The sequence below is a fragment of the Amia ocellicauda genome, chromosome 17, assembly GCF_036373705.1.
Source record: "Amia ocellicauda isolate fAmiCal2 chromosome 17, fAmiCal2.hap1, whole genome shotgun sequence".
In the NCBI taxonomy this organism is placed as follows: domain Eukaryota; kingdom Metazoa; phylum Chordata; class Actinopteri; order Amiiformes; family Amiidae; genus Amia; species Amia ocellicauda.
In genome coordinates, this window is record NC_089866.1 from 25,026,795 (window position 1) to 25,087,742 (window position 60,948).

General features: G+C 40.6%; 2 protein-coding genes across 5 annotated transcripts; both read right to left on the reverse strand.

Annotated features, from left to right (window-relative positions):
- Positions 1-3,266: 3,266 nt before the first annotated feature.
- LOC136712872 (uncharacterized protein C22orf15) lies at positions 3,267-12,331 on the reverse strand. 4 transcript variants are annotated; one of them, XM_066689683.1, is made up of 6 exons: positions 12,243-12,331; positions 10,212-10,338; positions 8,939-9,025; positions 7,170-7,295; positions 6,519-6,593; positions 3,267-6,004 (listed from the first exon to the last, which is right to left on the reverse strand). In XM_066689683.1, the coding sequence occupies exons 2-6, from the start codon at positions 10,234-10,236 to the stop codon at positions 5,829-5,831; spliced, it is 489 nt and encodes a 162-aa protein (XP_066545780.1). In that variant the 5' UTR covers positions 10,237-10,338; positions 12,243-12,331; the 3' UTR covers positions 3,267-5,828. The 4 variants fall into 4 exon arrangements, 3 of the variants coding, with proteins under 3 accessions (XP_066545780.1, XP_066545779.1, XP_066545781.1); XM_066689682.1 differs by lacking the exon at positions 12,243-12,331 and adding an exon at positions 10,769-10,833; XR_010804892.1 differs by lacking the exon at positions 12,243-12,331 and having other exon boundaries at positions 8,874-9,025; positions 10,212-10,755.
- A 26,490-nt stretch (positions 12,332-38,821) lies between these two features.
- Positions 38,822-60,721, reverse strand: LOC136712813 (adenosine receptor A2b). Its single transcript, XM_066689601.1, has 3 exons — positions 60,223-60,721; positions 48,209-49,004; positions 38,822-40,872 (listed from the first exon to the last, which is right to left on the reverse strand). Exons 2-3 carry the CDS (start codon positions 48,538-48,540, stop codon positions 39,852-39,854), a joined length of 1,353 nt encoding a protein of 450 aa, XP_066545698.1. The 5' UTR covers positions 48,541-49,004; positions 60,223-60,721; the 3' UTR covers positions 38,822-39,851.
- Between the last annotated feature and the right edge of the window lie 227 nt (positions 60,722-60,948).

Genomic DNA, 60,948 nt, shown 5'->3' on the forward strand with positions numbered 1-60,948 from the left:
ACAAACAGCTCTCATTCACAGCCATCGCCTTGTTATCAAGATCCTGAACTGACAAGATGTGGAAAAAAACAACACTTTTTCTAGACTAGTGCAAAATAAATGTAACCATGCAGGGGGAGTTTTCCCATTATCATGGTTAATGAAAAAACAGAACATAATAACAAGGGTGTGCATAACATAAACAAGACAGCGACTTGTGGAGAACAACTTGAATCTTTTTAGCAGGGTGTCTGACATGCCAGTGAATATCTGCACAGCTTCCCCCCTCCATTTCAGATGTTTATAAGACTTATTTATTGAAATGACTCATTCCAGTTTACCTGAAATCAGGCTACATTGACTCAAAAAAGGGATGCCACCTCAACACTCTCTCCCACCCGCAGATGCCAGACAGTGATCCGTGCAGCGGAAACGGTGACTGCAATTACCGTCCTCCATGTTCTTATTAGAAATCGTAATTGACAAATTAAATTATAGCCTTTGCCGCCGGAGCGCCATTTGTTTTGATGAGCCTCCTGCAACTGCAGAGGGAGGTCACGGATCCAATGCATATAAATCAAAAAGCCTAAATTAAGGCACCCCCTCTTGGCATACAATGTCCTGCACGAAATACAGACAGCAATGGTACAAGAGTGCTGTTTGAATACAGGGGGCACAAATGAATACAGTGGTATGAATTACAAGGCATCAATACATAATTTTTACAAAGTGAGTCATTACCAAAGGACAAAATGTGCTAACCAGATATTAGTTTCATTTAAAGAACAACATTTACCCAACAATCAGTCAAATAATTGTATAGGCTACTTGTATATTCCCTTAAGAGATATCTACCCTTTGGTAACATGTATATTTATATGTATGTATATACACACACACACACACACACACACATATATATATATATACCTACCCATAATTCCATCTTATAATTCCTCTTTTTGTCCTTAAAATAATACAATCATACCTATATATGTAAATATAAAATCCATACTTTTATACATATACATACAAATATAGTAGAATATTCAAGAAGAATATGATATACTCTTCAGTTATATAAAATATACGACCACTCTCCTTATACATTGGATTTGTATACAGCAACTGAAAACATATGATTGACCATGAAACAGATGATCATTAGAAATGAAGTTTGATGTTAAATGCAGCAATAAAAAAATGCAATGGCCACGAAAACCTGCAGAACAAAGAACTTAATGCATTTTCATCAAAACGTTCCCTGATTTTCCTATAATGGTGTCTCATCCATATATATGTATTTGAATGGAACATATTCTCCAGAGGGCACATTTGTTGCAACACAAAATGTTTTGCTATTATTTTACTGGAGAAAACAACACTTAAAATTCTACATCTTACTTTCATGAGTGCTCCGGGGAATGAAATGCCCCCAGTTACTGGGAATGAAAGACATTTCAGAAACAGGTCCCACACACATACAAAACTGCAGACAATAACAATGCGAGGATGTGATAATAGACTTCCTGCAAATGAAAGACAGAAATATAATTTTGCCATTTCCCTGCTGACGTCAATTGAAAGATTTGTTACCCTAGAGTTCTGGTCTAACACACGTTATACTGTTTGTACAATGTCATCCAGTGTTGTAGCTGTGTTCATGTTATTTTTATGGTTTAATATGAAAGGAACATCAATATATTTTAAGTTAAAAAATTTAAATTACAATGGACTGGACACATTGCAAGAACAGATCGATGACAGACAAAGCGATCTATCCCAAGAGATGAAAACAGACCAAAGAGATGAGCACATAAAAGAGGGGAAGATTAAATAATACACTTGGTCTGACATGGACATCTTGGGGAGGCCTTCATCCAGGATCAGAATAGGCTGATGACATAGATCCTGTATCCATCAGTATTTCGAGCTTAGGGGAACCTTGCAGAGGGATCAGGGTATTATTTTCCTCCCCTTCGCAGCAGATAGAAATAATTTGAAATTAAATGAATGGAGTCACTGTGAATTGATTTTTTCAACTCCTAAATGCAGGCAATCAGGATTAAATGCATTATAAACGTGCTATTGATTGGTCATAAATTACCTTTTACTACAAAAAAACCCTTAAAGTTAGTTGGGGTGGGAGGTGCTAATTTGCATTCCTGGATTCCTCCTCGTCTCTGTTTTATAATTAATCATAATTCATGTTTGATAGCATGCATTCCACACTGCTCTGGCCTGCTCTAACTCATCATAAAGTTGTGCTTGCCGACTGCTGGCCAAATTGGCACAGAAACACGAAAGAGGGAGAGAAGACAGAAATTATATCAAAGATGTTGGCTTATTCTGAGGAGAGCCCTGTTCAAAATACATTACAGATATCTTACCATTTTCAGTCAAATCCCTTATGAAACTTCCAACTTAGTGGTAGATTTCAGACGTGTTTTTTAAGAACCAGAAACACCATTGCCGAGAGAACACTTCCAGTAGCTAAGGAAGTCTACAGAAATTGGCTTATTTTCGGCCCATTAGCCCTATTCACTGACTTGATTGATTCCCTCATAGTGTGGTAAAGACATGCACAATCAGAGCGATTAATCAGAAATACAAAGGAGCCAGCTTTTGACTTCAGTGAACTATCTCATATGTGTCCCATGACCAGAATAGGATCTCAGATAAAAACACATTATTAAACAATTCCTGTTAAGTCCAAAAAGGAAACACAGATCACAACCATGTTTGTGGTGACTTTCTGTCTTTCTGTAATTGCTTTAATGTTTCCTGTTTATCAAGTGAACGCTTCAACTGACTCTGGGTGATTTTATTTTTGGGCCTAACTTCTGGTTGTTATGGTAGTTATTTTTATCTAAAAGGTCCTTAAATAACTTATAATAATAAATAAATAAAAGCATTTTCCAAAACCACAGCTATTTCCACTTGGATGACCTGGTAGTCTGAGGGTCAGCGCTAAGAGAAACTGGAAGCCAAGGAAATGATACTATTAATTTTGAGAGACTGAAACCATCTGATCAATGGGGAATTGCTGAAATCCCTTTTACACGAGGGGATGAGCTGACACCTTGGCTAATGATGCAAGTGTGACATTAATTCATTTTAGTTACACCTTTGAAATGTGATCTACTGCTAAATAATTCTACTCATGGAGGGGTGAGTAATTAATAAATAAGTAACAAATAACACAAGAGTGCAAAGTTAAAGTGAGAGACAACACAACACGGCAATAAGTAATAACAATACTCTCCTAAAAGGAACCTAGCTTTGGATACACTTTTAACCTACACCTGCTATTTATTCATGTATTTCAGGAGAAGGACACATTGAGCTGAACACAAATCTAACAAAAAGCAAGACCTCCGTGACTAGAGATGAAAACCATTTGCCTCCAGTCACTATACACTACATAAATGTGTTTGAAGCATTCAATCTACTCTCATGTCCTGCATATTTATGCCCCTCCCTAACCTATGGCAAGCCATTTGCAATTCCAGCAGGACAGTCTCTAAATCGAATGATGGGCTACAGAACAAATGCATTTATAGTGGACAATATTACTGAAAAGTTTGCAATATGTACCAGAATGGAATTTTACGATTTACTCCACTGCTTAGCCTACATAACTGAGACAATACAAATACATGTTATTATTTCAATGTAAAAAAAAAAAAGTATCCTGCTGATATTTATTTATAAATATTATAAAATGTAAATGTCTAATGTCTAAATTTGTGACTTTTTTTTATGATTTTTTCCCAAATAATTGATCATTTGCCCATTCCATTTGATTCACTTCACTTATCCGGGTGGTGGATTAAATATTTACACGACTCGTGATTCGATTGCCCTATGTTGTGACACATTTCCATTCCTGTCCACACTGGCCCTGTTTTCAGGATCTGAAATGTAAATAAATCAGTTTGTGCTCACATCTGCATGGAAAAACAATAAGGTAAACCTTGTCTGCCAGACCACATTGATTGGTGTATGGAACAAGGGTTGGGATTCTTTGACCCATCTGCTAGTAGCAATTACAAACTTGTACTTCATGATGGTTACATTTTCTATTTTCAGGTGGGTCAAAGTTAATTTAATCCCAGCCAAGGTGTATGAAACTTGCTGCAGGAAATGAAAACACATTAAACTATGAAGACTCTTCAGTCTCAAAATGACATTGATTTCATACATGGGAGTACAGTATATGCATATACACTGATCAGCCATAACATTATGACCACTGACAGGTGAAGTGAATAACACTGATAATCTCGTTATCATGGCACCTGTCAGTGGGTGGTATATATTAGGCAGCAAGTGAACATTTTGTCCTCAAAGTTGATGTGTTAGAAGCAGGAAAAATGGGCAAGCGTAAGGATCTGAGCGACTTTGACGAGGGCCAAATTGTGATGGCTAGACGACTGGGTCAGAGCATATCAAAAACTGCAGCTCTTGTGGGGTGTTCCCGGTCTGCAGTCTGCAGTCAGTACCTAACAAAAGTGGTCCAAGGAAGGAAAAGCGGTGAACTGGCGACAGGGTCATGGGCGGCCAAGGCTCATTGATGCACATGGGGAGCGAAGGCTGGCCCGTGTGGTCCGATCCAACAGACGAGCTACTGTATCTCACATTGCTGAAAAAGTTAATGCTGGTTCTGATAGAAAGGTGTCAGAACACACAGCGCATCGCAGTTTGTTGCGTATGGGGCTGCGTAGCCGCAGACCAGGGTGCCCATGCTGACCCCTGTCCACTGCCGAAAGCGCCTACAATGGGGACGTAAGCATCAGAACTGGACCACGGAGCAATGGAAGAAGGTGGCCTGGTATGATGAATCACGAGTTCAAGGTGTTGACTTGGCATCCAAATTCCCCAGATCTCAATCCAATCGAGCGTCTGTGGGATGTGCTGGACAAACAAGTCCGATCCATGGAGGCCCCACCTCGCAACTTACAGGACTTAAAGGATCTGCTGCTAACGTCTTGGTGCCAGATACCACAGCACACCTTCAGAGGTCGACGGGTCAGGGCTGATTTGGCGGCAAAAGGGGGACCTACACAATATTAGGCAGGTGGTCATAATGTTATGGCTGATCAGTGTATTTCTGAAAGTATGTAAATCTGGATGAGGCAAGATAAGAATGTGGTCGCAAGTTGTAATTTAAAGCCCAGTTTCTGCAATCAAATCACTTTGTTTCTATTTGCAGCAATTGTATATTTGATAAACTTTATCTACACACTTAGATTATAAAGTAATCCAGTGAGGTTTTAACAATAACTTAACGGACAAATATTTAATTTGCCACTTTGCAAAATCACCCTGTAAATGCTCAGTGAGTCTGCAGGGAAAGTCTAGAAAAAAAAAGATAAAAGAAATCCCTTTGAACATTTTTTTTATTCAAAGCTAAAGCACTACTTGCTGGGTCCAGATGAGAGGTAACAGGGCTCAGGGGGGTTTTTGAAGATCATCTCCATACGTTTTTGTTTTAGTGGCTGTATTTACATTTGGGTAGAAAATCATGAAAGTGGAGGTAGTTTCATGCCTTCTTTTGAGGTGGAATGGCAATATGTGTGTTTTGGTTCATGGAGAAATCATTTTAACAGTTCCTACTTTGGACCTGTTTTTTGTTGTGTTGATTTTGGTTTAATTTGCATTGAACTGTAAACCCAAACCATTCTAAACTGTAATCGGTCATAAACACTTTAAATTAACCATGACACCAGTCCTAGTTTCATGACTGAATTACCAGTATGTAAACATACTGAAGACATAAAAATGTTTTTGCATTAGGAATGTCTTCCTTCTGTAGCTGAGATCCAGATGGATTCCTTCTCTCCAGCTCAACTCTGAGTGAAGCTCTGGTTAACTCTAGTGCTGCTGGCGTTCTTCCTGGGGCTGACAGCTGCTTTGCTCTTTGTCTGCTGGACCGCAGGTAGTTCCTTCTGAAGACGTCCTCTCATGGAGCTGCTCTTCTTATCTTGGTCTCTGCGAGGGTTCGACAGCTTCTTAAGAAGGTCTGTGAGGACAAACAGGACCCATACAAAATGAACATCTGAACTAAGCACGCCTGCTTTATTTACTTGTTTTTGTTTGCTCGCCTGTTGGTTTGTGAGGATTGCCATGGTGACCTGACTGAGTTAAGATAACTGAATTATTTAATATGACACTATAAACTGTTCAAGGGAAATTCTAGTGCTGTCATTATAAAAGCGGGACTAGGAGGCTGGGACATTCTTTGCATCGTCATTGTTGAACATTGCATTAAAGTACAATTGATTGACCAGCAGGGGGCCTTCCACAACCTCTGTTGAAGTTGGTGCTCACCCTCCCTCTCATTTCCATGCTGATTAATCTTGAAAAGTATACATTTTTTTGGCCTACTTGTCAGTCCTACCAGTACACTGGCATTATCCATATAACTCTAGATTCCAGTATTGGATTTTAAATTAAATGAAATTAGCGGTACATCACATTAGTCCTCTGTATGAAATGCGCAGAGCAAGCTATAAAAAGCACCAAGCAAGGCTTACCTGCTACTTCCGGGTAACTCTTCCCAAGGTTCAGTAACAGTGACTCATATTTGTTCCCCTCACTGCCCTCTCCTTCTGCATAAAAGCAGATTGGGGGAAACCCTAATGTAATTATTCATAATCAAACAAATCTGCAGAGATTAAAGTCATCAGGTTAGATTGTACCCAGGGTGGAGCTGGGATAACGCTGTAACAAGTGAAGAAGTGTAAGTATCGGAAACAATGCTGAGGCAATGTGGGAAGTGTAGCTTGCTTTACGGAGTAAAGAATCGAAAGATAACAGGAATTAACATTGACATCAGCAAGTGTGTGTGAGTTTGACCTTGCTGATTTTTTTAATAAAAAAAAAAGTTAAATGGATTTATACAAAATGTCTATCAATGGGAAATAAAAAGGACAGCCATGGAAAGTAATTGCTGTCTAATTACACCATATATTAAGCAATTGTGTATATATGTGTTATATTTTACTTTTACCAATTTTACTTTTAATAAAATGATTGAAATGCACTTTATGTAGAGGGCTGATATATGAACAATGGACCAAAACCTAAATCCAAATTGCATTGTCTTCCTGGTGGTGTCAAGCAGTAAATTGAGACAGAGGTCCCCAGCTGGTAGTGGTATCCTGCGATGGTGCTGACTGACTCACTGGTGACTTTAATGAGGATGTAGCTGTGTCTCTCCTTCAGAAAGCTGCTGGCATATTCTTGGGAGCTCTGCCTCTCACTGAAGTTCACCAGCTCCCCTGACTCATCAACGAGGTCCACACACTCTGCTGAGACAGGATACGGGAGACAGGAGACATGAGACGTCACCATTACCTCTAGGATGCATTGTCACTTCCTTACCCTTTTTGCTGCCTCAGTGACCAGTGGCGGCCAAGCCTGTCCCCGTTCTACAATCCTGCTGGTTTTACAGGCCTCTCAAAGCTGAAGATGCGGCCCTACATGACCAGGTAAAAAACGATGAGTCAAAGTCTGGGTCAATACCCTTTTGTTTTCTGCCAATGAACCATGAAGAGCCTATACAGAATCAATTGTGGATCGATTTATTGCATCTAATGGTAAGGGATCATTGTACTCTCTTGGCTGTGATTCAGAAGACAGCAAAGAGGAATTCCTAACAATGAAATTAATGAGCTTCAGTATTGTATTAAAGATAATATAGATGTTCCTGTAAACATCCCTCACAGTCCCTCAGCTAAAGCAATTAGATTAAAATGTGAATTTATTATAGGAGGAACGGTTGGATTATCATACAAAGTAACTTGATTAACTTCCAGAAATGTAATTAAGCAAATTCCACACATAGAGATATATTGATGATGGCTACCAAATGTCACCTTAGATCATCATTCCTAGACTGCTGGTGTTTTTGTTGTTTCCAGGTAATTTGAACCTGGCCATGTGCAGCAAGATATTGTTAAAATTGTTTTCCCTGAAATGGCAAGAGCTGTCCTTCACACAGCCGTGACTGACTTTCCCACGGATGCAACTGTTACCACTTTTGTTCTAAAAGGTTTGTTCTTTTTAGAGACAGAGGAGTCATTTGAAGACCTTCACCATCAACCTCATTGGTGACTTAAATGACACTGACCTGGGACTGTGTTTACCAGCCTTCTTTCCTTAGCTATGAATTAATTAGTTAATTAATGCCAATCAGCATGACCAGTTGATGTTAAAAGAACATTCACCAACACCATGATCTCACAGACACTGGGTCCAAGTCAGGGGGCCTCAAATTCAAGTCCTGTAGAGGACTTGGCCCAATTAACTTGAGAAATTGTGTACTTGTCTACAGGCTTCAAATGATGTGATAGGTAGTGTACCTTAAATAAAATAATCATCAAAACAATGTTATAAAGGTCTAATCGATTCAATAACTAGGACACTTGCTGGAATGTAAATGGCCTTCCACAAAATGAGGAGAGACTCCTGGTCTAAACTGCCAACTAGGAGCATCGTCTCTAATAGTATAATTAAACAAACATAACTGACAACAGCTCTCCCTCTGAATTGACATCAGAAATGTCTTCAGTTCCAAAAGTCAAGGAATGTAACAAGAATTGATTTTGAGTGCCTGATTCACAGTGCAAGTGGAAAATAGACACCCGATAATAGTCAGCTCAACTCTTTGAGATAATTTGACACACATAAATACTGCAGAATTATCAAACAAATAGTTTATAGAAAAAAACAACTAAACAACCACATTTTCCAAACACTCCATTCCAGCTGCTGACACCCTCCCCACCCCCATTAACCTTTCATGGGGTTATTTTTAAGCATTTCCATAAATCCACACACGGCAGGTTTAGAAATAGATCAATACATATACTGGAACTGTAAATTACCTCTGATATCAGATAGGTTTGATACCAAACCTGTGAAACACTGTTTTGCAGTTGGAAAAAAATACCTTCACATTCAAGGTTGCACCTCTCTCTCAGGGAGTGGATCAAGTTAATGATTCTGCAATTTGGGTTAAACAGCTCCTTCTGATCGTCTGTGGGCAAATGAAACAAAACAGCAAGATTAAACAACAGCTCAGTTTTGCCCTCAAGTATTAATAACACAGGGACACATGAAAAACACCCGGGAGCGACAAAAGGGAGAGTAAATGGGGAAGCCAATATGGCTAATCTCTGCTCTAATGCATATTTTACAGGTTGATGCAATTAATAAAGCTGCCAGCTAGATTTAATTTGTCTGTTCTACTTTGTAACTCTCACTGGCGCAAAGAAATATCACCAATCACCAGATGAAAATGACATGGCCGGTTATGTCCCAATTATGACCGGTTATGACCACTCCTCCCCCTCCCCAAACACGAAAACCCAAACAAAACACGAAGGAAGAAATATTACCATTACATTGTAAAAGTTAGCAGTACAATTATATTTCTCTGGCAGTGTCACAGTAGAACAGACTTCTGCATCTCCCTATTCAGCGGGATTAATCATACCAGACAGTGGCACCAGAATATTAAAATATTCTGTCATAAGAGGGATGTCTGCTGTCTAGTGACTTAGCAACTGAAACCATTTTCTTCATGTTTCAATAACAGAATGTGAGGGGGGGGGGTAAGAAAATGTGTCTATTGGCTATGACTACCAATAGATTTATTTTTCTCACATGAGCCCTACTCACCATTCACAAGAGCAGACCATACACCTTACCTCTATGAAACCTCATTGCTCAAATAATAATAATAATACAATTTTTTCACTTCAAACCAATACTACTTTATTGATTTCCAAGGTGCTGTGTATACACTGTATTTTTCTTCTCTATTCTAAAATAGACTTAAGCTGGCATTAAATCAAAACTTTGACCCACCGTGCTAATAAAACCAAATAAAAAAACTACTCAATTGCAACTTTCTTCTTCTTTCTTCTTATGACAAATATAACTGCTATGATATACAGGTTTAGTTATCCTATTAGGGCCAAAGTTTTGATGTCATCCCACCCTTAGCCTGCTTATTCCACAAACATTTTCTGCACAGATATTCGTGTCCTCTGGATCAAGGTATAGATTCCTCCCACTGCCTAAAGCTGTTTTGCATGCAAGAAGCTACGAGCTCAGACTGAGCTTCCTTAGTGTAAGGCAAAGGGGCCCCAGACAATGTGCTGTGAGGAAGAAAAGGTGGTCGAGGAAAATACATTTTCTAGCTTTCAGTCTCAACTCACCCCCAAAGCACACCGTGATGAACATTCTCCCCTCCTGAAGCAGGAGCAGAAATAACTCCAATCAACCAAACTAAATTCAATTTTGTATCCGTGTGCAGAAGTGGCAGACTGACTTTCCTTCTCTATGCTATTAAAAGAAAAGAGAGAGAGAGAGAGTGAGAGAGAGAAAATAAAAGATCTCTCTACAAACAGTGCTCACAATAGGGGACTTTAAAGCAGTGTTGTTGACTACCATCATACTTAGTGACAAAGCTTCGTTATTGTGAAAGAGCCGTAATTAACCCACACTGGAGCTTGGGAACAATAGTAAAAACGTAACACCATTCCTACACAATGGCCTTTGAGGTGGGTCATTAACAGCAGCATGGGAAAGTGTGATTGAGTGATGTTGTCTGCATTAAATTACTACTTTCAATACTACACTTTTACTTTGAGTTCATACTAGTCTGGACACCAACAATAAACTATGTGACAAATCTTCAAGAAGTCTGAAAAATCAGGGGGAAAAAATAAAAATAAAATAAAAATAGAACAAATCGGTTCGCTTGCTCACTGACAGATCAGGATGTTCAGTGTAGCTTCTCCCTCTCTGTCAGTGTTGCTCAGCGGGGAGAATGCAGTGTGTGGCTTCGCGTTCCAGCGTATCCATGGAGTCCATTGATTCAGACAGCTAGCAGTCTGTCTAGACTTCTTTGTGTGGCTGAGCCGTATTCAAATATGGAAGGTAGTGGAATCTCCATTCCCTGCGTCTCCATGTGATGTTGGTCTGCCCAGCTCCCTTTACAATATCTCCAAAGTGAAAGGAATGTTTGAACCAACGCATCCTATCAAACTGTCCAAGAGTTTGGATATTTACAGGAAACCATTACTTAAAATCATCAGGGGATCTTTCGCAACACACTCGCTTTCCCAGAACTTTGTTAAAATTAGTTGAATGAAGTAACATATTCAATGAAAGGTTGCCACTTCTTAAAATATCCGAACAGTGGGAGGGATTTTTAGATCCATGTAAGAAGACAACTTACAGTAAATGGAAAGTAAAAAAATCTAGAAATTAGGCACATTTGCAAAGTGTTTCGTGGAGTCCAAATCACTTTTTTTTTAAATTTGTCCTCTAGGTCACATGTGTCTTTTCAATTTCCCAGTACTAACAACAAAAATAGTATGCCTGTTGAATTTACTAAAGCAACAATTTTGTGGGAGTTAGTGTATATGACTCAAGCCTCCCAGAGGAATCCCTAATAGGAACGAAATGCCTTGTTCTGTCATTAGTTAACACCACTGTCTCGGTAAATGGGTAATCACTTAGCTTACATCAATGACTAATTCGTGCCCCTGCAGATTGACTGGCCAGGTGCTTCCATTGCACCTCCTGTATCAGGGAGGCAGGGTCATTATTAGTCTAACTGTCTGACAATCGAGGTCTGAAGGGGTGACCTATATGAACTCTTGTTTGGAGGAGTTACAAAAACGTGTCATGTTTAACTCATGGAATATACTGTATAGGCCTACTAGTTGTTCGTGTTTGTTCTAAATGGGCCTGCAAATCCCCTATTATCCAAAGTATACAATAGGACTTTAACATGAATTAATTAACAGGCCAAAGTACCCCCTCTTAACTCAGTTTTTTTGTTTTTGTTCGGTACATTCATTTTGAGTCAGTATAATACTGGGTTTGGTTTCTGTTATTCTTGTGTACGTCATTCAGTAGAATGTTTTTATGCGAATGATATTGAAGGTTGACCGTTACACTGATCGGACGCGGCTCCGTGGCGCTGTAGCTGCTCCCAATTAATTGAGAATATAATTAATATAATTATACCCTAAATGAATACCTGCCTCCCAGTCTTATTTAACCTCAGGCGGTCGAGGAAGCACAGAGAAAAGGATAAAACCGTTATTAAATACCAACACTTTTTAATTAACACATTTCCAAAGCCTAAATCACATTATGTAAAATCGATACATTACAAATTAAATAAGCTGTACTGTTAGTAAAATGTGAAAGAGAGAGATAGACAGTTCACTAACCGTATTCATAGGTTGAGAAAACGCGCCGTTATAGGACGAAGGGAGTATGACTCTGACAGCAGTTACGATATTACAATTTAGTGTAAAATACGTATTGTGTACCTTCACACTATCCGTAGATGGAGACAGTAATAAGAATGGGAGGAGCCAGAAAGTAGGAGGGGTTCTAGGTGGAGAGGTCGTGATGAGCGGATTCCTTTTCACTGCTCCGGAGTTTATTTTATTATTTTCATACTGGAATCACATCGGTTAATAATATCTGATGACCACCATCCTCGGCCGATAGTTACTGTCCGCGGAGTGACTTGTAGCGCCGATTGCTCGCTTTACAATTTGGTGCGACGAAAGCAGACGACGACTCTGCGAGGACAGGTGAGGAAAAATTATGTTCGAGGAAAAAAACGTCCTAATATTCATTAGAAACGACGAATTGCGAGGACCCCCTGTACAGACAGCTTATTCTTTTTAGTGATATATGTCCAAGGGTAATTCATTACTTTATTAAGCTTTATCTGTTAAACAACAATCATGTATTCATTTATCCTGTTTGGGAAATTAATGATGACCAAATTATGTTTTGAACACTTTATTATTATTATTATTATTATTATTATTATTATTATTATTATTATTATTTCTTGGCAGATGCCCTTATCTAGGGCGACTTACAACATAAGTGCATACAAAGTGCAAGAATACAGTTAAGTACTATGAAGCAAGCTGCAATTGGAGCTGTCTATAAAATGATAACTGGACGGTTTAAATAACCTAAATCTGGGGTCCCCAACCTTTTATATTGATTGCAATTCCAATGTGATAATATAGTATAAGTTTGATTATCTGTTTAGGAATAGTAAAGTGCAACAAAACAAGCAATCATTTTGCCACAATATGCCATTTTGTAACAATGACTGGCAGACAGAATTGTTCTATATTGGTCATCCTAAATATTAATGCTGTGTTTTAGTTTTGGTCTTTTTTCCCTGAGAGAAAAATGTTTCTTTCAATATTTGACATTTTAGAAATACTATATAACTACTATAAATACTATATAGGCCTAACTCGCGAACCACAGAAAAGAAAGCATGCAAGTCTAGGCTATTTTGTCAATGTAGCTTACACTTGTAGTGCTCTCTGTAGCCTAGTTTGTGTCTGTAAACACAGGCCATTCTTGCCATGAAAATCTTCAACAGTCAGACAAATACACTTCCTTGGTTGTTTGCAAAATGTTTAGCACTGTCGATGTGACCAGGTAGCTGATAACAGTATCACTTTTGGGGGACAAAATATAGCTTCCCCTTTCTGGTTCACATCAAAAAGTAAAAAGTGATAAATGCCTTGCATTTCTGATGTCACATTCTTTTTATTTGGCATCCTTGAACCTGGTTAAACTTTAACAGTCTCACTCAGATGTCCCCTATCTATCTGATTCTTATCTTGTTTGTCTAACCTGCACAGGAGTTTCACACTGTATTAGCGCTGGAATCATCACAAATTGGAAACAGTGACAGGTTGTGCCTGTTGTGTTTGGTGAAATTCAGTTCAAGCTGGTTTTGCCAGTATCTGACAGCATCCCTTGTGTTTTGCATGAATAATTTAGGCAGTAGGAATCATAAAATAAAATATTTTTCTTACAAAGCTCCCCACAGGCCGCCGAGTGCTGTCACTGAGGCAGACTCTCCCTCTGCCTGCTTTAACTAGTACAGAGTACAGACTTAGTATGTGCTTAATGCTATAATCATAGTCATAATCTTAAGAGCAGACAACTTTTTTTTTTAACTGGAGATATCAAACAGATTGATGAAAGGTTCCAATGATTGAGATTTATGTTTGAACCAAAAACAGACGACAAAAAAGGATATTAAAATAAGCAAATAAAAAACAAAAGAATTTAATTTTTGCTAGAATATTATTTTCCAATTATTCGTTTCTGACATTTATATGGAAAATGGTTTTACTTTGAAGAACAGCTCATCGATTTGCTATTTCGGGACGTAAGGGACAAGGAAACCAAATGGAGAACACTAACAGGAGTCCGACAATTAATTATGCTGGCTATCGCAGTCGGGAAACACGAGATGCAACCCATGTCATGAATGTTAAGCCAAAGTACCTTTTGTTTGAAATATAAAGCACTTGAATAGTTGAATTGGGACTCTGATATTTTAGTGCATGAATAGACACATTGCTTTCTAATACCACAGTACATTCTAATCAGATTTTTCTCTCATGAATGTCAGATTATAGCACTCTTTAGAGACACTACAAGTACACTGTATAGATGCACCTCATTAAAACCGGCAGAACAGTTTTCTAACCACAGGCCCTAACAAGCAGAAAAGTTTCTAGGTCATTCTAATTCAGGGAGTGTTGGATTTTGACTATTAAAAGAGAAGGAATTTGTAAGCCAATTATCACTTCATATCTACCCTAACTGTTGTCCAGAGTTTTTGTATATGAATGATGCTATTTATTTACTTACTTTTTTATTATTACATTTTCATTAAACCTCTGGCTGAAAGCCTGGATGAACCATACATGATTCGCAGTCTGTTGGCATTTGGCAGACATTTTGTCACTATGCGTGTCGGGAAATTTTCCTCCTTCTTATCACCGGATGCCAATGAGAGAGCACCAATATGTTTTTAGGATTATCTGCAGAAAAAGCACTGCGATGTATCTTACAGTGTAAGCAAGTCAATCCTTGATATCTGCAGTCCAGAGCCTCACATGTCAGCTATGCATAGAGTCACTTCAAGTGAATGACAAGACAGCCTGTTGGATCTTTGAAATGCCTGCCATATTCCCTGTGGTGAAATCTATCGAAGTCCGAAGGAATTGCACATTGTGAGCCATTACAAAGTGCATGGGGTGGTAGATTCAGACAATCTGCGGGATGGCCCATTCCAATCACTGGCCTTTGATAACAACAGGAGCCGGTAGGGAGCTGCTCTTACCGATTACACTTTATTTCATTTTTATTTCTTCTCCCCCCTTCCCCCATCCCTTTCCTTGCTCCGGTTGCACAGATGGAAATTCTTATGTGCACGTGAGTCTCCTCACACTGTCCCAGCTTGGGAGTGTGGAGCACGAGCCGGCCAGGAAGTCTGTGCAGTTTGAAGAGAGGATACAGACGTGTGGGAGCAGTGGCATTCTCATCAGACAACGTCCAACTGCAGCTTCCCACACAAGTTACACTGTTTGTGTGGTACTTGGCTGCGAGCCCTTTTCTGGGAAGCAGGCCGCTAGCAGTGTAGGGATGCTAATGAGTACCTACCTTACAGCAGGCTGATCATCCCTGCTTGCTTGTTAAGCAGGTCAATGCAAACCAGGGACATTTAAGAAGTGATACAGCCAACAAATGTTGTTTGAGTATTCTCCACAAGTATCTTTTTCAGAAAAAACATTTTCCACCAAAATATTCAAATCGGCTTCAGATTTTCAAGGTGGCTGCCAAAATAGCTATAGTACACTCTTCTACACAATATACAAACTTACGAGTTTTTATGTTATTTTTCAAATTTTCTCACTCAGAGATTTTTAGATTTTCCTGTAGCATTCACCAGAGTATTATGAGTCAGTGAGCTGCCACCTTCTCCACATAGTCCCAGGAGAATGTTAAAGCAGGATATATAAACTTTATATTTTCTGGCCGGCTTGGTTTATAGGTCAGCAGAGTGTTACTCTTGGCAGACGCCCTTACTCATAATTTGTGCGTGACTACGCGAAGTCAACTGGCCTTTCTGCTACCACCCTTTTTAACATGGTAGACATGTTAACTGCCTGTACGCATCCTCTGAAACACAGGCTGCCAAACCATCTGCTTGTTTCACACTGCGAGTCCACAACGAGTACAGCAGAGCTAGACCATCTAGCACTGGTGCTTGGCAAGACAGAAGGGATGCTGATGTGGGGCATGTTGGGCAAAACCCTGGATTACTTGAAGCCCACTCAACCCTTGTGTTCAAACAATGGGACACCATACAACAGTACATATACAGAGGGAAGATAAAACAACAAGGAGCAAAGAGAATTTGTGTTTTTTTCTTTTCTTTAAGTAAGTCTTTAAACTAGATTTACAAAGTATCCCAAGTATCCCAGACTGGAACCAGTGCTGTCTTAGGGTGACCATGAAGAGACCAGTGCAAAATTGTCAGTTTCTCTGGTTTTACTATTTATGGGTATGTGTTTGGGTAAAATGAACATTTTTGTTTTATTCTATAAACTACTGACAATGTTTCTACCAAATTCCAAATAAAAATATGAATGGAATATTTTACCATATATAGTTTAATATATATGGTTGCCATACATGTAGAGATGCAGATTTAAGAAAAAATTGCAGTGGTCTCAATTTTTTCCAGAGCTGTATAACTCCACTCCCACCAGGACACTCCAAGACTGGACAGGACGTGAAAGTTGCCCTTAAACTGAAAGAAACGAACGTCTAGTTCTGAATGAGAACTCGGGATGTTTTGCAGCACCAAGGGAATCTTGTGGAGGGAGTATAGTATTATTGACATGGGAGACCCAACAGACAAGGGGTCACATTTTGGGTTTCCTCTCTGCTCAGCTGCTCCTAGCCACAGCACTACTTAAAAGCGCACATTCGAACAGAGCTCTGATCCCGTCGATATATATCACTATGTGATGAAGGAAACCAGTCATAAAGAAGACTGGGGCCACGGCATCTGGAAAGCAGTTCCTTCCTGGGCCAAGTGCTTCCTGCTTTATAGAATCAGAGTATATTTATAGTCAGTGCCGTCTCGTTTCGTTGATGTGATGCCTTCAAAGCGCCCAGCCCAAACTCCTTTTGTCAGTGCAGTGCCAATGAAGCTTAATTACTGCAGCATCCACATCAAAAAGGCTATTCTTCAAACGCTTGTATTTCCTTGCTGATAAAGGCATTACGTGCAAGTCAGATCCCCTAGCATCCTATAATAGCTGGACAATTACCTTGCTTGTTTCTTTACTGTGTGCACTAGTATGTACATCTGTCAGGTGCCTTGAACACGTATGTAGTTATCCCATACTCCACAGGGGCTACCAACAGGGTTAAAGCTATTTATATGACACACTATAGTGGAAATGTTCACTTGTACTGCCTATATTTATGAGCAGTGGAGTTATTCTTCATTTGATGCTATAAATGGGCTGCAAAGATATCACAAAGGGAGGATGCATAATCACAGATTGGATATAAATAAAGCTAATTAAGAACATGCTCAGGGGACTCAAGAGTTGACTGCTTTCTTCTCAGGATACACAGTTTTACACATTTTGGGCGGCCCATTTTGTTTTGTCTGTTGACGTGCCATTTGTCTGTCAGCATTGGACTGCCGAGTCACAGTGGAGGTTCTCAAGTAAATGAAACCTGACAACAGAGAGGGGGGCCTTGCGTTTCAGATTTCCCCACAGTGCAGATACTGGCTGGCTCAGAAACTGAGATTTGCTCCCCTGATCAGATTCCTAACAGCAGACATGTCTGTGATGAAGAGAAAGTAATTAACATCTCCAAAACTCACTCTCTCCATCTCTGTCTTGGTTTTCTGCTTTCTGTCTCTCTTTTCCCTGAGTTAAAGACTATTGAAACCCACTGGCCAGATTGAATGTGTTCTGTGTTGTGTCAGGGAATAATACCTCGATGGAGCAGCACAGAGGAACAATAATTTAATTTGCTTAACTCGCTTAGATTCTGGTAATTGATTTAGTTCTGTATTTATTTTTTATTTTGCTTTCCAGGATAAATGTCTTAGCCAGGGAAATACAAAGTGGACCTGCCTACTATGGTAACATGAGCCTAAAGTTTCCAGATGGCAATGAAGGCGTATATGAAATCCTGTAACCCACCTCTCATAATTTAGAGAAAAGCATTAAGATATAAATATATCTTAAATTATAAAATATATATTTATAGTACTAGGTTAATGTATTAATACACATCTCCAGTTGGAACCAAAACATGAGGAAACTGCAGTCCTTCAGGATTTGAGTTCGAGTCCCATGTCTTGGAGAGCCTAGTACGAGTTGTTCCCAACCCTGGAGTCATGACTGCATTCAGGGTCTCGCCATGAAGAAATTCTGAAATGTTTTCCCCCGTTTTCTATAGGTTTCATTATTGTTTTGAACACGCAATCAAATAGAAATCAGCTAAAAGGTTTTTAAATGTTAAATTGAAAGGAGAACGGACATTAAAGTGCACTGTAATGCAATATGTGTGAGGAAAAATGTGGATCTTTTGAAGCACTTTGGAATCAGGAAAAAATGTTTAGAAGGTAGAGAGGCCCTGGCCTAGTACAACAGACAGCACAATGGCAATACCAGCAGTGGGATTTGCACACTTCCAAGAACCCTGGAGAGTGACATTGCAGTATATTTATTATTATTATTATTATTATTATTATTATTATTATTATTATTACTTATACATTTAAATAAAAAGTTACATTCTCCCCACTCTGGTCTCCTTAATCCATTTGTTTAATTAAATAAACTACACTGGATACACAGATTTGCAAAATAAATTAGCAGAGCCTGCTACACACAGAGATCGATATCTAGCTCTGTGGTGAGAACATAAAATGACTGTAATCATTAGTGAAACAGTACTGTACTATACTTGAATCACTCAATTCAGGAGCTGATTCACTGAATAATTGCACAACGTTTGAAAACTGCAGTGCTGTGAGTGAAAAATACAGTGACTTCCGTGATGAGAGCGTTTAAACTACAACAACATTAACAGATGGTCTTTCCTGGTGAAAATCTATAGATAATTTTTGGCAGGGTGAAACACACACACACACACTTATAAAAACATCTTAAATATACACCAAACTGTTTGCAGCTTGGCGGTTTGCCACTCTCTCACAGATCTGGGGTGGAATGGAGATATTGTCTTGGAGGAGGCGTGGCTGTGTTCTGCTCAGTAGTGGCTTCGTTAATCAGCACATGGCTATGATACTCTAATCCCAAGCCAAATTCTTTCCATGTTTTTTCTCCACGCCACATTCCAATTCAGGACATGCTTACAGATATGGTGCCGATTTCAAAGGACACAAAATGAGTAGGCCACATTGAAATAGTATGAAGCACATAGAACCAGCCTGTTTTTTTCCACATCAAAAAGCCTACATTAAAGGACTATAATTTATTAGATTACCATCAAATATACACATTTGTGTGATGTTGTTCTCAGAAGTTGAGGATGAGAGTGTCTCAATTCGAGTGACATCAGTCTTTCTAAGTTTCACTTTATAATCTTTAAAAGGTGAGTTCCAGAATACAATAAAGCAAACATAATCACATGATTCTATGATTAATGAGGAAATGGAGATTTTTATATATATACAGTGAGGGAAAAAAGTATTTGATCCCCTGCTGATTTTGTATGTTTGCCCACTGACAAAGAAATGATAAGTCTATAATTTTAATGGTAGGTGTATTTTAACAGTGAGAGACAGAATAACAACAAAAAAATCCAGAAAAACGCATTTCAAAAAAGTTAAAAATTGATTTGCCTGTTAATGAGGGAAATAAGTATTTGACCCTATCGACTTAGTACTTGGTGGCAAAACCCTTGTTGGCAATCACAGAGATCAGACGTTTCTTGTAGTTGGCCACCAGGTTTGCACACATCTCAGGAGGGATTTTGTCCCACTCCTCTTTGCGGATCCTCTCCAAGTCATTAAGGTTTCGAGGCTGACGTTTGGCAACTCGAACCTTCAGCTCCCTCCACAGATTTTCTATGGGATTAAGGTCTGTAGACTGGCTAGGCCACTCCAGGACCTTAATGTGCTTCTTGAGCCACTCCTTTGTTGTCTTGGCTGTGTGTTTTGGGTCATTGTCATGCTGGAATACCCATCCACGACCCATTTTCAATGCCCTGGCTGAGGGAAGGAGGTTCTCATCCAAGATTTGACAGTACATGGCCCCGTCCATCGTCCCTTTGATGCGGTGCAGTTGTCCTGTCCCCTTAGCAGAAAAACACCCCCAAAGCATAATGTTTCCACCTCCATGTTTGACGGTGGGGATGGTGTTCTTGGGGTCATTCCTCCTCCTCCAAACACGGCGAGTTGAGTTCATGCCAAAGAGCTCGATTTTGGTCTCATCTGACCACAACACTTTCACCCAGTTCTCCTCTGAATCATTCAGATGTTCATTGGCAAACTTCAGACGGGCCTGTACATGTGCTTTCTTGAGCAGGGGGACCTTGCGGGCGCTGCAGGATTTCAGTCCTTCACGGCGTAGTGTGTTACCAATTGTTTTCTTGGTGACTATGGTCCCAGCTGCCTTGAGATCATTAACAAGATCCTCCCGTGTAGTTCTGGGGTGATTCCTCACCGTTCTCATGATCATTGAAACTCCACGAGGTGAGATCTTGCATGGAGCCCCAGACCGAGGGAGACTGACAGTTATTTTGTGTTTCTTCCATCTGCGAATAATCGCACCAGCTGTTGTCACCTTCTCACCAAGCTGCTTGGCAATGGTCTTGTAGCCCATTCCAGCCTTGTGTAGGTCTACAATCTTGTCCCTGACATCCTTGGACAGCTCTTTGGTCTTGGCCATGGTGGAGAGTTTGGAATCTGATTGATTGATTGCTTCTGTGGACAGGTGTCTTTTATACAGGTAACGAGCTGAGATTAGGAGCACTCCCTTTAAGAGAGTGCTCCTAATCTCAGCTCGTTACCTGTATAAAAGACACCTGGGAGCCAGAAATCTTGCTGATTGATAGGGGATCAAATACTTATTTCCCTCATTAACATGCAAATCAATGTATAACTTTTTTGAAATGCGTTTTCCTGGATTTTTTTGTTGTTATTCTGTCTCTCACTGTTAAAATACACCTACCATTAACATTATAGACTGATCATTTCTTTGTCAGTGGGCAAACGTACAAAATCAGCAGAGGATCAAATACTTTTTTCCCTCACTGTATATATATATATATATACCTATCTAAAACTTATGACGTTATAAACGAACTCCCACAAAATGAACAACCCAGTGGCCGTGCTCTGCTCTGCTGCAAATATGATAATTTTGGATAATTTTTCCTGCACGCTGATTAATAGTCATATTTGCAAAGTTTTGTTTAAATGCTGCCTTCCCTTGACCCCCCCCCTTGTGCAGTCCAATATGGAATGCTGGTGTTGACTCATCCTGTTCTTGTTTGTTCAGTCGCCCGTCTCCTGGGTATGGGAAATCCTCCACATTTTAAGCATTTTATTTATGGTGTTTGTGCAAGAAAAAGAAAACGCACAGGCTTCATCACAAGGGGAGCTTTCCTGCCGCCAAGTTTTACCATGAGCTAACTCTTCCTTGGCGGGACTGGAATATGGAAGCTGTAAACAGTATGAATTTTTTGAAAAATGCTTAGTAAGAGCCTGTGGCCAGGCCTGGCTGTGTAAATGATCAGGAATTGCCAGGGATGGACTTTAGAATGAATCAGATCCACTCATGGAGTCTGTGATTTGTGTAGTAAGATTTAATAAGGTTTATATAGGCAAAGGGTATATCTGCAGTGGCCTCCAGTGATGGGATGGGGGAGGCTACAGCACTCTAGGCTCCAATTGCAATAGAAATCAAATTACTCTTCAGTGTGCAGTGTTTGGTTGGATTTTTTTCTTTGCTTTTTAAAGAGTGAAATTCACTATGAACAAGGGACCTGCACTTTAATCACACTGAGGGCCTCAAGCCCAGCATAAGACAGTTCTCTAATGGGACTGGTGTTCTCCCAGGAGGATACAGTTGTCAAGAGAGAAGGAACTATGAGGAGGGATTGGTGAGACAGAGGAAGAAATGGGAAAAGGATGATGAGATTACAGGAGGAAACACATGGTCTGGAAAGAAAAAGGAGAATCGCAACAGACAGGACAGGATGGAGGAAAGCTCAGTTCAACAACACCCAAGGGGCTGCTCAGTCTAGAAAGTGACAAAACAAAATGATCGATATTAAGTGGCAGGTCAAATTGTCCATGGGAGCTCTTTATCGAGATGTAGGAGAGCCCTCCCATTAGCATTCAGGGACGAAGTGTTTCTTTACTGTACAATCAAGTTGTGTTCGGCCTGGTTCTTAGCTTGTTTCTTTAACACTTCACATACAAGTGGAGATTAAAACAAAGTTCCTCACTAGCAACCTCATCTGTGTGCGCTGCACCCCAGTGATTGTCTATAAATGGTGCAAATGAATCTGCTTGTGAAAACAAAAAACATCTCTTGACACAGTCTGGTTACGAGAACATTCAAGACATGCATGACCATACTTGCAATATGATAAGCAACTGGTATTCCATATTGGAACACAGTTTTCTCCAGTCCCCTTATATATACACCGATCAGCCATAACATTATGACCACTGACAGGTGAAGTGAATAACACTGATAATCTCGTTATCATGGCACCTGTCAGTGGGTGGGATATATTAGGCAGCAAGTGAACATTTTGTCCTCAAAGTTGATGTGTTAGAAGCAGGAAAAATGGGCAAGCGTAAGGATCTGAGCGACTTTGACAAGGGCCAAATTGTGATGGCTAGATGACTGGGTCAGAGCATCTCCAAAACTGCAGCTCTTGTGGGGTGTTCCCGGTCTGCAGTGGTCAGTACCTATCAAAAGTGGTCCAAGGAAGGAAAAGTGGTGAACTGGCATCAGGGTCATGGGTGGCCAAGGCTCATTGATGCATGTAGGGAGCGAAGGCTGTCCCATCTGGTCCGATCCAACAGACGAGCTACTGTATCTCAAATTGCTGAAAAAGTAAATGCTGGTTCTGATAGAAAGGTGTCACAACACACAGTGCATCGCAGTTTGTTGTGTATGGGGCTGCCAGTCAGGGTGCCCATGCTGCCCCCCGTCCACTGCCAAAAGCGCCTACAATGGGCACGTGAGCATCAGAACTGAACCACGGAGCAATGGAAGAAGGTGGCCTGGTCTGATGAATCACATTTTCTTTTACATCACGAGGATGGCAGGGTGCGTGTGCATCACTTACCTGGAGAATACATGGCACCAGGATGCACTATGGGAAGAAGGCAAGCCAGCGGAGGCAGTGTGATGCTTTGGGCAATGTTCTGCTGGGAAACCTTGGGTCCTGCCATTCATGTGGATGTGACGTTCCACCTACCTAAGCATTGTTGCAGACCATGTACACCCTTTCATGTACACGGTATTCCCTGATGGCATTGGCCTCTCTCAGCAGGATAATGCGCCCTGCCACAAAATTCCCCAGATCTCAATCCAATCAAGCATCTGTGGAATGTGCTGGACAAACAAGTCTGATCCACGGAGGCCCCACCACGCAACTTACAGGACTTAAAGGATCTGCTGCTAAAGTCTTGGTGCCAGATACCACAGCACACCTTCAGAGGTCTAGTGTAGTCCATGCCTCGAAGGGTCAGGGCTGTTTTGGCGGCAAAAGTGGGACCTACACAATATTAGGCAGGTGGTCATAACGTTCTGGCTGATTGGTGTATAAGCCATCTATACATCTTCCCTAACCGCTTCATACAAGTACAGGGTTGAGCCGCAGCACACACAGGGCGCAAGGTAGGCTATAAAGGAGTCTGGAGTAATTCCCCATTGAAACCCATGTTTTTTAGTTGGAACCTGACACTTCAGTGTGTTGTAAGCTGAGATATGTTCTACAGGATCTGTGGTGGAGCTGCACTTGTACTTGCGCTGGTTGTTACACAGATCAGACACTTACTACAATAACAGGCTTTTGATTTCCAGCAGGTGCCAAAATCAGCTGCCATCTCAGTCTTGCTCTAGAACAGACACAGAATGAACACACTGTCTGCCTGGAACCCACACTTACAAGTTCATTATCACCTTGTAAGTGATGTCCTTATCTTACAAATACTGTGTGAAGGCAATAGAAAAAGCTATATAGCCAATCACACACTGCTTCCTGTCCAGATTCCATTGGTTCATCTTCCTTAAGTTGAATCAAAATCCTACAGGCTAAACTTGTTTTCAGAACTCTTCAACTCAAGTGATAATTAATTCTAGAGAGGTCATTAAATTCCATTTCATCTAAGTTCTCAGATATCTTTGAAATAGAGTTTGGAGATAATGCTGATCTATGGCACTTAATGAAAGACGTTCAATATCATTGTACCATTTAACATAATTAATCTAAAACCACCCTTTATGAATTGTATAGTTTTGAAACAACCCTACGAAACAGGTTAGGTGTAAAACTTTTGGTGCAAATTCCACAAGGAAAAGTATGCAGTACATTATTACTTTTGTTGTTGTCGTAAATGCAGGGTAACTTATACAATATGTCAATTAGTCAGTATGGAAAAATACAGTTCAAAGTGCATAGGCTCAGCTGTTTCTGCGTCCAAAATTGCTACACAAAAAACATTATTGTTTTTCCCTTATCATATTTTATATCATGTCATATTTTAACGAAGCCATCATAGAATAGCACCTGTCAGAGGGCCAGTACTCGCTCTGTAAATATAGCCCCCTCTGGTTCCAGTGAGATTAACATGCATTTGCTTGCCATTATCACAATAGAAGTTTTATTACATAACTCCAGTCTAGGGCATTGCAGCTGTGCTGGGGCAGCAGATGGGGAGAAAGTGAGTGCACAAATAGCCACAACGCAAACAGCTGAAGAGGAGTGAGCTGGTATCTAAAATGTACGCCGTGCCAGTACACCAACACTAACCACTATTTTATTTACAACTCTGTAATGCATGCTGGGTCAATGTGGCAGCACTTGCCAACATGGATCGGTGTGTCAGCCCACATGGGACCTCACAGTGCAGATTTTATGGGTTCCCTGGTATTTACGTATGTACAGTTTGCTTCCTTTTCTTGAGGTCGTCTCTACAAAATAGGATCCACTTTATGCATTAAAACCCAAAGGTTAATGGGTAAAATACTGCTATTGCATGTTATCTATGAAGCATAACCACTGTTTTTCACATCCCTGATGCACTCAGCAAACAATCCTCGCATGATCCACCTGAGGTACATACTCACTAAAGGACGCCTTAATGGTATCAGGGAGAGGACTAATGGTGCAATAAAAGAAGTCATCAAACTCACCTTGATGCTATTTCCCCTAGCATTAAGTCTACAGACTGGAATCAACAATATGTCCAGAAACATTAGAACATGCGACAGGCTGTTTTCTTGCTTGTGCATTGCCCATCTGGTTTACACAAAGACACAAAATGCGATCTGGCTTCAACAGGGATCGATCTAAAAGGCTGAAAATCTGGAATGATCCTGACTTAGAATAACACAGCTAATGCTGCCTCCAGCATTGTTTTCCCTCAGCCTTGTCCAAGATTTTCAGTTGCAAAACAGGAACACAGATCCTCTCAATTCTTAAACTACAGAGGGACTGAAGTGTAGGTAGGATAGTTGCTGATTTAGTCGGGGATTGGCCATAGCACTCCGTGACCGATGCATTACGAAGAGCTTCGGTAAAAGTTAATCAGCTGCGATTCTGGCCATAATTGGGATAAAAGCATTTTGGAATTGTGGCATATTGTGGTATATAAGGATCATCCATAATACGAAGTTGGGTTCATGGGTTTCTTAAGATGATGCATCTTCCCTTCTAGCCCCAAAAATGACAGTCCTCCAGTACCGCACCTTCCTCCCATTGTCGTCTCTTAGGGCATCCACCTCGTTACAACTGATTTCCAATTTCACACCTGACTGACCAGGAACAATACAAGGGCAGGACTTCCAAAACTCCACAATGACAGAGTTGTCCCTTTAAATGCCAAACAGTAATTGAGATTAGCAAATCTAATGGCAGTCAAATGGCGGCCAAGTACAAGCAGTCCTCTTGAAATTCAAATGCTGTCAAGGATCATGACTGAATTACCACCAGCGTTTATTTCTCTTCAGCCTCCTTTCATTGTCTAGGGAGACACTGACCCGTTCATTTGGGAGCAAGCAGGATAATGCCAGGTTGTTACTATAATCAGGAATTAATGACTTATTGTCATCCGGGCCATATAGGGCAACTACTGACATTTACCATAAAAATAATAATTAAGTGTGGAAATTTGTGCTCAGTAACTCTTCTGTATGTGTCAATGAACTGGCCTTGCTTTAAATGTTGAGTGCATTTTGGTATCTTTGTTGGTAGGACTATTTATATTATTATTTTTGTGGATATTGTACTGACTATTGAAATTTAGGAAGCATTCATAAGAAAACGTTGTACATGTGATACAGTTAATTTCTCTGCACTGCAGTCAGTGGCTTAAGAAAGTTTACAAACGAGAGGAGGCCATTCGAACCATCGTGCTCGTTTGGTGTTCATTAATATCTAAGTGATCCAAGGATCCTATCCAGTCTATCCTTCCTCCAGCTTAGAAACATTGCTAAATTGAGACAAATCCTCTCATTACATGACACTTGAGAAATAGATGCACATATTTGTCTAGATGGAATTACTGTATTGCAATTCTGTGAGGTAGCACAAATACAGCTTTTCTGCACTTCAGTTAGTTCCCGCTGCTGCAAAGATCTTAACAAAAACAGAAAACATGAACACATGCTGCTCTTCACTGGCTTGCTGTGCGCTACAGGATAGATTTCAAAGTTCTCTTATAAGCATTTAAAGCACTAAAGGGACTGACACCTCCCTACTTAAAAGATCCCCTTATTGAATACACTCCAGGTCGGCCGTTAAGATTACAGGAAGCTGGTTACTTAGTGGTCCCTAAAAGACACAAGAAAACCACAGGTGGCAGAGCATTTAGTTATAGGGCCCCGAAACTGTGGCATGATCTTCCAGCCAATGTAAGATATTTCCCCCTCTGTCAATCACGGCTGAAGACTCATCATTTTGTTCTCTGTTTGTCTGCCGCCGATGTGACATGGACATGCTATGCACAATTGTATTTGTCTGGGAGGAGATGTCCTGCATTATATGACCAGTACCTGAGCACAAATCTCATTTTATCTTCCAGCAATAGCCCCCTCTGAGGGGCCGAAGAGGCACCTTGACCCCCAGCCATGGAAGTCTTGACGAAGCACCCCAGAGGGCTGTTGATGCACCCCACTACGGAGGGCTAACGGGGCATCCAGTGGTTGCAACCACTTCAACCCCAAGGGTTTAAATGACAATCGGTTACAATTTAAAGGCAAGTACTAATAAGGAAAATAACCACAAAGAAGCTCAAGTTCTAATAATATTATATATAATCTAAGGGTGCTCCGATCTATCGGCCGCCGATCATTATCGGCCGATAATCGTTTTAAATAGTTTGATCGGTGGTCTCTATAAAGGCCGATCAGAAGAGCCGATCAGATTATGCAAAACTCGCAAGATTTTTCTATGCGCAGCTAAAATGGCTTCACTATATTCAGCGGTCTGGCAGTTGTCTGAAAAAGACAATACATTTTCAATTTGCAACATGTGTGCCAAGGAAATCCCACGAGGTGGAAAGCACCAAAAACATTTAAATACCACCAACCTCATCAGACATATGAAGGTTAGTCACGCTATGGTTTAAGTTGTGTCTCTAAGAGAGTGTCTCTAAGAGAGGGAGTGGAGTATGTTGCACATGTTTCCTGTCAATAAACAGTTGTCAATTCATGATACTTCATTGTTTCTTCATTTTAATACTTAATATACATTGTTGTTAAGAATAGTTAATAATGTTACATGATAAATGGAAGGCTTCAAATGGACCACGTGATCGGTGATCGGTATCGGCCGATACTGCTTCCAGTGATCGGTAATTGGTGATCGGCCCCAAAAATCCTGATCGGAGCACCCTTAATATAATCATATATTAAAATGATCAGACTTGAAAGCCCTCACTGAAAAGCAGTGCTTACAGACAATTACCCTGTCCAATGGTTGTCTGATCCTTGACACAAAGTCAAAGGGAGATCTTTATTTAGGTAGCAAAGGTACCAGTAATTTTATCTACAATAGAGTGAGTGAATTATGAATTAGATTTGCAATAGATCCGGATCCTTTCTCTAGTCAGTTGATGAACAGCACACATAGAACCATGTACCAAATGGTTTAGAGGTGGAAACAGGTCCCAGATACGAGTCTTGATTAAACCACTTTATATGATGGGGCCCAACAGCATGGACCCTGCACTGGGAGAATTGAGGGGGCATTAAAAATTGAAAGCACATTCTAGAGCCTGTCTCTCTAGATTGTTGCTGCACTGAAGAGCCTGTCAAAGAGGTGCTGTATTTTTTATGAAGGACACTGCAATCCGCCAAGATATTGTGATTTTTGATGATAGAAAGCGTGTTCAGTTAGATTTAGCAGTCGTTGTTACCTGATTTTGGACATGTACAGAATGAGTGTGAAAGACAAGTGGACAGATCTGTTAAAATATGAGCTTAGTTCGTATGGATCGACTACCACTACGGAGATCAATATAGTCGTCCCAGAAACCTCCAGAAGTCAAGACTCACCAGTTCATCTGCTGCCCGTGCACTTACTGTCGGTTGAATGTCAAAGCTGGCCTGCTCCACGGAAAAGAAACACACCGTCTGTCACAAAGCATCACAAGACAAAAAGGTCACCTCACAGCAAGGACGAGGTAAATGCTGTGATGGCATGTCAGAGAGGGTAACAACATGCATATAAATTTAAGACCTCAGCGGCTCGAGAACCATCACTTACCCCCTGCGAATGTCTCTCTCATATTCCCCTCACGCTCCCTGTGGATCCGACTCCTGACCTACAGTTTTCTTGGAGTGGGGTGGGGATGAAAAGGACATGAATCATTCCTTTTTGAATGTGATATGCAGCAATTGTTTTGTTTAGTTTTTTAGTTTCCTTCTGTTTTAGGGCCCTGATCCAAATCCTATCCTCTCTTCCTCCAAATTAAACACGGTGCTCAGATGTCTGAACACATGCTATGTGTGTTATTTCACTGTACTGGTAGGCAACTTGTCACGGTCTCCCCTGTTTCTACCTTAGTTCACCACCAGAGGTCTCCCTCTCCCAAATACTAGTTTAGTGCTTCTCCTTTCCTTTATCCAGTCAAACCAGTCTTTCCACATTCTTCCCTACCAGGTGCACCTGTTCTGTCCTCCTCTCCTATCATTGGTCAATCCTTCATTCACCTTGTTCAATCCCTCTCTCCTTCACAGTACTTTAACCCCTCTGTTTCCTAGATTCATCGTGAAGTCTTGCATTCTCTCCTGGATCATTCCTAAGCCTTGTTTCTTGATTGCCTTCCTGTGTATTTTTGACCTCTTGCTTCCTTCTCTTTACTCTTTACCCCTTTCGGATCTCCCTACTAGTCTGTTCGCTTGATCGTTTGACCTGGACTGTCCCTGTTTATGCTCTCGTTTTGCCCTTATTGGATTATCTGCTTCAACTCTAAAAGCCTGCACTTGGATCCTTTCCTTTGGTCCTAGAGGACATCACAGAAGACTTCGCCCTTAACATGGATCCAGTGGCTTTACCTGATGTTGCGGCAGCTTTGACGGCTCAGGGGGCATTATTGGGAGAACACGACGCGATGCTACATCAGATCAACTCCACTTTGGAACAGCTAATGAGGAGATTACCTGCTTTATCTCTCGAGCCCACAAGACAGACAACGCATGAAGCAACCCCAGGCTCGTCAGCTTCTCCAGTTCCAGATAGACCTGTACATTTGGCCATCCTAGACAAATATGATGGCTCACCAGACCGCTGCGAGGGTTTTATATTACAGTGCTCCCTTTATTTCACCCATTTACCAACTTCCTTCCCTTCTGATGATGCTAAAATCGCCTTTATTATTACTCTACTTACCGGAAAGGCACTTCGGTGGGCATCAGCTATATGGGCTCGTAAGGGTGAAGTAACAAGATCTCTCTCTGCTTTCCTTTCATTTTTTCACTTCAAGCAGGTTTTCCATCATCCGACAGCTGGAAAGGATGCTGGTGAACAACTGTTCTCTCTCCGTCAGGGTACCTGTTCTGCCGCTGAATATGCTCTGGAGTTCCGGACCTTGGCCGAGATAAGTGGATGGGGTGAGCCTTCTTTAATTGCTCTTTTTCGTCGTGGCTTATGTGATTTACAAGCAGAATTAGCTTGCAAGGGAGACGCACTTGATCTGGAACAGTTAATTCAACTTGCCATTAGACTCGACAACCTTATGAGATCCCGAGGCAAACGGTCATTGTCTGCTACATCCCGGTTATCCACCAGATCTTCTTTCAAGCCTAGCCCCGATACAGAACCAGAAGCCATGCAGATAGGAAGGACTCGACTACCTGCTGAGGAAAGACACAACAGCGCCTCTGTCTGTATTGTGGTCAATCCGGTCATTTCCGAGACGCCTGTCCTAATCTTCCTGGATCTTCGACCACTCCACAGAAATCGGTGAGTACTTGTCCCCTGATAACACCTGCTCAGTGTATGCTCTCAGTACTCATACAGCTCCACACCCAACACGTCTCTTTGTCTGCTTTAATAGATTCGGGGTCCGCGGGGAACTTCATAGACAGAAGAACCGCAGAGCGTTTGAACCTTCCTCTCTCACCGTTCTTGCCACCACTTAATGTCAGAGCTATCAAGAACCAACCCATCGGTTCCAGTCCAGTTTCACTGAAAACCAAGCCAATCGCCATGTCCATTGGAAAACGACATTCTGGAAAAACTGCCTTTTTTAGTGATTGAATCCCCTGGAGCTGACATAATACTTGGACATCCCTGGCTTGTACATCATAATCCCATCATTTCTTGGATTAAGGGGACTATTATTTCTTGGGGAGAACATTGCCTTTCTAATTGTTTTTCTTCACCTTGCAGAGCCACCCACATCGAGAGTCCGTTTCTATCCACACCGCCCGAGTTTCCATCAGAATACAAGGATATGGCTGCTGTGTTTAGCAAATCCCGAGCCTCCTCTCTGCCTCCACATCGTCCTTGGGATTGCGCAATTGATCTTCTCCCTGGCTCTACTCCACCTCGGGGCAGAATCTTTCCTCTCTCTCTTCCAGAGTCGCAGGCCATGGAATACATCAAGGAGGCTTTAGCACAAGGCATAATTCGGCCATCCACTTCACTTCACCTGCTGCGGCAAGCTGCTTCTTCGTGGCAAAGAAAGATGGTGGTTTAAGACCCTGTATTGACTATAGGGGTCTTAATTCGCTTACGGTCAAGTATAGATATCCTTTACCTTTAGTTCCGGCTGCCCTGGAACAGGTAAGAGGACCTCGGTACTTTACAAAACTTGATCTACGTAGTGCATACAATCTAATCCGGATACGAAAAGGAGATGAGTGGAAGACGGCATTTATTACTAACTCGGGACACTATGAATATTTAGTCATGCCTTTTGGTCTGGTCAACGCACCTTCAGTCTTTCAAGCTTTCGTAAATGAGGTATTACAACCTTATCTTCATCGCTTTGTGATAGCCTACATTGATGATATTCTGGTCTACTCCTCTACTCTCTCTGAACACATCTCCCAGGTTCGTCAGGTGCTTCAATGTCTACTACAAAATGGACTCTACGTCAAGGCAGAGAAATGTGAATTTCACCAACTGCGCGTGGCTTTTCTTGGATACATCATTGATGCCAGGGAGTTCATATAGATCCTGAGAAGGTGAAAGCAGTTACTGAGTGGCCTCAACCTCAAACTACTAAAGAGTTGCAACGTTTTCTGGGTTTTGCTAACTTACCGTCGCTTCATCCGAAACTTCAGTTCGGTCGCCTCCCCTTTAACCTCTCTATTAAAGGGCTCTGCTCATCGTTTATTATGGACGGATTCTACTGAAGTCGCCTTCGACAAACTCAAGTCCCTGTTCACCACTGCTCCAGTCCTCAAGCACCCAGACCCTAATCTCCCTTTCGTTGTGGAAGTAGATGCTTCTGAAAATGGCGTTGGGGCAGTGCTTTCTCAACGACATGGTCAACCACCTAAGCTTCATCCCTGTGCATTCTTTTCTAGAAAATTATCACCTGCAGAGAGGAATTATGACATCGGTAATCGGGAACTCTTGGAAGTGAAATTGGCCTTTGAGGAGTGGAGGCATTGGCTGGAGGGATCAAAACACCCTTTTCTGGTACTCACAGATCATCGAAACTTGGAATATATTCAAGCAGCAAAACGCCTTAACCCCCGTCAAGTGCGCTGGGCTTTGTTTTTCACTCGGTTTCAATTCACCCTGACTTATCTCTCTCCTGTCAGTTTGACTCTGTTCATGAACCTCTGTCTGATGATCCCATTCTACCTTCTACCTGTATTGTCGCTCCTATCAAATGGAATTTCTTGGATCAACTTCAAAGGGAACTTTCCTCTAATCCTGCCCCTTCCACATGTCCTTCTAATAAGATCTATGTACCTTCATCCAAGCGTCACACACTCCTTCAATGGATTCATTCTAACCCTACTTCTGGACATCCAGGGATTCATCGTACCATTACCTTGATAAGACAGAAATTCTGGTGGCCCACTCTGGTACAAGATGCTACCCAGTTTGTCAACGCTTGCTCCATCTGTGCCCAGTCTAAGTCTTCACGACATCCCCTCTCTGGTCTCTTGGAACCTCTTCCAATTCCGCGGTGCCCCTGGTCACACATTTCTATTGATTTCATTACCGACCTTCCTAGCTCTCGGGGTTATACTACCATTTTAGTGGCAATAGATCGTTTTTCTAAATCATGTCGGCTTGTACCCTTACAGAAGCTTCCCACTGCTCTTGAAACTGCGGAGGTCCTGTTCCATCATGTGTTTCGCATTTATGGGATTCCCGAAGACATTGTGTCTGACCGAGGTCCCCAATTCACATCCCGCGTCTGGTCTGCATTTTTCAAGGCTCTAAATATTAAGGTCAGTCTCACCTCCGGTTATCATCCACAATCTAATGGACAAACAGAACGTCTAAACCAGGAGATCATACGCTTTCTTCGATCCTACTGCAATACTTCCCAAGATGATTGGAGTCGTTTTTTGCCATGGGCAGAGTACGCCCAGAATTCCCTAACCAGTGCTTCTATAGGCCTCACCCCCTTTCAGTGTGTCTTAGGATACCAACCGCCTCTGTTTCCTTGGAATGAGGAATCCACCGAAATCCCAGCAGTTGATGATAGGTTCCATCGCAGTGCAGATGTCTGGAATGCAACACATGTCCGTCTCCATAGAGCTATCCGCCGTCAAAAGACCTTGGCAGACCGTCATCGACAACCTGCTCCGCAATATCATCCATGACAGTTGGTTTGGTTCTCAACTAGAGATATTAAACTTAAACTCCTATCCAAGAAATTGAGTCCTCGCTTCATCGGTCCCTTTCCTATCCTCCGACAAATAAATCCAGTCACCTATCGTCTCCAGTTACCTCCTCACTACAAAATAGCATCATCATTTCATGTTTCTCTGTTAAAACCTGTTCGCCCCGATCCCTCCTCTCCTTCTGATTCTCCTCAGGTCTCTTCTTCTTCTATTCTGCCTCCTCCTCCCTTGGATCTCGACGACGGTCCGGCATATGCAGTCAGGACCCTGTTACAGTCTCGTTGCCACAGAGGACGCCTGCAGTACTTGGTCGACTGGGAGGGGTATGGTCCTGAAGAACGCTCTTGGGTTTTTGCCTCAGATATCCTGGATCCGTCTCTCATTGCGGACTTTCACAGGGCTCATCCCACTGCTCCTGCTCCTCGGCCTCGTGGCCGTCCTCGCCGCCGTCTTCGCCGCCCTGGTCCGGCTGAGGCTGATTCTGGGGAGGGGGGTACTGTCACGGTCTCCCCTGTTTCTACCTTAGTTCACCACCAGAGGTCTCCCTCTCCCGAATACTAGTTTAGTGCTTCTCCTTTCCTTTATCCAGTCAAACCAGTCTTTCCACATTCTTCCCTACCAGGTGCACCTGTTCTGTCCTCCTCTCCTATCATTGGTCAATCCTTCATTCACCTTGTTCAATCCCTCTCTCCTTCACAGTACTTAAACCCCTCTGTTTCCTAGATTCAGTGCGAAGTCTTGCATTCTCTCCTGGATCATTTCTAAGCCTTGTTTCTTGATTGCCTTCCTGTGTATTTTTGACCTCTTGCTTCCTTCTCTTTACTCTTTACCCCTTTCGGATCTCCCTACTAGCCTGTTTGCTTGATCGTTTGACCTGGACTGTCCCTGTTTATGCTCTCTCGTTTTGCCCTTATTGGATTATCTGCTTCAACTCTAAAAGCCTGCACTTGGATCCTTTCCTTTGGTCCTAGAGGACGTCACACAACTGCACATTTATCACTGGCCTTAATTTTTTCCCCACAGTGCCTGGCCTATATTGCATTTATGCCTGTAATGTATACTTACATTTGTTTATATAGCACATATGCTAATTTTCCTAAACAACATTTAGGTGTGTTTTTTTGTTTTTTTTAATAATCAAGTGGAAAATACACAAATTATCCTTTGTTTAAATTTGGCTCAAGATGTTTGAAAGCCACTGTACTGAGAGCTCTAACAAATAAAGGACGTTAGAGAGTACCATAACATTGTTACATTAGGCTAATCTCTCTCAGAAGACTGGAGCCAAGTACAGCTTTATAATTCAAATACAAAACCAGCTGTAAAGGTGAACAAAATCATCACAGGAGGTTTCTGCACTAATGGCTGTATATTTTTTCATCCAACGTTTTACCAGGATTATTAAAAAAAAGACATTCCCACCCACAGGGAAGGAAGGGGAGCAGCCACAAAAAGTATGTTTTATATGGTTCTATTAAAAAATGCCTGGAAAATATACTGAAATACATTTCAAAATTATTATGCAAATATTGTACAATATATGAATGTAAATAAAGGTCAGCAAACTTCCATTTTGTATACATGATATACCTATATTGTGACTGAAATACATTTGAATGTGTAAAAATAGCTATGTAATCCCATGTTTGTTGTAGACATTTTGTAAATATTGGAATATGTTTACAAAAACATTTCAGGATAAGATTCTTCTAAGATATGCCCCAGACCAGTGAACATGAGACTTGAGAGACTCCCCTCTTTAATGCACTGCTGTTGTCTTTGTTCCAGGCAGATAAAAGCTTCAGCCGGCCATATTCCATTGAAAGTCATTCACCTCTTATCACCTCTAACTCAGCTTTTCTTGGATGCATTGTTTGCTGCTTTAACAGGCGGCGTGAGAGAGAGGGGAACAGGATCAGATTCTGGCATCTGTGTGTGTGTTTACGGTAGAAGCACATTGAGAAGATAAACAGAAAATCTTCCTCATTGCTAAACACACACAGCTTCCTCAGAATCCCCTGTGGACTGCAGAACCTGGTCGGAATCAAAGTATTCTGCACTGCCTACTCAACATTGTCCTTCCATAGGTATTTCCTCCTTTTCTAAGTTTCCAATTCCCTGCCACCCTGACAGCTTAATGCTTTTGCTATTGCTGGATAAAGCGCACGCAGTACACGTCTGCACATCCTGATTAAAACATCATTTTTTTGAAAAAGCTTTGGTTCATCCATCCACTTTCAATAACTGCCTTATCCAGTACAGGGTCATGGTACCCCAGTGCCTAACCCAGCGGACACTGGGCACAAGGCAGGGTACACCCTGGACCAAATGTCAGCCCATCACAGGGCAACTACACAACTACAGGGTAATTTTGAGTAACCAGTCAATCTAAGCAGCATGTTTTCGGACTGTGGGAGGAAACCAAAGCCTCCAGGCGAAAACCCACGCAGCCACTGAGAGAACAGGCCAAGACACAAGGTTGAAATTGCACCACCATGCTGCCATTGGATAAATTATGTTGTTTTCATTGAGTTAATATTCCCTGACTTGGGAAACTATTGAGAAAAGCTTAACCAATCTGGCCCAAAAGACCAATAAGTGAATGAAAATCTGTATCTGAAATACATTTATGATTGTCAATACAGGTTGGGGGAATCTTTTTCTATCTTCTGCCTTCGATCAGCCTTTGACGCTACCTAAACCATTAACCTTCCCATCATATCTCCTGACCCAAAATGACTGGAAGGCCCTTGAAAAAGTGATCCAATACAATCAGACACTTTCTCAGAGCTGCGAGGGATGTAACCTTGGAGACTAACGTGCCAGGATGGAGGAAAAACAACTTAAGCGAACTATCCTGGGACAGCAAAGGAACACAGGAAAAGCAAGCTAATGGGCTGAATTGACGTTCATAGCATGAAAGCACTGAGAACAGTATGCATTCAGGCATCAACTCAACTATGTCTGGGAGAATAAGCAGCATCCTTGCTTTTGTAAAACAAAAACAAAAATGCAAAAGAGACACCAATAAAAGCATCCATTGAAAACACAGGCTGGGCCTTACAGTCCAGAGAGCACTTGTTCCAGTCTAGAACATATCATTACCAACTGTGACTGGGTTTCACCACAGGGCAGCGCAAAAGTGGATGAGGACTACCAAGACTTGGGTTGTCACACAATGGTACCTGTGCACTTAAAGTGTGTGAAGAAGCACCGAACCTGGCAGTGTATGTACTGGAGGATATGCATTTACGGCCTACAGTACATTGCTTATATCCGTACAGGGTCTGTAACAGTGAGCAAAGTCATTTAACCATTGTAGATCCCAAATTAGAAGATTAGGACGGAAACATTAATTGGCATTTCCAACAGACAAACAACCACGGTACATTTATTCACCCAAACAAGGCCAGAAAAACAAGACTACTACTCACAAAAGATCCAGATCTTTTTAAGACTTAAGATTTCAGGTTGTCCCCAAAGCCCTGCATGTCACGTTACTGTGGTTGTTTGTTGAGTCTAATGCAGTCTACAGCCGGTGGACTGGCTAGCAGCCTTGTACAGGGGGGACAGGAGGTCATGAAATGACAAGTCATTAACAGTCTCGTCCAGTGAGTTGTGCCTTTGGTATTTCGACTAACCCACAGATATCAAACGTGAGCACTGCCAAAATGGATTTCCATGTCCAAAAGGATGTCAGTAATTTCTGGCCCTCGAATTCGATGATATTGCTCAACAGACGGTTCTCTCTTTCAGTGGACTACAGATTACAGCACTGTTGTTCTCACCACCAAAACCACAATGCAACTCCACTGCGCTAATTGAAAGGAGGCCAATTACTAATAGACAATATTACCTCTCGAGCTCAGTAATGATTTTCCCGTTAGCGTGAAAAAGCCAAACAAATTGCAGTTAGTTTTATTGTATTAAGAGCAAAGATGAAAGAGGCATTGATGAGAGTAGAAATAAGCCAAATTTCAAAGTAACATTTTATCAGAATCAGTGCCCGTTTTTTTAGTGTGCGTCTTTTATGTTTTGTTGTTTAAAAAAGTGTCTTCACCGAGTGGGTGGCTGGGGAACAGAGGAAAAAAAATACACTCAAGACATTCATACTACAAACGTGGTACGTCTTTCCTTTACGTACACATTCAGACGACTTCATGCCACTCTGTATTCCCCCTAGATACCAACCTACTCAAATGCTTCCATTACATTATTGTCTCTTTTTAACCCCCTCCCCCACTCCCCCTAATAATACAAAAACACAAAACTATTTGCCTCTTCCATTTGAAAAGACATGCAGGTTTTCCAAGTCATATTAATATTTATCAATATTGATTCATTTGCCTGCAGCTTTTATCCTAATGATGTATAAATCACTTCAGCTAAAATGAAAAGCAAACGCATTAAAAGGCAACAACTTTCCCAATCGTGAAAAATTGAGCTCCTGCACATGATCTAGCAATCAAACAGCACAATCAGAACATTAACAAGGAACTAGTGAATTGTGTAAATATATATATAAAATATGAAAGCTTTTACAATCCAGGATGTAAGACCCCATATATTGTATACACTTGTGTAAATTGGAATTGGTAAAATGTATTATGCTTTGAATTGCACTGTATTATGTAAATTGGAATTTGTAATATGTTTTATGCCTTGAACTGCGCTGTATTTTTGCTCTTCGTATTGCGCTTATATTTTGTGTGTAGAAATAAATAATAACAAAATTCTGCTCAGTAGACCATTAAAGATTTGTTCATTATAGATTGTATTCAGTTTCTATTACTATAACCACGCCCCCCTACCCCAATGGAGACGGCATCCTCTTATCTTGTACAGTTTGCACAAGCAATATCAAGGGAGCTTATCTAAACCATGTGTGGACCCAAGAGGCAATTGGGCAATAGGGAATTAGGCCAAATATAAAATGGTCATGAATACAGCAGGCAATACTTTTTTTTTATATCATATCAAAAAAAATAACACCTCAGTATTTTCACTTCCTGATCTATTATTCACAAGGTTTCTGGTTGAAACTGGTATTATAACAGATGTGTTCAATCTTAAGTCACACATAAACCATGGGGCGATTCATTTATACAGTAAAGGAAAATGGCGGCTTTTACTTAAATGGTGACAAACCTTTCCTTGTGAGTTCCCTGTTATTAGTAACAACTGGAGGCTGGCGAGTTTGGGGAAGGGAATAATGAGATGCTGTTTTTATTAAATCCCAAACCTGTATTTTTAAAAATGATTTTTACAACAAGAAATAGGAGCTGCTTCAAGAGAGATCCTGTTTACATCTACAGGACGTATATACATCACAAAACAACAGGGTGAGGTCCCCTCTTGTGACGTCAACAGTGACGACAAGTATACAAACAAAGTTTATATAAAACATTTTTATTTAGAATGGGAGGTATTTTATTTCCCCACCAAACTGATAAATACTTTACACAACAGGCAAAGACAAAGGTGTGAATATAGTTTTTTGTTTTAAAGAGGTTACAAAAATGTTTCATTTAATCTCTTTGGTGGCTTGACCACAGTTGGACCACACACCAAAACAGATGTTCCTACTGAAAGAGTATTTCAAATCAAAGTGGGGGATAAATAGACAACAGCAAAGGTGTCCAGTGGTTAAAGAAGAATTTAAGAAATGAAACCTCTTTAGCAGTCAGCTAGGAATAAATAACACTGTGATTCTTAATTATGGAGATCTTTGGGTTTATCCTTAGATCCATAGCCAGGTTGCTGTACTATTCCTGCCACAGTCATAGAAAATAAAGTAACCCTGTAATCATGGGTCACACCTTTGGCGTCTAATTAGAGGCCATTAATCTTAGACACAACAATACATAAATGAAAGACCAGCAGCCACATCAAAGCTGCATTGGCTGTTATCTGGCATGCTCCGTGGTGCGAGACCAGTAGAAAGGAAAACGATCCAGATTCCTCAGAGGATTTAACACTGGTGCGGATCCTCTCAGACTGCGGTTTGTTGGAACCCGTTGGACAGGAAACAGATGGGAAACCGCTTTTTAGTGTGCAGTCGGACAGTACATATACCTCAGGCCTTGTCTTCTGCTTTACAAATATTCAAACCATTTTAAGTAGCAACACTTGGACAAATTTGTGGCTTTAAGCGTATACATTCATTCTTCACCAACCCCCCCCACCCCCCACCCTGAGGGTTGCAAGGAGCAGATGGCAGTCTTTTGGCAAAGTCACGACACGCAACCTCAGCTTTCACTCTGACCTTTGCCCCCCCACCCCACCCTCCTGTCCAGTGAACGTGAGGTAAACATGGCCAGTCATTTGCATTAATGTGTTTGTGTGAGTCTCTTCATCCTCCCCAAGGCAGGAGCAGAGGCAACACTGATTCATACCTCAACAGATTTGGTCCAGGTCTCAATATCAAGACACTTCCGTCAGATCTTGACAGCAGGGGGTCTTTTCATAGAACAGGGATTTGACCTGCACCTTCGACAGTTCCTTGTTCCCTTTCATATCGGGGGGCTCTGCACTTTTGTGGTGCAACGGCCGCTCCCCATTTTGAAAAGGAAGTTCTCTGTTCGCCTGCTGCTGTTGCTGCTGCTGCAGCTTCTGTGTCGAGGACACCGGGATGTCTACAAGGTGGCTGGTGTGGATGAACCCTGAGTGGGCCTTATTCACACCAAGCTGTTTATCAGGTTTTTTTTCTCTGGGCCTCCTGTGGCCATTGCAGGAGTCACTGTCCCCCTGCTCACTGTACAGATCCAGGGTGTAGCCGTTGACCTTGCTGGCAGAGCTTTCCACCACACTGGTACGAGTGGAATTCCTGGTGCTGCCACCCTCAAAGTGCTCCTTGCGGCCCAGGATGTTGCGCCTAATTATCTTCCGGAAGGTGCAGCGGAACTCCCGTATACGGTAGGCATAGATGAAAGGGTTGACCACGGAGTTGGCATGAGATAATATAATGGCCAGGTACATCACAAAAGGCAGGGGGCGGGGACAACCAGGACAGAAATGGGTGAAGCAGTTGATGATGTGCAGAGGGAGCCAGCAGACGGCAAAAAGCCCAACGATGATGGCCAGGGACTTGGCAGCGTGGACCTCCTTCTGTAGGATGGTGCGGGACTTCTCGCCATGGACAGCCTTGAGCTCTATCTGCTTAAGCTGGTGCCGGGCAGCCATGAAGATCTTGAGGTAGATGCCCAGCATCACGATCAGGGGCACCAGCACAAAGGCGAAGAAGTTGAAGTAGACCATGTAGTCCATGGTGACCACCTCCTCAAACAAGCATTTGATCATTAAATCAGGGCAGCCACTGGAGCTGTTGATGGCCTTGGCGCAATTGTTCCACCCCAGCATAGGCGTCAAGCCAATGATGATTGAGAGAACCCAGCAGATGGCGATTATCCCTTTGGCACGCTGGCTTGTCACCAGACTGTTGTACCTGAAACAACATGGAGAAAAGCTGATGAATTCCTGTAATCAATACAGAGAACATGTGGCTTACTAAGATCACAATGAAGTTACAGAAACTGCCACCTCTCTACATGAATGCTAAAATATGGCAAAAGCCACAAATGATGAGGTAAATGGATGTAATGCAATTAACTACTTTGTTTTTAGGTTTGTTCTCTGCAAACATTTTAATGTTATGCTGGCTATTTGTTTAGAAGAAAAAATAAATACTGAGACTGAGAAAAATATCTCCCTTAGCGATTCTAGGATGAGTGCTACTGAACTGACACTTTACCATCCATCTGCCTATGCTGGTATGAAGAAAAAAATATTTTAATAAGGCAATGTCCTATGTGCTTTTTCTGCAGATGTCTGGTAATGTGTAAATGATTACACTTCATTGTCTTATTAAACACATTTGCTTGCTTCGAACGTGTCTAGCCACACAGACACCCAGCTATTTCCCCTTCATTTCATTATTTATTAGATCAATAAACGTAACTTTGAAATCCAGTTCCAGTCTATCATCTATTTCCATCAGCGTTCATGTGTGAAGTTCAGATTATCTCTCAAGAAAAAACTCGATCCGTCTAAATCCAATCACAATTCTCAGTGCACATTTCAAACTCAGGACATGGTTTAGGTCTCCTATATATCCTCAAAGATTCCCATTCCACGCTTTTAGATCTCCATGTGATCAGTGGCTTCAATATCATTATATAGAAGTAATTACAGAAATTGTTTGTTTATTAATATGCATAATTTCACAGGAGATCAAATTATTTCCAGTGAGCACAAAACAATATAGTAACTTAAATAGCATCATAAAGGAGACATTTTAGCAACATTTCATGGAGCTCCCTAGAGTCATGAATACAAAATACACTATAGAAACAAAACAAACTTCTGTGCCTGCATGTTTTTTTTTTTCGTTAACTCAGTATGAGCTTTGCTCAAATTGGCTTTGCTCCTGAAAGTGACTGGCCTGTCCAGTAAAGTGAAGTGAGCTAAACCAGACACTTTCAAAGTTAAAAACAAACAGTCTTAAAAACATCAAGAGACCAGGATACCAAGCACTAATCGGAAAAGGTGTTAATATTGCTATCCTGCTATTTTCCCCTCTGATCCCTTGTTTAGACTCAGTAGCCTAATCAGTGGAAATTAATTGGATGCGGCCTCAGACCCAGACCAGTGATCCATACCAGCTGGTAGCCAATACTGAATCAATAGCATCTATGCATTATCCTCTAATGGAAAAGACAAGTTTAATGCACTCTTCCAGCTTGCCTTTTTCTTTTTTTAACATGCAGAAAGTAATGAACATTTACAGAACCATAATGATAAAGAAGCAAGAATAAATTTTACCACGGCCCAAGACACGGGCAGCAGATATATGGATTATACCCTCCAAGCATGGAGAGGGACTATATGATTAATTTCACACTTAACCATCGATGAAATGCTGCTGTCCACCCTCTTGGACTAGCTTCAGGCAAAGCAGCATTTCCACACGACCTCTAGCAAAGCCACTGGGTAATGTCCACCTTCATGTCCACCAGTGCATGGACACCCAACACATTTTTGAAGGTTTAGCACTACCTTGGATTGCTTGGCTGTAGAGCCTTCAAACAGAACCATGTTTTTCAAAGCTATTATCATTCTATGAAGTTAGTGTGACTAGCAGTGTGACAGGATACCAGTTCAATGAACAAAGAAACAAAGTTATTCCCATGGACTCTTGATGGAGAGATCTGTACAGCGTGAAATATCAAGACCAGGCAATGTCCTAACTCTTCAGCTGTACTTTCCTACCCAGGGCAAAAACGGATGTTACATGCTGTAATAAGATCCAACAAAAATGAATGTTGTAGTATAATGAATGTAACTAGATATGAGCCATCAAAGTGCAGATAACACAGATTTATTTCCAAATAAAATTACAATGCTATCAAGTGCTTTTGTTCTACACCACGGTGAATCTTTGTGCTAATCAGATTCCAGACTCAGGCATTAGATGACTGTGCATTATTCTATCTCCCGTTTCTTCGGGTTGACAGGAGACCAGCATGACGCCATTGTATGGGAAGACAGTTGCATGCGTTGGGCTCATTTTCTTCCCAGCGCCTGGCTTATATCAGCTCTTTAACTCGATTTAAAAAACATTTCGGGGACTGCAGCTGGTATCCCTTGGTGACGCTGCCCTGCAAGTGTAACCCTATCTAATCGTGGGTCTCAGGTTCAGGTTACGAGGGAGCGTACCTGAGCTACAAGTAGGATTGGTCCCTTGAGGAGATTTGCACACCCAAATTGGAAATGAAAGAAAAGATGTCAGTTTTGCAAAACTCAGCACTCATCTCAGTGGTAGAGTGCCATTTTTTTTTTCACCTCCCAATCGGTCTGTGTGGGAAAATAGACAGAATAATGCCAGCCGATCGAGATCAATTCTGCCGTGCAATGGCCACTTGAGAGGCAGGGGTTAGGAATGGTTGCACTAGGCAGGATTTAACATCCACACATTTCTGACACAGCTGAAATAAAGAGAAGTAAAGCAGTCTGGCGTGTGTGTTGTCAAAATGGTAGTTGTATCGATTAAGACCTGCCAAGAATAATCTGCCAGTGGATCTTTTACACAAATCTTTCAGAGAATAGTGTATTTAAGTTCCGACAGAGGTGGTAAAGAACAGTGTTTAATGGGAATGCTGAAAAACCAAGTGAAAGGTGACAAAGAGCTGAACCGATCCCAATCTGTCATCACACAGGTGTCAAAGCAGGACATGTCTGGCTATAGCTTTACATGGAACAGACACTTTAAACAGATCGGCCACTTAACAGTTGTGCCTCTCCTGCATCTCGATTGAACTGCTCTGGCAAACAACATAGTGTCATTATGGCTTAGAGTGGCAGCTGAGCTTAAATAATGCCAACTTTCGATAAATACAATGAAAAAGTTACAGGAGATTTGTATTTGAAGCGAGTAATATTGCTCTAATTCATTTTATCTGTCTGAACAGATGATGATTAATTTATTCAATTTTAGTCCGTCCTTGTTTGTAAATGACAATTACATCACTTATTTGTAAGCTAACTAAATAGTCTAAGGGAGATGCGCACTGACCCACTGACATAACCTTGGCATACACATATTGTTATTAAGAGAAAAACTCATTTTCTCAATTAAGACTAGGAAAAGCGTCCCTGGGCCAAGACCTGGACCAGTTCAAAAACACTGACTCACCTGTCAATCACACATTCCTCAAGTTACTGGTGCCACAATTACATAAATTTCTTACTTTATTATAAATTATATATTTTGTGCAGATTTTCGATGATGGATTGAAACTCAGTTCTGTGGTCCTAAAGTTGTTTTTTTCAAATTAATGTACACTTGTTTTAATAAAATAAAAATACACATATATACACAATTTGAAAAAACTGTTCAGAAGAGAGATCTATTTTCAGTTCACCGCTCAGACATTGTGGGATCGCAGCTGAAGGTTTTGGCCGCGTCCAGCAGCATTTTCTTAATGTTAAAGTTCAAGGGTTGGCTCAGAATAAACAGTGTGGGCCTGGGGGACACAGAAAAGTCAGACACGAAAGGCCCAAAAACCAATGGGAAAGAGAAAGAATTTTGTGTAAAAAAACAAGTTACGCTTTGGTAATATTTTCCCTGTTCCACACTTCACAATGGGAGAATTTTTTTTTTTTTAGCACAGATGTATTGAAAACCCTCCAACACAATAGCAGGTTCAGGAGAATTTATCTGTATTAAGGGTCATCTCAATACTGTCATCCCCCTGGAATCCTCTTCAGAAGTGAATATGGCAACGGGACAGTCAGCCCTGGTGTGTTTCCAATAAACTTGAAGAAGATCAATTTGTGTGTGGTTTCTGAACATGTAAGACTAAAGAGAAAGTTCAGATCTATTACTAGTCTTTAACAAAAAGCAAGCATCTCACAGTCCTTGGTGTCCTATGAGGCTGCTGTACCTAATGCACCTAATGCGAGGCGCTGATCTACCCATTGCTGGAGTGATTTAGCTTTTGAAATGCCACCAGTAAAAAAAAAAAAAACCTAAGGAACGGCTTAAAAAAAAATAAGACTGAGAATCCTAACAAATGAAGCACAAAGAATATTATTTTTTTAAATTCAAGAGACTCTTTTATCTAAAATTATTCTAACTGATTGATTGAACTCAAAATCATCTCTAGACTGGTTTAATGCAGTGTATTAGGTAAATGTGACTTACTCTTCAATTGAGGATCATTATTGATATATAAGTGTGATGCACTATTGCACAAATGATCAATAGTCTAACTCTATAAAATTGTCTTGCTAAAGGGTGGCTTTGTACTCTTAACAAGTTTCCATACCTGTTGAAAAAAAAACTTACTAAATTGTGTGCTGGTGCCTAAAGTGTATTTTGTTTTTTAACCCTTGTTGGGGCCAATTGCTGGCAATGAGGGCTGGGATGCTATGTTGAATGTTCTGTTTCAGTTCTTTTGACTTTTTAGAAAAGCTAAGGGTCTAATGCCATACATTTTTCTAAATTAGGGGATGCAAACTATCCACAGCCAACATTATTTAAGAAGCTTTTAACTTTCAGTTCCTTCAATAGTCTTAAAACAGAACAGATGGAAGAAGAGCATGCGTGCAGTTTATTAAGGTAAATAAAGCTGCCTACATGTTAATTTTTTTACCCTGCTTCTGAAAGATACAGTAAACAGTTTCAATCGGTTTGTAAAATAGATTACCAGGGCGGTGTACGAAGATGAGAAAGTGAAATGCGCAAATGACCTTAGCTATGGTCTGCATAATCTATTAAGTCTGAAGATTGTTTGATTTACTATTTCTCCTTTAGGGAAAAGCTATTTTTATTTTCATGAAGGAAATCAAATTTGATCCCCAATTTGGCATTCACTCACTCACAAGAGGTTTAGCAATCAGCCTGCTGCCTGACCCTGCAGGACACACACTTTAAACAGCGAATTGCCCACCAATAGTTTTGAACCCCTCCATGTTTCGAATTGGTCCTCTTCTATATAGGTCAGGCTGACATGGTTAAGTGCTGAGGAATGTGTCCGAGAGGTTCGAATGATAAACAGAAGCCGCCGTGTTTATAAATAAAGGATTCAATTATTATTGCTTAAGAGGATATAAATCAACAAGAATAAAATTGAAAAATCGGATTCAGTGAATTATGATCTTGCAATTGTTGATTTATGTTGATGATCTGGGATTCTCTTATGCCTGGGAAACTATGGGCGGTAATGTATTCATGCCATTATTGACCAAATTGTGAAACCGGTGAGCAGCATACTGTAAACTTTTTTGTATTTTGTAACAAATCACTGTGAGATGTTAAACAGAACAGTTCCTTTTAATACCAATTTGAAAACTGTAGACAAGAAGGCTCGGCGTCTCCTTTAAAGTGACAGCACATGCAATTAAGTCAGAGAACAAAAGGCCACATAATAACCTGTTTAAAGTGGAGTTGAGGATCTTGATGAAATAACACTCGCAATGCATGTGCATGGCCAGGAGTCAGTGAGAGATCAGACTCTCATCCACCACAAATGCCTTGTGTTGCTCATTTCAGCATTAGATCATCAGTTTCTGCAGTTAGCTTTGAAGAATTGAAACAAAGATCAAAGCAAGACACGGGGAGAAACTGGTGTCTTCCAGTACCTCCACTACAGTGCCAAAGTTTTGCAATAAATCAGGGGGGTTCTTTAGCCTTGAGAGGCATTGAGTTTCACCCCTTTTGAAAAAATAGTAATTACTTAATCTGTCCCACAATCTCCAACACATGCTGTTCCTCCAGTTGCTGACACCTTTTATTGGTGTTGTGATGGCAACACTCAAATATATATATATATATATATATGAAAAAAGAAGTCAGTGGCTTTCTGACTTCCATCGCCAACAGAACAAATGCAGGCAACCTCAGATTCTAACCAGACCATCTGTCAGTGTGCAATCTTCAGTAATGATTTGAGAAATGCCTTGAGGCAACAAACTCTTTGGATTATTTTCAAAGTGCTAATGCATTGACCCTGCAAGGTGGCATGTGTTTGATTTGAAGGGAGATCACCCTGTTTTGATGGATTTACAGTATAACATTGAGATCTCAATGCTTCAGAATGGCTTGTGTCACTAGGAATATCCAAAGGTTATAAAGAGGTATTCTCCTGGATTAAGGCTTCAAGTATGTGGTGCAAACACAACTGTTGAGGGACAACAATGCAGATAAGTGTACTGCTTTGGGCTTTGTAACAAGAATGGACTGGCAACCTCGTAAAGGGGTCAGCATCTGTAAAAGTCAAGGGAATTCAAAGCCAACACCCTCAGAGGGAAACGAGCTGGAGGGTATCGACACAGACTGTAACATTCCAAATGCCCATCTTATCTGTTTTCTACTGTCCTTCTCCCACCCTGGCCACAGACGACCCTTCAAGCAAACTGAGAAACGGCTGTGCATTTGCCTCCTAGCTAGGAGCAAAGATAAGGAGCCTTGCCAAGCCCTCCCAATCCCACCCTTATCCAAAAATGTCTATAGGTCAGCCTGCTACAGGATTTCAGAACAGAAATTGGAGGCATATCAGATCCAACATAAACAGGATCTAACTGGTTCAGAAATGCTGGCCCATGGACCATTGCTGGTCAGCAGCACATCTGGCACTGGCCCATGATATATTTTGTCCTGCACCCGATCACATTAATCACAAATCCACAATGAAAATCCCATAAAAAAATCTGAAAAGAATTCTAAATGCTGCACGTGTTCTATATTGGTATTGCATTTTTCATTGGCAATTGCATTTTTCTTTCACCTTGTATAAGTACCCGTGTTTCATATGCAATAAAATGGCTGTATTGTCCATATATCGTTCTGTGATACTTTAATACCACACATAGCTGGGCTACACTGTTAAAATGATTGGCAACTACTGTTCTAGAGGATCCACTACACGATCCTAAAGGATGCTTCAAGATTATATTGATATGTTAAAAAATGCTACATTTTCATCAGGATTTCTGAAAAGTTCTGGAAATCCTGATGAAAATGTAGCATTTTTTAACAAAAATGTCTTTGTAGCGTCCTGTAGCATATGCATCTCTCCTTACATTCCCTCCTGGCCACACCAGTCTTGCTGGGCCCAGAAGCCTCGCTGTACCCCTCTCCGATCCCCTTCCTCCTTTTCCACCCTGGCCCCTAAGTGGTGGAACAACCTTCCACTGAGGTCAGGACCGCACAGTCCTTGACCTCCTTCTGGATAAGAGCTTTCCCAAAGGAAAGATAATGATCATCATGCAAGTCCTCTTACCTCAGGGGGATCTTGATGGCGATGTAGCGGTCGATGGCAATGGCCAGGAGGCTGAAGATGGAGCTCTGGGTGAGGACCAGGACGAAGCAGGCTATGAATAGGCAGCCATGGGGATAGGCGCAGAAGCCGGTGCTGATGGTGATGGCGAAGGGGATGGCCAGCAAGCCCACTGCGATGTCAGCCACCGCCAGGGACACCACGAAGAAGTTGGTGATGTTCTGCAGATTGCTGTTCAGACACACGGCCCAGCACACCAGCACATTGCCCAGCACCGCCAACACGGCAATCACCAGCTCCAGCACAATGTAGATCAGGGAGGCATCTGTTAGCATGGTGAGGCAGGCGGCATAGACATCAGGCAGGAGTGATGGAGCCTCGCTGCAATGTCCATAGCTGCAGTTCGACCCGGAGAAGATGAAAAAGTAAAAACAAAAAACCCACAAGACTACCTCACCATAAAGACGTGAGAATCAATCTGAGCGGCCTGAGAGAGTCGATCTGTTTTTCTACTGCATTGGGCAGGGCAGCCACAGCATTCCAACACAAGTGGTCCTTCCCAAGATTGGCTCAGTAGCGTCGTCCAGCAGTTTCCCCAAAGGGAAAGCGATGTCAGTACAAGCACACTGTGGCTTAAGAGTCATCTGTTTCTGACACTGTACGACAAGACACTTGTAGCTTGTCTGGCACTTTACCAGGATACAAAGTTGTTTTTTTTCCCCTTCGTGTGTCTCTACATCAGTTGAGGCTCTCTCTTACGTTAGATGCTGTAAGCCGGAACAAGATGTAGTTTCCAATCCTAAAAAAAAAGAAAAGATAAACCAAAATCACCTGGGGAAATTATGAACACTCAAAACAGAAACTAATTTAAAACAGTGGCTTAAATACTGTAAGTATTTGAAAAAATATATGTTCTTGAAAAACTAGGGGACTTTTGATCACAAAAAATGCCCCAAAATGTTACCACCCTCAAAATTACAGCTTTACAGCCTTCAGCATCAGCTTCAATACAGCAGCTTCTTATGCTTGCCTATTAAAATGTCGTTTGTTTTCTCCAAGAGCCTTTGGGAAATATACAAGCGTGGCTAGCACTTCAAAACACTTCATTGGAAATGCACTTCTTTCTCATCTCCTCCTGTTTACTGTGTTGCTAGACAAACCAACTGGACCTCCTTGCTTTTCCTGATTATTTTCATACAGAATTCACAAGAAATTGTTTCACCACAAGTATTTTAAATGTCCAAGGTTACAGCCCTCTCTCCTCTCCTTCAAAACAAAACTATTATATATATATATATATATATATATATATATATATATATATATAATCATTACTCAGATCTCATTTCCCTTTTTTAATTTGACATCTTTTATAATCTTTACGAGTCCCCTATTACCTTGTGTACACTTCCATGAACGATTGCTTTTATTTGGTGATAGAGCTTAGGTTACCACTTTCCTCCAACCATTCCTGTCCACATGTACAGTGAGAGGTAGTGGTAGAACAAAGATGTGCCCTGAGCTTCCCAAGACACTTTCCATAAGCACATCTGCAGAGAGATTTTGGAAACCTGGGAAAGAGTGCAGCTCGGACAAACAGGAGAGAATACCAAGTAGGAGTTGTAAGCAAACGGCAACAATGAGGTATGTAATGATCTACACTGATGAGCAGGAGAAGCCTTGGCTTTCAGGAGGCTGTCAAACAAAGAGCAGATTGATGGCTCTTTCAGTGGAGTGTAATCTTCAGGTTAATGGATTTCACTCGGTCAAACACTAAAGCTCCCTGAGGCTCGATATGGAGTGTGCGAATAAACTGAATAGATGTAGGCTGTCGTAAACCAGAAAGGCGTCTATTTTGACACGCTAAGGAGGTTCTCTCTTTTTATTTCAGGCCGAGGACCTCTTAAAACACTGCTGACAGAACCAGGACATTATTTGGGGGATCACTGAATGCAAACTGAAGAGGGTCTACTATGACAGTTAAAGAGGACGTTTTTTAATTGGACACTTGGTATTTATACTTTATAAGTAAATCCAACAGCTTCCCTTACAACTACATCCTCAGATTTTAATATGAATAAACCACTGGGATAACTGCTGTATGTCAGAATGTCAGTATGGGTTAGGATAGGTCAGGTCTTAGTCAACATCCTCATAGGAAATGCAGTGGCTCAGATTTCTCAGGGACCTGCCTAGATCAATATCAACATTTCCTGGGAGGGTAGTACACGGGCATCCACTGCAGGGAACATATGTAAGAAACATAAATATAATAATGCTTAAACAATGAATAAACATAAATCAAATAGCTCAGGAAGCATCTGATTAAAAGAGCCAGTGTAGCAATTAACATTGGTTGCAGGCATGAGATTCCACCTGCTACTTCCATCAGCTGAGCTCCTGCACCACACTTGCAATGAGAAAAGTTTTGGTGCCCACACCAACACAACCAAGAAAAATGGGAGTGTTGCTTACCTATGAAAATGTAACTCAGAGATCAGTTAGATATTATTTTTGATTAAGTAAGAGAAAGATGTTTAAGTACAGTGGGAAAGTTCTTTACTGTCTTTTAAATCAAATTAAGGCAAAACATCATCATGCCAATATAACCCCCAGCTTTAAACTTTAGCATGCAAAGAGGAAGAGAGAAGTAGAATATTTTTGCAATATGAAATACATTTTGCAAAACAAAAAACAGGATACAGATAGCTGCCTTTCAGTATGCATTTTATTGTATATTTCGTGGCCTACAATTTGGATCCATAATAAGTGATACTGCAAAGAACCAGAAGGGGTTAAATACATTTTGGTAACAGTTGTGCAGAACAATCATTTCCAGGAATTGGCCTTTTTCAATTTTATTACTGTACTCTCTGATGCCTGGCACTTTGGGATGACAAGTTATTAATCTCCAGAATGGGGCTCTTTGAATAAAGCATTTCTGAAAAACACATTTTCCATTCCATTTGTTGAAATTTGGAAAAACAAAATGGAATAGTGCCGCATGGACCTGAACAAAAAAGTAATTCCCAGGCCAACTGCTTGATTGCTTAATCTTTACTTGAGCTAGTATAAAGTGATCAATGCTAAACCACATTAGTCAGATTGTGTAAGAAAAATTACTGTGGTTGAACACATTGGTGCGCATTCCCTTTATTTCAACATATAAACATTCAGGATGCAGGTGGCATAAAAATAGAACTCCACTGCTTAACTGTATGGGATTAAGTTTCATTAATTAAAGGTGTGCATTACATTGTCCACATATACAGCCTGGTGACTTGTCCTCATTAGTGTGAAATTACCGATCTTAACTATTATATAATTAGGAGTCTTGTGTCCAAATAGACAATGGTCTGCTTTTCAAGAAGCTTCTTTAAAGTGAGAATACTTCAGTAATTGCCTGGATTTACATAATGCACTGCACTTTACATATAATTGAGCATGATGTGCTCTATAGACCAAATACAACAGGCTTTCTGTGTTGGTTTAGAGGTCTGGACAATTTCACGTCTCCCACTAGTTTGCTTGCAAAGTAAAATGACCAGGGGGGGATTCTGTTCTATATTAGAGATACTGAGGGGGAAAAAATGAAAACTGAAACATAATTTCTTGGATCTATAAAATACTGGTATTGCTTGCACTGTCAAATGAATACATTAATCATCTCCTTTCCTGACAGAAAATGGAAAGCAAAAGATCGGACAGGATTTGAGATTTTTCACTGGCACAGAAGAACAAAAACAAAACTATTCAAAACAGAGAGCAAGGGACGACAACGCAAACCTTTCTTTCTTTCTTTCTTTCTTTCTTTCTTTCTTTCTTTCTTATACGAATATGTAGTCTGGGAGGTCCGAATATTGTTCATGTGATTTACAATAACAAGAATGTCTAAAATTAAAAAGTCAAAGACCTATCTTCCCCAGTAGAACATACAATTAGTTTAATTGCCCATATGCAGAGGTTTCACAGATATAGCAGCAGTTGTCCGATTAATGCAAGCTATTACCATTACTCAATGGCAAGGTGCAAAACATATCACCACCAGTTTTCTAGAAGGATCTGAGGTCAGAGCAGTAAGTGTGATTTAAGCCATCAGAATATAAAATAATCCGGTCTAAGAACAATTAATCTAAAACATTAATTTACAAATTACAGGAAAACACAGTGGATGTAGAACTGGGATTCAATCAAACAGTTTTGCTTTCAGGGCATTAATACATAAAAATGATAAAAGTGAATGGGTGTTGTGTGTTTTTCATTCCGAGTTAATTTACCTTGGCCTGTATAAGATTTTCAATGAGTGTATGTTCACATAAACCAGAGGAAGGCACTCTGTTTATCTTGTTTTTTTGGTTGTTAGTAGCTAATCAATCCCAGAATTTTGTCTAGCCATTCTTGTAGGACTCCTGGGATTTAGCTTCAACAACATGACCGGGTAATTCAGTGCTTTAGTGCTCTTAAATTCCCCACTCCTGTCCACAGGATCTCTCACTGTTGACCTTGAAGCAGTTCACTGACCATATATCTCAGGATGTGCAATACTTCAATCAAATCCCCTCTTAACCTCATCTGTTCAAGATACTTGAGATATCTTTAAGATGGGTGTGACATGGGCCCAGGTACTATGCTGATTACAATTATCTACAGGAGAGTTTTGTTCAGGATGAGTCATTATTTTGTTCAAATAAGTTATTTAAATGTATCGGGTTTGTTTAACACCTATAGGAGCAGGTGCAGGATAGGAGTGATAGAAGTAATGGAGTTTATTTGGCCTTAAGCCCCTCCCCATATAGTGAATGGAGCCAAGGAGCTGCTGCAAAGGAAGAGACTGGGGAGGGATGTTGTTTGTAATGTTTTAAGAAAGAAGGAGCGTGGATGTGGGGCCATATGAAGCAAGCTAGTGACACAAAGGAAAGGAAGCTTCTTACATAGCGTTTAGGACTATGTGTGTGCGTAAGGATGTATCTGATTGGTTGTGCTTGGAGCAAAACAGATGCAGATGTCCTCCCAAGTTTAAAACTCCATGTGACTTTGTATTCCTTAGTGGATTTTTTGGTATTACCAAATAAATCCATCCATCCATCCTGCTAAATTCTCAACTTAACAAAAGATTGTGAAAATGTTGTGGGCTTCCTGTGACGGTAGGAAACAAGGTCAGATCTGGACCTAACTGGTTCCAGCACAGAGCCCATGTTTATCAAGGAGAATTCCCACAGTGTGGGCTGAATTCATTTCCGATGATACTCATGGCTTCAAAAGATAGCAGCTGCTGTAGGGTGCAGATAGAAGCCACACATGAAACAGCATTTCCATGTTGTGGGAGAGAGTTTTTGTTTGCTTAGCCTTTTTTTTTTTTTTTTCTCTTTTTTCCGATATTCCTGGAATTTGGGGTTGGTGTTCTAAGATTGTTTTATACGATACGCCATGGAAGGGACAGACTAATTCTACACAGGGAAGAGACCCTGGCCTATTCAACATGCTGGAACTTTTGAAAACCCTTAAGAACTAATTATTATTATTATTATTATTATTATTATTATTATTATTATTATTAGTGGAATTCTGTAGCGGAGTTTGGTCATTTTTACAAAGTAAGAAATTATCCTTCCCTAGTTTAAGTACAAGCTAAGCAACAAGTCATAAAATTCCCAGCAAAATTTGATGAAAAAAATCGCTTTTAACCATCATCTCCCCCTGATATAGCTTGAGCAGCTGATAAAATAATCAATAATTGAGAACTATATTTAGCCCCATCAAGAGCAAGGCTTTGAAAATAGATACTTTGAAAAGAAAAAGGGAATCTTAACCTTTGGTCATGAAATATAGGCTATATTTAAACACACACTCAAAAGGACATTTTGAAAGTAGAAAATCATCATATCAGATTTTGTAGCATAAGCACATTGAATTTATATATACTATACACACACACTATATATGTATTTATACATTAAATACTTCAAGGTATAGTTGTTTATTTCTCTTGATTTTAAAAAAATGGATATACTGTAATTTACAGTATATCACTACTAAAGACAAAGAAAGTATTAAAAAGTGTATCCTGTACATCATAAATCCAAATATCTACTTCTTCAGCTAAGCAGCAGTACAACATGGCAAACAGTGACTCAGTTGGAGGAGAATCTGCATGATTGCCACAAACAGCGTAAGGGACCAGAAGAGCCTGCGTGATAAGAGTCGCCCCCTCCCCCCACGGGTGAGCAGGGGCAAACCGCAGCACGGATATTCAGCAGCGGCTGGGAGGTGGCAGTGGTCTCATTAAAACGAGCACAAACACGCTAGTCAGCAAAAACAAAACATGACAACCGGAGGGCCGATAAAATGAGAAACTGAATGAAAAGCAGATGCAGCCGGGAGCTCTGAGGAGACTTTCCCAGCTCTCCCTTTGGCCGAGGGGCAAGGTCCACTCATATGACCTCATTTTTGTTCAAGAACTAAAACAAGTCATAAATCAGTGGCTGTGAGCAGGGTACTCACTTACAGGAAGCCTGAGTAACAGTAATACCGTGACATGGGGGGTGTTATGTGCAGGGTCGCACATAGGCATATCTCTCTCTCTCTCTCTCTCTCTCTCACACACACACACACACAAACAGACAAAACTGCCGACAGCTGTTAATTTGTATATACGGACTTAAACCTTTACAGAAATTAACAGGGGGGGCAAGTTCAAAAGTTCAAAAGTTCAAAAAGTTTTTTTAAGCCAGTCATTTTTAAATAAACATACAGGTAATATTGGGAGACAACACCATGCACCAAACCGAGCACACTCTACACCACATGATCAGGTGCCTTGGCCTTGAGTGGACATGTACGTAGAGGGCTGATATTTATACCAAAGACACTGAAGCACAGTTGTGTAAAACTCTGTTCAATATCACAGGGTAAGGTTGTATTGAAAGTTTCATGTCACACATTCACCAGACAGCTAAACTTCCATCTTGACCACATAAGTCTGTAATTGAAACATAAATACCACATTGGTATTAATTTTCAATATTCAAGGTTGTCTTTTTTCACACTTGTTTTTAACTCGATGCTTGTTAAATGCATGGAAATTACTCTGTCATTGGAGTGCTACAAAACCATTTGGGGAAAGGCTGTGTTATTGTGCTTGTTTTTTTCTGATTTGTTTTTAATGACTTTCTGGCAAGAGCATGACAGCAACTGGAAACAAATGGGAGCCCACAGTTTGGATGAGGAGTGTGTTTTGGTCATGTATTGTACAGTAATGCCACAATTCTGGAAAGTGACATGTGAAAATCTTCCTAGAGTTTCAAATCCTTTGGCAGCAAAACAGTAAACAGTAGAACCATTTGAAAAATAAATGTCACGACATCCAAGAATATCATTATTATTCGGAAAACAGAAGGCATTTGGAACACATTTGGAAATGTGAAACAGGTAAGAAAGCTTTTCTGCATTCTACAATAGACCTTCCCTTTCTGTATGCAGTCTCATACATAACGTCTATGGTAGGGATTTATTCAAGTCCAGGATCTTCTATACTTCATGATGTCACTATCTACCCTTTGCTTATTTGTCTGATGAGTTATTAATTGACTTGGTTACCTCTAAATGATCATTCAGCAATTATGGGTCAGTTGCTAGGCTTTCAAATCTCCCTTGTTGTACATGGGTTGTTGTTGTTTTTTTTTTTTACTCCGACTCAATACAATTCGTACACTTACACACTTATAGTCACCAGCTTTTTTCAGATACAACTGTTAGAAACACATCCACAAAATATTGCAAAAGCTGATACACATGCTATAAATGGATTAGGGCACAACCTTTAAAGAACTTTGGGAAGTTTATAGGCTGAGTGTAAACAGGTCATGGTGCCTGCTTTGGTCCTAAGGTTTTTATGATCTGGAAACCAGATGCGATCTCTTCCATTTTGCGAAAAAATGGTTGGATTATGTAACTGTGAAATGAAAAAAGATGTACAGCAGACCTACAGCAGTTCCAGGTCAGTTAGCCTCGGCTGGTTTAAACCACCCTGAATCACCTTCAAACTCACACAAAGGCCAGTGTCCACCGCCTGTGATTTACAACAGACAGGTGTATGAAGTGCCTAGGTAACAAAAAATTCAGAAACATTTCCCAGTTTTGCTGCAAGGAAGGATTCTCCAATAAGGACAGATTTAAACTCATCACTTTGTTATCCTTGTGTTGGGGATATGTGGAAAAAACATAAAACGATCAAGTGTGGCCATAACCAACCTTGTGATAGGAGGTGTAAACTCTTGCAAGCTTTAGCTGAAGAGTTTGTATAAATGTTTATTATTCACAGTGAATGGAGAGAGAGCAGGGGAGGAGGACCCTAACCTAAGAAATATTTCTCCAACATGTAATAGTGAGCCACACTTTGGATTGACCTAAACCAGAGAGAGAAAACACCTCTGTTCTTTCTAATGCAGTAAATGTCGACCAAGTCTTTCATTCAGACTGAGCTAGATCATTCTCCTTCTCCACGTGATTGCTGAACTTATCTCCAGAAGCCTATATTTGCAGTGACACACAGGGAAAAGACTTCCTGACACATTCATTACTTTAAAAGGAGACCTATGAAAAATGTGATTCTCCTTAAACATGAAGTCTCCTGGAAGATCACACTCCCTACTATTCTTCATTAGTCTCAACCTTGTCTGTTATGCCAACACAGTACAAAGCTTTACCCAGACATTTTGACTGGGTGTTTAAGTGGTCAGATCATCAGTCAGTTAAGGTTTCCATTTTGTGGGAGCACCTGTTTTTCAAAATAATTTCCTTCAGGAGTTTATTTCCTAATTCTTCACATGCTTTTCATTATAAAACTTCTTCATTGACAAGTGACTTCAGCTTACTCAATTCAATTATATAAACTGCAATGCAGACAAACAAACCCACAAAAACAAGGACAACTTAACATTTAAAATAAAGTAAACATAACATTCACTATGAACCCAACACTAACATATCCCAAACCAACTGTTCTGTCTATACTTATGGTGTAATATCAGTCAGTTAATGTTTATGGTGAATATCCTTTTCTGCTCTGTAGTGACCCCTAGTGTTAGGACTCTACACGTTCTTCATGAGGGACATAATGAACTTAGACCATGTTTTGATCAGCCTATACATGTATTAAGTATAGCTGGAGTTAAGGAGACATTATGTACTAGAAGGACTGAAATCAAAAACAGGTGAACATTCAAGATTTATGATATTGGCGAAACAATTGATTTTGCTGTGACACGACCAATTGTCATCACTGTGTGCACCTGGGCAGAGATAATATAGAAGAAATCAAGTCTTAAATCAGTCAGAGGATAAATAACAAACCGGAATAATCTTAATAATTGTGCAAATGTTACCTTTTATCAGATGACAAAATCCTCATCAATGATCAAGATATTAGTCAAAAATATATACATCCAAGTACCATGTAAAATACACAAACAGACCACACTGGACTGATTGTAAATCAAACTGGGTTTTGGAAATTACTTTAAAAATTCTTGACCACAAGAGTTACATAACCCTAAAAGTAAATGCTTTTGTCTACATCTATAGAAGAAGAGACTTGATTTAAAAAAAAAGAAAAAAGAAAGGGTGCATTTTAAAATTTCCAAGAAAACAAACACATCATGATATTGCCTAAGTTTCTTATTCTACATGCTCTTCAGCACTTTTACTTTTCTTATACATGGGAAGTGACAAATGATGCAGCTTATCTTTTAAGTACACCAAGTATTCCACTGAAGCATGTGTGTGTGTTTGAAGATTGAAGATTTGTGTCACAATTGAAAATAAAAGTGGTGTGAGTCCTCATTAATTAATATATGCATACCACTACATTAAAACAGCAATACCTCAAGAACATCATCGGAGTTCTGATGTTGAGCTCAGGAACCGTAACCCTGTTATACAAGTGATTAACATCAGAACTCAGATTAAGTGCACGACATATACAGGTGTTAATGCTGTGGTATTCATATATTAATTCATGAGGAATCACACCATCTTATTTTAAAGTGTGACCAAGATTTGAAAAAACTGGAAAGACTAATCATTCAACTATTTTCAATAGCTGGAACCCTTCAAATTATAATGAAACATGAACATGATACATCAGTTCATGGTAGGTTAATTAAGAGCTGTAAGTGTGCTTTTTGTCTGCTGTTAAACTGCAGTAGTAGAAGAAGTTCAAATAGATGCTACCCCTTGCTGGTTGTGTGATTAAGTTTCTTATATATATATATATATATATATATATATATATATATATATATATATATATATATATATAGTATAATAAGGATGAACCTGTAACTCAAAAGCATCGTGCGGTCATAGATTATTTGACACCGGACAACACTATCAATATGTGGTGGCACATTTCCTTAGGTTAAGTGTATTTTAGCATCTTCAATCTACGATTCTTTCCATCGTGGGAAACATTACGTCATCTGTTGCGTTAAGCGGCACCTTGGCATCCAGGGAATTGCAATCAACCAACAATCCATTTTTATTTTGTATACAAACAAAATCTCCTATGGTTCCACCAACATAGCCTATGTGTTTGAATCAAATTTGAATCTATATCAGCGCTCTGTATTTTGGCGAGCTTGACGGGACACAAGCAGATTGTGGTTTTAGGAAATAAGCACTGAGTTGATGAATGCTTTTGTTTAATTAATTAAATTATTGTTCTCATTGGTCTGTCAAATTATATGTGTAATTCAAATAAATGTTTGCATATAAATGACTGACATTATGACCATGTCCTGCTAAAAGTGAAGCTCAAATAGCCGTCAAAACCGGGGACAGGAGAATATATGGAGAGTAGCGGTGCAAGGTTTAGACCCCCGTCTAACTGACACAATATAACCATACATTACAAGCCTCTAGTTAAATGATCACTCTTTATTAAACTAAATCCATTATCGAATAACTGTGAAGTTTGCGGTGTGAATACTTCCGACTACAACGCTGGGATTATATGTGGGGTTTGTAACCTTTATTTCTGTGAGATTATACATAGAAAAACTATTAATGGTAATATGACTATGCAGAGAGAGTGTATCAGTATATGCTAATATATATGTGTGTTTATATAGATAGACAAATTATATAGGCTTTATACATGAATTGTACAGTTTTAACATCCACAAACTTGCAATTTAATAGTATACAAACATATTTTCACCAGAATTAAGACAGCTAAAGCAAAGTTATTTTTGAACTTTTATTTTTTGTTTGCAGATTGCCATATTTCATGCCACCAGTTCATCTGGCGAAGAAGGCTACGCAAAAGTCTTGGCGACCGTATAACGCCTCAGCAACAAAATAAATACATATGCATAAGTTACATATTTGCCCTTTTAAAACTAAGCCTTCTTTAATCATTTACCATTACGATGCAAGCAGTTTGGTGCAGCAAACCCCCCAGCAAGTTCCCCTTATGCAAATACATATTCCACTGCTTCCAATTCAACCAGCTCAGACACTTTGTTTCTATTCGCTTTATCAGTCTTGGTTAGACAGGTCTTCTTTGTATCTAATGAAGTAATTGGATATCAATCGCTCCCCGTGCTGTGTCTGATCATCACAGGGACACTGATATAAAGTAGCCGCGCTCAAGCATCATACACCTTTTGCTGGCAACGTAATCTACAAGCCAGATCTCCCTTCTGTGAATTGTAATTTAAACCACGATGGGACCATTAAGCACTACGTGTTTAGACTGAGAACTTATTCCAGTTGAACATCGTTATAAGATTTTAAACACTTTCTCATTTTGCTGCAGGAAGAAAATGAGCTTTTCAAAACATCGAATAAGCAATGCTTACTGTATCTGTCGTGTTGGAAAACGGATCATATATTGTGTTAAACATTTCCCGACGTGCAGCACTCAACTGAGACGCACACTTCACATCGATCAGTCGTGGTCACTGTGATCGGGAATCAATCGATATCAAACCAGATTGATAAACGCACATACATACCTTAACCTCAGTAAGGATGGTTACCCTTTCCGGTGCAGCTCCCGGTGTCCCGACATGTCCATGATGAAATGGTTGGGGGGTTCTCTCACTTTCGGGGAGCAAATTTCTGTAGCCTAAATAAAAGCACTTGTCTATAGCCGGGTTTTCTAAGTCGCCGATGCAATTGTTTGCAGTTTTTCCCCATCTACAGGTGTTTTAACAGGAGAGCAGTTTTCCATTTTAATTCCACCAAATTCTTGTTGCATGTCTCCCTGTAAGTTAGCATGTAATTAGTGCCTGTCTTATAATCCTGCACTAGATGCGCGTGCAAGCCGATATAAAAGAAAAACACCGTTTTAACTCAATAGTCGTCCGCGATGTGAGCATCTCTGGGTGTATTTTCTATACACAGCTGTATTTCCTTCAGTCCCGAAGTCCTCACTCGGACCTCCTCACTTCTTGTGGTCCAGTTCCCGAGTTTCGTGCTCAGAAAGCAGAAGGTTTTTGAAGAAAGCCGAGGCAGCCAATCAGAGGCCGAGCCCCGCGCCTCCTCAGATCACTGGTCGCATGCGTGTGGCGCCGAGGTGCGCAGCTGTGCGAAGGGACTCGGCAGATCTGCGCAGACGTGCGGAAATCGTGTTGTAACATATGCACAGCCACAGGCAGACGGCTGCGTTTGCATGGAAAGTTATTTGACTGTGAAATCACGTAAGAGGGAATTTGCAAGGATGTATCAGGGCAGCAGGG

Coding starts and splice junctions, on each gene's coding strand:
- LOC136712872 (XM_066689683.1), bottom strand. CDS start 10,236: ATGTTCATCACGGTGTGCTTTGGGG. Junction 9,026..10,211: donor CATCACGGTGTGCTTTGGGG/GTGAGTTGAGAC, acceptor ATTTGCCCACAG/ACGATCAGAAGGAGCTGTTT. Junction 7,296..8,938: donor GTGCAACCTTGAATGTGAAG/GTATTTTTTTCC, acceptor ATCCTGTCTCAG/CAGAGTGTGTGGACCTCGTT.
- LOC136712813 (XM_066689601.1), bottom strand. CDS start 48,540: ATGCTAACAGATGCCTCCCTGATCTACATTGTGCTGGAGCTGGTGATT. Junction 40,873..48,208: donor GCCATCAAGATCCCCCTGAG/GTAAGAGGACTT, acceptor ATGTTGTTTCAG/GTACAACAGTCTGGTGACAA.